Raw genomic sequence first — 69413 nt, 5'->3', positions numbered from 1 at the left:
AAGTATGTGTTCGTGGGAGAAAAGAATTGGCAAAATGATCAGGGAAAGAAAAGGGCCTCAAAATAACAATTCACTTAGGATATATTACACTAACAGTAGAAGTCTAAGAAATAAAATTAATGAATTAAATGCTCTTGTCTGCACAGAAAAAATAGATATTATTGCACTTACCGAAACGTGGATGAATGTAGAAAATAGAGAACTATTAGCTGAATATCAGATAAATGGATTTAAACTATTTCACACAGATAGACATATTAGACGAGGAGGGGGAGTAGTCATATATGTTAGGGACAATTTGAAATGTAGTCTCAAAGAGGGAATCAAAACTGAGCCCCACACAGAAACTATTTGGATAGAATTAAATGAAAAAGCAAATAATATTATAATAGGAGTTATATATAGGCCACCAAATTTAGACAGAATGGAAGCAAGGCATCTATGGGATGAAATATGTAGAGCATCTAGATCTAACAGTATTTGTCATGGGTGACTTTAATTTTAGTGGAATAAACTGGATGAACAAAATAGGGAATAGTGAAGCAGAAGATTTTCTAGATTTAATTGACGATTGCTTTCTTACGCAACACATTAAGGAACCAACGCGGGAAAATAATATTTTAGATTTAGTGTTAACTAACAGGGAAACACAAATTAATGACATCGAAATAGGGAGTGAGCTAGGGAACAGTGATCACAAAATAATCAGATTTAGCATAGAATGGAATAGACCTGTAGGAGAAAATTCTGTTAAAGTGCCAGATTTTCGAAAAGCTGATTTTAATAGCCTAAGAAATTTTTTGGGTCAAATAGATTGGAAAGTCTTGGGTATGGGGTGTGGGCCGGTCTTGGAGCAAGACATGAACCCAGCGATAGGTGACGTAGAAGGGGATTTCGATGTGGATTTAATATATAACTTATTTAAGAATATTCTAAACAAAGCACAGGAACGTAGTATACCATACAAATTGAATAGATCGAATACTAATGACCCAAAGTGGATAACAAATAATTTAAAGAATCTTATAGGTAAAAAGAGAGCTTGGTACAAAAGGATTAAGAATGGGGAAGTCAGTTTAGAACAGGAATTCATACAACTGGTTAGAAATGTTAAAAAAGAGATTAGGGAAGCAAAAAGAAACTATGAAGTTCGCATAGCAGAGCAAGCAAAGTCAAATCCTAAAGGGTTTTTTCAGTTATATCGAACTAAGACTAGGGAAAGGATAGGTCCATTAAAATCTGAGACAGGTCAAATAACGGATAATGACAAGGAGATGAGTAGTATTTTTAACAAATATTTTATATCTGTATTTACTAAAGAAGAACTTAACAATATGCCTTCAGCCGAACAAGTCTATGTGGGTGGGGATGAGGACAGGTTGACTAGTTTAGCAGTTACCAGGGAGGATGTAATTAAACAATTAGAAAAACTAAAACCAAACAAATCCCCAGGGCCGGATGAAGTGTTTGCCAGGGTGCTTAAAGAATGCGAAGAGGAGCTTTCCGAGCCACTGTCTACCATATTTAATAAATCAATAGAGTCAGGCAGAGTGCCAGAGTCATGGAAGGTAGCTAATGTGGTACCAATTTTTATGAAAGGAGATAGATCACTTGCGTCAAACTATCGGCCAATTAGCCTAAAGTCTATTGTGGGGAAAGTTACTTGAATCAATAATTGCAAATACAATTCGTCTCCATCTTGAAAAACATAAATTAATAAATGAGTCGCAACATGGTTTTACAAATGGCCGTTCATGTTTAACAAATTTGCTAACTTTTTATTCCAGCATAATTGAGGCAGTTGATAGTGGTAAGGATTGTGATGTTGTGTACCTTGACTTCAGCAAAGCTTTTGATACAGTGCCACATGAAAGACTAATTAAAAAAATAGCTCATGGTATTGGGGGTGCTATATTAACTTGGATTAGGGCATGGCTATTCCAAAGGAAACAGAGTTAGTATAAATGGGGTTAAGTCAGAGTGGGATAATGTTGTTAGTGGAGTACCTCAGGGCTCTGTCCTGGGACCTCTGTTGTTTATAATATATATAAATGATTTAGATTCAGGTTTGAGTAGCAACATTTGCAAATTTGCCGATGATACGAAAATCGGTAGGGAAATTAATTCGGAGGAGGACTCACTATCACTTCAAGTTGATCTAGATAGGGTTTTGAAATGGTCAAAGGATTGGCAGATGCAGTTTAATGCTGATAAATGTAAAGTTCTGAGGCTAGGTAATGATAGTTACTAGATACGAGCTAGATGGTGTTGAGATTGCGAAGTCGGATTGCAAAAGGGATCTGGGAGTTATGATTAGTAAGAATTTAAAACAAAAGGATGAATGCATGAATGTTCGTAATAAGGCGAATAGGACACTGGGATTTATTAATCGAAGCATTAGTAACAAGACACCTGGTGTGGTTCTTAAGCTATATCTTGCTCTGGTTAGGCCCCATTTAGATTATGCAGTTCAGTTTTGGTCGCCATATTATAGAATGGATATAAATTCACTTGAACGTGTCCAACGTAGGATGACTAAGTTAATTCCCCAAATTAGAAATCTTTCATATGAAGAAAGATTAACAAAGCTTAAGTTGCATTCACTGGAAAGGCGAAGAGTTAGGGGTGACATGATAGAGGTTTACAAGTGGATGAATGGACATAACAGTGGGGATATTAATAGGGTATTAAAAATATCAACACAAGACAGAACACGAAACAATGGGTATAAATTGAATAAGTTTAGATTTAGGAAAGACTTGGGTAAATACTGGTTCAGTAACAGGGTTGTTGATTTGTGGAACCAATTGCCGCGTAACGTGGTGGAGGTGGGGTCCCTCGATTGTTTCAAGCGCGGGTTGGACATGTATATGAGTGGGATTGGGTGGTTATAGATAAGAACTGCCTCGTATGGGCCAATAAGCCTTCTGCAGTTACCATTGTTCTTATGTTTTCTTCCAGGGGAAATTAGGGATGTTGAGCATGTAGTCTTTGGAAGAAGGCGCTGTAATTTGTTCAGTTTGACTCTCTCACGCGTCTCCTGCTATCAAGAGGGAAGAGACAGACAGACAAGTACAACCATATGATGCAGACATTATCATTTTTGTGATGTCCCTTGATGCATGTACACTCTGACTCGAGCCCCTGTGGATTAAAGGAGAGAGTACGGGAGAGGCAGGACATTGTATCACCATGGGAGAGAGGCAGGCAAGGGGGGGGGGAGAGGCAGAGGCAAGAGGGGGAGAGAGAGGCAGGCAAGGGGGGTGGAGAGGCAGGCAAGGGGGGTGGAGAGGCAGGCAAAGGGGGGGAGGAGAGGCAGGCAAAGGGGGGAGGAGAGGCAGGCAAAGGGGGGTGGAGAGGCAGGCAAAGGGGGGTGGAGAGGCAGGCAAAGGGGGGTGGAGAGGCAGGCAAAGGGGGGTGGAGAGGCAGGCAAAGGGGGGTGGAGAGGCAGGCAAAGGGGGGTGGAGAGGCAGGCAAAGGGGGGTGGAGAGGCAGGCAAAGGGGGGTGGAGAGGCAGGCAAAGGGGGGTGGAAAGGCAGGCAAAGGGGGGTGAAAAGGCAGGCAAGGGGGGGGGGAAAGGCAGGCAAGGGGGGGGGGAAGGCAGGCAAGGGGGGGGGAGAGGCAGGCCAGGGGGGGGGAGAGGCAGGCCAGGGGGGGGGGAGAGGCAGGCAAGGGGGGAGAGAGAGGCAGGCAAGGGGGGGGGGAGAGAGAGGCAGAGGCAAGGGGGGGGAGAGAGAGAGGCAGAGGCAAGGGGGGGGGGGAGAGAGAGAGGCAGAGGCAAGGGGGGGGAGAGAGAGAGGCAGAGGCAAGGGGGGGGAGAGAGAGAGGCAGAGGCAAGGGGGGGGGAGAGAGAGAGGCAGAGGCAAGGGGGGGGGAGAGAGAGAGGCAGAGGCAAGGGGGGGGGAGAGAGAGAGGCAGAGGCAAGGGGGGGGAGAGAGAGGCAGAGGCAAGGGGGGGAGAGAGAGGCAGGCAAGGGGGGGGGAGAGGCAGGCAAGGGGGGGGAGGCAGGCAAGGGGGGGGAGAGAGAGGTAGGCAAGGGGGGGGAGAGGCAGGCAAGGGGGGGGGAGAGGCAGGCAAGGGGGGGAGAGAGAGAGGCAGAGGCAAGGGGGGGAGAGAGAGAAGCAGAGGCAAGGGGGGGGGGGAGAGAGAGAGGCAGAGGCAAGGGGGGGGGAGAGAGAGAGGCAGAGGCAAGGGGGGGGGAGAGAGAGAGGCAGAGGCAAGGGGGGGGGAGAGAGAGGGGCAGAGGCAAGGGGGGGGGAGAGAGAGAGGCAGAGGCAAGGGGGGGGGGGAGAGAGAGGCAGAGGCTAGGGGGGGGAGAGAGAGAGGCAGAGGCTAGGGGGGGGAGAGAGAGAGGCAGAGGCAAGGGGGGGGGAGAGAGAGAGGCAGAGGCAAGGGGGGGGGAGAGAGAGAGGCAGAGGCAAGGGGGGGGGAGAGAGAGAGGCAGAGGCAAGGGGGGGGAGAGAGAGGCAGAGGCAAGGGGGGGAGAGAGAGGCAGGCAAGGGGGGGGGAGAGGCAGGCAAGGGGGGGGAGGCAGGCAAGGGGGGGGAGAGAGAGGTAGGCAAGGGGGGGGAGAGGCAGGCAAGGGGGGGGGAGAGGCAGGCAAGGGGGGGAGAGAGAGAGGCAGAGGCAAGGGGGGGAGAGAGAGAAGCAGAGGCAAGGGGGGGGGGAGAGAGAGAGGCAGAGGCAAGGGGGGGGGAGAGAGAGAGGCAGAGGCAAGGGGGGGGGAGAGAGAGAGGCAGAGGCAAGGGGGGGGGAGAGAGAGGGGCAGAGGCAAGGGGGGGGGAGAGAGAGAGGCAGAGGCAAGGGGGGGGGGGGAGAGAGAGGCAGAGGCTAGGGGGGGGAGAGAGAGAGGCAGAGGCTAGGGGGGGGAGAGAGAGAGGCAGAGGCAAGGGGGGGGAGAGAGAGAGGCAGAGGCAAGGGGGGGGAGAGAGAGAGGCAGAGGCAAGGGGGGGGAGAGAGAGAGGCAGAGGCAAGGGGGGGGAGAGAGAGAGGCAGAGGCAAGGGGGGGGAGAGAGAGAGGCAGAGGCAAGGGGGGGAGAGAGAGAGGCAGAGGCAAGGGGGGGCGAGAGGCAGGCAAGGGGGGGAGAGGCAGGCAAGGGGGGGAGAGAGAGAGGCAGAGGCAAGGGGGGGAGAGAGAGAAGCAGAGGCAAGGGGGGGGGAGAGAGAGAGGCAGAGGCAAGGGGGGGGGAGAGAGAGAGGCAGAGGCAAGGAAGGGGGGAGAGAGAGAGGCAGAGGCAAGGGGGGGGGGAGAGAGAGAGGCAGAGGCAAGGGGGGGAGAGAGAGAGGCAGAGGCAAGGGGGGGGAGAGAGAGAGGCAGAGGCAAGGGGGGGGGAGAGAGAGAGGCAGAGGCAAGGGGGGTAAGAGAGAGAGGCAGAGGCAAGGGGGGGAGAGAGAGAGGCAGAGGCAAGGGGGGGGAGAGAGAGAGGCAGAGGCAAGGGGGGGGGGAGAGAGAGAGGCAGAGGCAAGGGGGGGGGGAGAGAGAGAGGCAGAGGCAAGGGGGGGGGAGAGAGAGAGGCAGAGGCAAGGGGGGGGGAGAGAGAGGGGCAGAGGCAAGGGGGGGGGGAGAGAGAGGCAGAGGCAAGGGGGGGGAGAGAGAGGCAGAGGCTAGGGGGGGGAGAGAGAGAGGCAGAGGCTAGGGGGGGGGAGAGAGAGAGGCAGAGGCTAGGGGGGGGGAGAGAGAGAGGCAGAGGCAAGGGGGGGGGAGAGAGAGAGGCAGAGGCAAGGGGAGGGAGAGAGAGAGGCAGAGGCAAGGGGGGGGAGAGAGAGAGGCAGAGGCAAGGGGGGGGGAGAGAGAGAGGCAGAGGCAAGGGGGGGGGGAGAGAGAGAGGCAGAGGCAAGGGGGGGGAGAGAGAGAGGCAGAGGCAAGGGGGGGAGAGAGAGAGGCAGAGGCAAGGGGGGGGGAGAGAGAGAGGCAGAGGCAAGGGGGGGGGGGGAGAGAGAGAGGCAGAGGCAAGGGGGGGAGAGAGAGAGGCAGAGGCAAGGGGGGTAAGAGAGAGAGGCAGAGGCAAGGGGGGGGAGAGAGAGAGGCAGAGGCAAGGGGGGGGAGAGAGAGAGGCAGAGGCAAGGGGGGGGAGAGAGAGAGGCAGAGGCAAGGGGGGGGGGAGAGAGAGAGGCAGAGGCAAGGGGGGGGGGGAGAGAGAGAGGCAGAGGCAAGGGGGGGGGAGAGAGAGAGGCAGAGGCAAGGGGGGGGGAGAGAGAAAGGCAGAGGCAAGGGGGGGGAGAGAGAGAGGCAGAGGCAAGGGGGGGGGAGAGAGAGAGGCAGAGGCAAGGGGGGGGGAGAGAGAGAGGCAGAGGCAAGGGGGGGGGAGAGAGAGAGAGGCAGAGGCAAGGGGGGGGGAGAGAGAGAGAGGCAGAGGCAAGGGGGGGGGAGAGAGAGAGAGGCAGAGGCAAGGGGGGGAGAGAGAGAGGCAGAGGCAAGGGGGGGAGAGAGAGAGGCAGAGGCAAGGGGGGGGAGAGAGAGAGGCAGAGGCAAGGGGTGGGGGGGAGAGAGGCAGAGGCAAGGGGTGGGGGGAGAGAGGCAGAGGCAAGGGGGGGGGAGAGAGGCAGAGGCAAGGGGGGGGGAAGAGAGGCAGAGGCAAGGGGGGGGGAGAGAGGCAGAGGCAAGGGGGGGGGAAGAGAGGCAGAGGCAAGGGGGGGGAGAGAGGCAGAGGCAAGGGGGGGGGGGGAGAGGCAGAGGCAAGGGGGGGGGGAGAGAGGCAGAGGCAAGGGGGGGGAGAGAGAGAGGCAGAGGCATGGGGGGGGGAGAGAGAGAGGCAGAGGCAAGGGGGGGGAGAGAGAGAGGCAGAGGCAAGGGGGGGGGAGAGAGGCAGAGGCAAGGGGGGGGAGAGAGAGGCAGAGGCAAGGGGGGGGGGAGAGAGATAGGCAGAGGCAAGGGGGGGGAGAGAGAGGCAGAGGCAAGGGGGGGGGGAGAGAGAGAGGCAGAGGCAAGGGGGGGGGGAGAGAGAGAGGCAGAGGCAAGGGGGGGGAGAGAGAGAGGCAGAGGCTAGGGGGGGGAGAGAGAGAGGCAGAGGCTAGGGGGGGAGAGAGAGAGGCAGAGGCTAGGGGGGGGAAAGAGAGAGGCAGAGGCAAGGGGGGGGAAGAGAGAGAGGCAGAGGCAAGGGGGGGGGAAGAGAGAGAGGCAGAGGCAAGGGGGGGGGAAGAGAGAGAGGCAGAGGCAAGGGGGGGAGAGAGAGAGAGAGAGAGGCAGAGGCAAGGGGGGGGGAGAGAGAGAGAGAGTGTGGCAGAGGCAAGGGGAGAGAGAGTGTGGCAGAGGCAAGGGGAGAGAGAGAGAGTGTGGCAGAGGCAAGGGGAGAGAGAGAGAGTGTGGCAGAGGCAAGGGGAGAGAGAGAGAGTGTGGCAGAGGCAAGGGGAGAGAGAGAGAGTGTGGCAGAGGCAAGGGGAGAGAGAGAGAGTGTGGCAGAGGCAAGGGGAGAGAGAGAGAGTGTGGCAGAGGCAAGGGGAGAGAGAGTGGCAGAGGCAAGGGGAGAGAGAGAGAGAGTGGAAGGGGCAAGGGGAGAGAGAGTGGCAGGGGCAAGGGGAGAGAGAGCGGCAGAGGCAAGTAGAGAGTGAGTGGCAGAGGCAAGGGGAGAGAGAGAGAGAGTGGCAGAGGCAAGGGGGGAGAGAGAGAGAGTGGCAGAGGCAAGGGGAGAGAGAGAGAGAGTGGCAGAGGCAAGGGGAGAGAGAGAGAGAGTGGCAGAGGCAAGGGGAGAGAGAGAGAGTGGCAGAGGCAAGGGGAGAGAGAGAGAGAGTGGCAGAGGCAAGGGGAGAGAGAGAGAGAGTGGCAGAGGCAAGGGGAGAGAGAGAGAGAGTGGCAGAGGCAAGGGGAGAGAGAGAGAGAGTGGCAGAGGCAAGGGGAGAGAGAGAGAGAGTGGCAGAGGCAAGGGGAGAGAGAGAGAGAGTGGCAGAGGCAAGGGGAGAGAGAGAGAGAGTGGCAGAGGCAAGGGGAGAGAGAGAGAGAGTGGCAGAGGCAAGGGGAGAGAGAGAGAGAGTGGCAGAGGCAAGGGGAGAGAGAGAGAGAGTGGCAGAGGCAAGGGGAGAGAGAGAGAGAGTGGCAGAGGCAAGGGGAGAGAGAGAGTGGCAGAGGCAAGGGGAAAGAGAGAGAGAGTGGCAGAGGCAAGGGGAAAGAGAGAGAGAGTGGCAGAGGCAAGGGGAAAGAGAGAGAGAGTGGCAGAGGCAAGGGGAGAGTGAGTGGCAGAGGCAAGGGGAGAGAGAGGCAGAGGCAAGGGGAGAGAGAGGCAGAGGCAAGGGGAGAGAGAGGCAGAGGCAAGGGGAGAGAGAGGCAGAGGCAAGGGGGGGGGAGAGTGTGGCAGAGGCAAGGGGGGGGGGAGAGAGAGGCAGAGGCAAGGGGGGGGGAGAGAGAGGCAGAGGCAAGGGGGGGGGAGAGAGAGGCAGAGGCAAGGGGGGGGAAGAGAGAGGCAGAGGCAAGGGGGGGGGAGAGAGAGGCAGAGGCAAGGGGGGGGGAGAGAGAGGCAGAGGCAAGGGGGGGGGGAGAGAGAGGCAGAGGCAAGGGGGGGGGGAGAGAGAGGCAGAGGCAAGGGGGGGGAGAGAGAGGCAGAGGCAAGGGGGGGGGAGAGAGAGGCAGAGGCAAGGGGGGGGGAGAGAGAGGCAGAGGCAAGGGGGGGGGGGGGGAGAGAGGCAGAGGCAAGGGGAGAGAGTGGCAGAGGCAAGGGGCGAGAGAGGCAGAGGCAAGGGGCGAGAGAGAGGCAGAGGCAAGGGGCGAGAGAGAGGCAGAGGCAAGGGGCGAGAGAGAGGCAGAGGCAAGGGGCGAGAGAGAGGCAGAGGCAAGGGGCGAGAGAGAGGCAGAGGCAAGGGGCGAGAGAGAGGCAGAGGCAAGGGGCGAGAGAGAGGCAGAGGCAAGGGGCGAGAGAGAGGCAGAGGCAAGGGGCGAGAGAGAGGCAGAGGCAAGGGGCGAGAGAGAGGCAGAGGCAAGGGGCGAGAGAGAGGCAGAGGCAAGGGGCGAGAGAGAGGCAGAGGCAAGGGGCGAGAGAGAGGCAGAGGCAAGGGGCGAGAGAGAGGCAGAGGCAAGGGGCGAGAGAGAGGCAGAGGCAAGGGGCGAGAGAGAGGCAGAGGCAAGGGGCGAGAGAGAGGCAGAGGCAAGGGGCGAGAGAGAGGCAGAGGCAAGGGGCGAGAGAGAGGCAGAGGCAAGGGGCGAGAGAGAGGCAGAGGCAAGGGGCGAGAGAGAGGCAGAGGCAAGGGGCGAGAGAGAGGCAGAGGCAAGGGGCGAGAGAGAGGCAGAGGCAAGGGGCGAGAGAGAGGCAGAGGCAAGGGGCGAGAGAGAGAGGCAGAGGCAAGGGGCGAGAGAGAGAGGCAGAGGCAAGGGGCGAGAGAGAGAGGCAGAGGCAAGGGGCGAGAGAGAGAGGCAGAGGCAAGGGGCGAGAGAGAGAGGCAGAGGCAAGGGGCGAGAGAGAGAGGCAGAGGCAAGGGGCGAGAGAGAGAGGCAGAGGCAAGGGGCGAGAGAGAGAGGCAGAGGCAAGGGGGGAGAGAGAGAGGCAGAGGCAAGGGGGGAGAGAGAGAGGCAGAGGCAAGGGGGGAGAGAGAGAGGCAGAGGCAAGGGGGGAGAGAGAGAGGCAGAGGCAAGGGGGGAGAGAGAGAGGCAGAGGCAAGGGGGGAGAGAGAGAGGCAGAGGCAAGGGGGGAGAGAGAGAGGCAGAGGCAAGGGGGGAGAGAGAGAGGCAGAGGCAAGGGGAGAGAGAGAGGCAGAGGCAAGGGGAGAGAGAGAGGCAGAGGCAAGGGGAGAGAGAGAGGCAGAGGCAAGGGGAGAGAGAGAGGCAGAGGCAAGGGGAGAGAGAGAGGCAGAGGCAAGGGGAGAGAGAGAGGCAGAGGCAAGGGGAGAGAGAGAGAGGCAGAGGCAAGGGGAGAGAGAGAGAGGCAGAGGCAAGGGGAGAGAGAGAGAGGCAGAGGCAAGGGGAGAGAGAGAGTGTCAGAGGCAAGGGGAGAGAGAGAGAGTCAGAGGCAAGGGGAGAGAGAGAGAGTCAGAGGCAAGGGGAGAGAGAGAGAGTCAGAGGCAAGGGGAGAGAGAGAGAGGCAGAGGCAAGGGGAGAGAGAGAGAGGCAGAGGCAAGGGGGGGGGAGAGAGAGGCAGAGGCAAGGAGAGAGAGAGGCAGGCTATGGGAAAGAGAGGCAGGCAAGGGGGACACAGTGTAGGACATGTCACCACCACCACCACCAAGGACTTATCCTTATGGAAGAGAATGCGAGCACAAGAGATCCGTTACAAGACGCCCTTAACCAAGTGAGAGTTCATATGTTTGTGTCTGACTTACTCAGACCGCTCAGGTAAAAAGTATTGTTTGTGGATTTCTGCGGTTTGTTTACGGTTTGTGTTTTTTCGTAATTTTTCATTCGTGTGTTCTTTTGTAACTAACGTAAATAAACATACCTACAGGTGTATCATATATGTTACATATACCGCTGCAAATCATCATATTTAAACACATACTTGTTTAATAAATTGTTGTTCATTAAATGATAAATATTTTCAGTCAAGTCAACAAAAATCATTAAGACTCGTTTATTTTATTGTAAGAAGTAAAGCTATATAGAGGAATGAACAGTGTGTCTCTCCCAGCCTTTCCCACATCCTCTCTCCCTCCTCTTCTCCACAAACTCCCCCTCTCCCCAAGTCCCCCCCCCCCTTGTAGCACCATAAATGTGTTATTCACCGCACTGAGGTAACAGTGATGGCAGTGTGTCAGTCCTAGACAATAACAAGGTGGGAGGTGCGGGGCGCCACGTCAGGTCATGACGGGTGACCTTGCTGCCCGCTGTTAAGCTCTTAATTACCGCCGCTGACTGTGATCTCTGCCACACCCGCCGGCTGGTCGGCTGTGATGGTTGGCACCCGGGGACTGTCTTGGCCAGGGGGCGCCTAGTGCCCCCCCCCCCTTATATGGTGAGCAATTGCACATTGACGATGAGATAGAGAGGCTCGGGATTGAGGATTCAGCTCTGGGTCAAGTACTATTCAGGCCTATCCAGGCCGTCAAGGGTCTTGACTACCCGCCCCCCCACCACACACCACTGCCAGAAAGCCTTTGACACAGTACCACATAAGAGACTAGTGCACAAGCTGGAGATGCAGGCAGGAGTGAAAGGGAAGGTACTCCACTGGATAAGGGAGTACCTAAGCAACAGAAGACAGCGAGTCACTGTGAGGGGTGAGGTCTCAGAGTGGCGAGAAGTCACCAGTGGGGTACCGCAGGGTTCAGTCCTTAGAAATATAATGTTTCTGATATATGTAAATGATCTCCCAGAGGTTATAGGCTCGTTCCTCTCAATGTTTGCTGATGATGCAAAAATTGAGGAGGATTAGACAGGAAGATAGTAGGAGGCTACAAGATGAACTAGACAAACTGCATAAATGGTCCAACAAATGGCTACTAAAGTTCAATCCATGTAAATGTAAGGTAATGAAACTAGGAGGAGGAACTAAGAGGCCAGTCACTAGATACCGAATGGGAGATGAAGTCCTTCACGAAACGGACAGAGAGAAAGATCTAGGAGTTGATATCACACCAAACCTGTCTCCTGAAGCCCACATCAAAAGAATAACATCGGCGGCGTATGCGAGGCTGGCTAACATCAGAACAGCCTTCAGGAACCTGTGTAAGGAATCATTCACAACCTTGTATACCACATATGTAAGACCAATTTTGGAGTATGCGGCCCCAGCATGGAGCCCATACCTTGTCTAGCACAAGACAAAGCTGGAAAAAGTTCAGAGGTATGCCACTAGGCTAGTCCCAGAACTAAGAGGCATGAGTTATGAGGAAAGACTGCGTGAACTGCACTTCACGTCGCTGAAAAACAGAAGAGCTCGGGAAGACATGATTACCACGTACAAAATTCTCGGGGAATAGACAGGGTAAACAAGGATGGATTATTTAACACGGGTGGTACACGCACAAGGGGACACGGGTGGAAGCCGAGTACCCAAATGAGCCACAGAGACATTAGACAGAACTTTTTCAGTGTCAGAGTAGTTAGTAAATGGAATGCATTAGGAAGTGATGTGGTGGAGGCTGACTCCATATACAGTTTCAAATGTAGATATGATAGAGCCCAGTAGGCTCAGAAACCTGTACACCAGTTGATTGACAGTTGAGAGGCGGGACCAAAGAGCCAGAGCTCAACCCCCGCAAGCACAACTAGGTGAGTACACTCACCACCTTTGGGAGTTTGGGTGTCAGGTGATGAATTATTTTTTGGTTAAATTGTTCAGTGTGGCGGTGTTGTCCTCAGTGTTCAGTGTGGCGGTGTTGTCCTCAGTGTTCAGTGTGGCGGTGTTGTCCTCAGTGTTCAGTGTGGCGGTGTTGTCCTCAGTGTTCAGTGTGACGGTGTTGTCCTCAGTGTTCAGTGTGGCGGTGTTGTCCTCAGTGTTCAGTGTGGCGGTGTTGTCCTCAGTGTTCAGTGTGGCGGTGTTGTCCTCAGTGTTCAGTGTGGCGGTGTTGTCCTCAGTGTTCAGTGTGACGGTGTTGTCCTCAGTGTTCAGTGTGGCGGTGTTGTCCTCAGTGTTCAGTGTGGCGGTGTTGTCCTCAGTGTTCAGTGTGGCGGTGTTGTCCTCAGTGTTCAGTGTGGCGGTGTTGTCCTCAGTGTTCAGTGTGGCGGTGTTGTCCTCAGTGTTCAGTGTGGCGGTGTTGTCCTCAGTGTTCAGTGTGGCGGTGTTGTCCTCAGTGTTCAGTGTGGCGGTGTTGTCCTCAGTGTTCAGTGTGGCGGTGTTGTCCTCAGTGTTCAGTGTGGCGGTGTTGTCCTCGGTGTTCAGTGTGGCGGTGTTGTCCTCGGTGTTCAGTGTGGCGGTGTTGTCCTCGGTGTTCAGTGTGGCGGTGTTGTCCTCGGTGTTCAGTGTGGCGGTGTTGTCCTCGGTGTTCAGTGTGGCGGTGTTGTCCTCGGTGTTCAGTGTGGCGGTGTTGTCCTCGGTGTTCAGTGTGGCGGTGTTGTCCTCGGTGTTCAGTGTGGCGGTGTTGTCCTCGGTGTTCAGTGTGGCGGTGTTGTCCTCAGTGTTCAGTGGGGCGGTGTTGTCCTCAGTGTGGCGGTGTTGTCCTCAGTGTGGCGGTGTTGTCCTCAGTGTGGCGGTGTTGTCCTCAGTGTGGCGGTGTTGTCCTCAGTATTCAGTGTGGCGGTGTTGTCCTCAGTGTTTAATGACTCTGATTCCTAAGTGTTGATCATATAGTTAGCTCCAGGGTAAATACTGGTCCCTTCAAGTTATGGAATCATCATGAACATCTATATAAATAAAAATGGAAATGTTCGTGTGTGCATAACAGCTAATCTCCGAAAGTTCTTCACCGATTGCTTTGAAGTTTTGACACAACGTTGCATTCAAACAGGCGCATATTTTTATGTACCTACTATATACATGCCATCCCTGTGACAGGAAAAACATGCTTTTTTGAAAAACCGCGCCATCTGTTGCATGTAATAGCAACATGCACGCTATACTAAATATGTCACGAATTCCATTTCAATGTTTCCGATTGCATTGATAAATTTTATTTTCATAGATTTCGATTTTTTATTTTTTATTGTATTATTTTGTGTGACATTGTGTTGGAATTGAGCTGTGTTGTTTACCATACCGTTCATTTTGTAAGTATAAGTATAGACGCCACACCTGACAGGTAAAAACTATGCTTTTCTTGACAAACAGCGCCATCTGTTGCATGTAAGAGCAACACACATGCTATACTAAATATGATACAATTCTATTTCAATGTTTCTGACTGCATTGATAAATTGAATTTTCATTGATTTTGATTTATTTTCATTTTGATTGCATTATTTTGTGTTAATTGCGTTGGAATGAGCTGTAGTAGTTTATCACACCGTTCATTTTGTGAGTATAGTGTATTTTTTTATTTTTTTCATATTTTCATTTAATTTTTTAACTGTTTTTCTTATATTTCAGTGATGGGAACATCAGACCATTTGGGAAGGCATCAGACGAGGGAGTGGGGAATGGTGGGGATGACGAGGGGACAAGGGAAGGGGTAATGGTGGGGAAGGACGAGGGGAAGGGGGGAGTTTGGGATGGTGGGGACAAGGTGATGGGGGAATGGAGAATGGTGGGGACAAGGGGACGGGTGAGGGGGAAGTGGTGGGGAGGACTGGGGGTACAGGGAAGTGGCCGGGTACTGCAAGTATATAATTATATTACGTGAATAATCTCTTAAGTTATTTGTATTCATCTTTAAATCTGATAATAACCTTAGGCTCTATGATTAAGTTATTGAGTCACTGTTTGAAAACACGGAGTGTCGGCCACTCTGTGATGAATATACGTATTAAGTGTGAAATCTGGCAGTGACAAGATCTTATCAAATTCAAACTCAAAATTCAATTCCAAAGAATGTGTGTATAAAGAACATAAGAGTACACATGAGGGGAGAGGAGTTAAACATACTAATGAAGCCATTATGATATACAGTGTTGCCCGCCAGCACACACACACACATGTCATCACGCAAACCTGACACTGGCAACACTACACCTGTTCTTGTCTTACATATATGTGAATAAATGGTGGCAGCTTTAACTCTACCTCGTCTGTCCCTCCCACCTGTAGTGGGTAAATAATTAATAATATTTCCTAAATCACTTAACTTAGCCCAAACCTAACCAGCTGATTGAAATACAAGAAAACGTCGTTTATACTCCCACTATACAAGGCGCGCGTTCCGAACACTACAGTCTGAAGTACAGGTGAAGAACCCGTCCATTAACCAGCAAGGTAACCGGCCAACGAGTGTTCAAACTCCGTTTCATAAAAAAATACTTATTACACAACATATAAATGAATATAACAACGGGAATTTAAGAGAAAACATTGTGTGTCTTCAGATTAGATTCAGACTCTCCATTATCAGGGGATATTGGGTTTGGATTATAGAAAAATCGAAGATATGATGATAGACCAAGAAACTTCCATCACAGCAGCGCGTGACAGGTGGACCGCCTCGTGGCGGGTGGACCGCCTCGTGGCGGGTGGACCGCCTCGTGGCGGGTGGACCGCCTCGTGGCGGGTGGACCGCCTCGTGGCGGGTGGACCGCCTCGTGGCGGGTGGACCGCCTCGTGGCGGGTGGACCGCCTCGTGGCGGGTGGACCCCCTCGTGGCGGGTGGACCGCCCCGTGGCGGGTGGACCCCCTCGTGGCGGGTGGACCCCCTCGTGGCGGGTGGACCGCCCCGTGGCGGGTGGACCGCCCCGTGGCGGGTGGACCGCCCCGTGGCGGGTGGAAGGTCAAGGGAAATGTGGCAACTTGGAATGGAAAATGATAAATTGTTAGTATATAAATATTGAAAAATAATTACCCTAATGCGAGGCGTTTGCTAAACTAGTGCTCAAGTTATTATCACGTGACCTGGTGTGTGGTCCACGCTGGGTGGTGTGGTCCACGCTGGGTGTGTGGTCCACGCTGGGTGTGTGGTCCACGCTGGGTGTGTGGTCCACGCTGGGTGTGTGGTCCACGCTGGGTGTGTGGTCCACGCTGGGTGTGTGGTCCACGCTGGGTGGTGTGGTCCACGCTGGGTGTTGTCGTCCACGCTGGGTGTTGTGGTCCACGCTGGGTGGTGTGGTCCACGCTGGGTGTTGTCGTCCACGCTGGGTGTTGTGGTCCACGCTGGGTGTTGTGGTCCACGCTGGGTGTTGTGGTCCACGCTGGGTGTTGTCGTCCACGCTGGGTGGTGTGGTCCACGCTGGGTGTTGTCGTCCACGCTGGGTGTTGTGGTCCACGCTGGGTGTTGTGGTCCACGCTGGGTGTGTGGTCCACGCTGGGTGTGTGGTCCACGCTGGGTGGTGTGGTCCACGCTGGGTGTTGTGGTCCACGCTGGGTGTGTGGTCCACGCTGGGTGGTGTGGTCCACGCTGGGTGGTGTGGTCCACGCTGGGTGTTGTGGTCCACGCTGGGTGTGTGGTCCACGCTGGGTGGTGTGGTCCACGCTGGGTGTGTGGTCCACGCTGGGTGGTGTGGTCCACGCTGGGTGTTGTGGTGCACGCTGGGTGGTGTGGTGCACGCTGGGTGGTGTGGTCCACGCTGGGTGGTGTGGTCCACGCTGGGTGTTGTGGTCCACGCTGGGTGTTGTGGTCCACGCTGGGTGTGTGGTCCACGCTGGGTGGTGTGGTCCACGCTGGGTGGTGTGGTCCACGCTGGGTGGTGTGGTCCACGCTGGGTGTGTGGTCCACGCTGGGTGGTGTGGTCCACGCTGGGTGTGTGGTCCACGCTGGGTGGTGTGGTCCACGCTGGGTGTGTGGACCACGCTGGGTGGTGTGGTCCACGCTGGGTGGTGTGGTCCACGCTGGGTGTTGTGGTCCACGCTGGGTGTGTGGTCCACGCTGGGTGTTGTGGTCCACGCTGGGTGTGTGGTCCACGCTGGGTGGTGTGGTCCACGCTGGGTGTTGTGGTCCACGCTGGGTGGTGTGGTCCACGCTGGGTGTGTGGTGCCACGCTGGGTGGTGTGGTCCACGCTGGGTGGTGTGGTCCACGCTGGGTGTTGTGGTCCACGCTGGGTGTTGTGGTCCACGCTGGGTGTGTGGTCCACGCTGGGTGGTGTGGTCCACGCTGGGTGGTGTGGTCCACGCTGGGTGGTGTGGTCCACGCTGGGTGGTGTGGACCACGCTGGGTGTGTGGTCCACGCTGGGTGTGTGGTCCACGCTGGGTGTGTGGTCCACGCTGGGTGTGTGGTCCACGCTGGGTGTGTGGTCCACGCTGGGTGGTGTGGTCCACGCTGGGTGGTGTGGTCCACGCTGGGTGGTGTGGTCCACGCTGGGTGTGTGGTCCACGCTGGGTGGTGTGGTCCACGCTGGGTGTTGTGGTCCACGCTGGGTGGTGTGGTCCACGCTGGGTGTGTGGTCCACGCTGGGTGGTGTGGTCCACGCTGGGTGTGTGGTCCACGCTGGGTGTTGTGGTCCACGCTGGGTGGTGTGGTCCACGCTGGGTGTGTGGTCCACGCTGGGTGTGTGGTCCACGCTGGGTGGTGTGGTCCACGCTGGGTGGTGTGGTCCACGCTGGGTGGTGTGGTCCACGCTGGGTGTTGTGGTCCACGCTGGGTGTTGTGGTCCACGCTGGGTGTTGTGGTCCACGCTGGGTGTTGTGGTCCACGCTGGGTGGTGTGGTCCACGCTGGGTGGTGTGGTCCACGCTGGGTGTGGTCCACGCTGGGTGTGGTCCACGCTGGGTGGTGTGGTCCACGCTGGGTGGTGTGGTCCACGCTGGGTGGTGTGGTCCACGCTGGGTGGTGTGGTCCACGCTGGGTGGTGTGGTCCACGCTGGGTGGTGTGGTCCACGCTGGGTGGTGTGGTCCACGCTGGGTGGTGTGGTCCACGCTGGGTGGTGTGGTCCACGCTGGGTGGTGTGGTCCACGCTGGGTGGTGTGGTCCACGCTGGGTGTGTGGTCCACGCTGGGTGTGTGGTCCACGCTGGGTGGTGTGGTCCACGCTGGGTGGTTGTGGGTCCACGCTGGGTGGTGTGGTCCACGCTGGGTGGTGTGGTCCACGCTGGGTGGTGTGGGTCCACGCTGGGTGGTGTGGTCCACGCTGGGTGGTGTGGTCCACGCTGGGTGTTGTGGTCCACGCTGGGTGTTGTGGTCCACGCTGGGTGTTGTGGTCCACGCTGGGTGTTGTGGTCCACGCTGGGTGGTGTGGTCCACGCTGGGTGGTGTGGTCCACGCTGGGTGTGTGGTCCACGCTGGGTGGTGTGGTCCACGCTGGGTGTTGTGGTCCACGCTGGGTGTTGTGGTCCACGCTGGGTGTTGTGGTCCACGCTGGGTGTTGTGGTCCACGCTGGGTGGTGTGGTCCACGCTGGGTGTTGTGGTCCACGCTGGGTGTTGTGGTCCACGCTGGGTGTTGTGGTCCACGCTGGGTGTTGTGGTCCACGCTGGGTGTTGTGGTCCACGCTGGGTGTTGTGGTCCACGCTGGGTGGTGTGGTCCACGCTGGGTGGTGTGGTCCACGCTGGGTGGTGTGGGTCCACGCTGGGTGGTTGTGGTCCACGCTGGGTGGTGTGGTCCACGCTGGGTGGTTGTGGTCACGCTGGGTGTTGTGGTCCACGCTGGGTGTTGTGGTCCACGCTGGGTGTTGTGGTCCACGCTGGGTGGTGTGGTCCACGCTGGGTGGTGTGGTCCACGCTGGGTGGTGTGGTCCACGCTGGGTGGTGTGGTCCACGCTGGGTGTGTGGTCCACGCTGGGTGGTGTGGTCCACGCTGGGTGGTGTGGTCCACGCTGGGTGGTGTGGTCCTCGCTGGGTGGTGTGGTCCACGCTGGGTGGTGTGGTCCACGCTGGGTGTGTGGTCCACGCTGGGTGTGTGGTCCACGCTGGGTGGTGTGGTCCACGCTGGGTGGTGTGGTCCACGCTGGGTGGTGTGGTCCACGCTGGGTGGTGTGGTCCACGCTGGGTGGTGTGGTCCACGCTGGGTGGTGTGGTCCACGCTGGGTGTTGTGGTCCATGGTCCACGCTGGGTGTTGTGGACCACGCTGGGTGTTGTGGTCCACGCTGGGTGTTGTGGTCCACGCTGGGTGGTGTGGTCCACGCTGGGTGGTGTGGTCCACGCTGGGTGTTGTGGTCCACGCTGGGTGTTGTGGTCCACGCTGGGTGTTGTGGTCCACGCTGGGTGTTGTGGTCCACGCTGGGCGTTGTGGTCCACGCTGGGTGTTGTGGTCCACGCTGGGTGTTGTGGTGCACGCTGGGTGTTGTGGTGCACGCTGGGTGTTGTGGTCCACGCTGGGTGTTGTGGACCACGCTGGGTGTTGTGGTCCACGCTGGGTGTTGTGGTCCACGCTGGGTGTTGTGGTCCACGCTGGGTGGTGTGGTCCACGCTGGGTGGTGTGGTCCACGCTGGGTGGTGTGGTCCATGGTCCACGCTGGGTGTTGTGGTCCACGCTGGGTGTTGTGGTCCATGGTCCACGCTGGGTGTTGTGGTCCACGCTGGGTGTTGTGGTGCACGCTGGGTGTTGTGGTCCACGCTGGGTGTTGTGGTCCATGGTCCACGCTGGGTGTTGTGGTCCACGCTGGGTGTTGTGGTGCACGCTGGGTGTTATGGTGCACGCTGGGTGTTGTGGTCCACGCTGGGTGTTGTGGTCCATGGTCCACGCTGGGTGTTGTGGTCCACGCTGGGTGTTGTGGTCCACGCTGGGTGTTGTGGTCCATGGTCCACGCTGGGTGTTGTGGTCCATGGTCCACGCTGGGTGTTGTGGTCCACGCTGGGTGTTGTGGTGCACGCTGGGTGTTGTGGTCCACGCTGGGTGTTGTGGTCCACGCTGGGTGTTGTGGTGCACGCTGGGTGGTGTGGTCCACGCTGGGTGGTGTGGTCCATGGTCCACGCTGGGTGTTGTGGTCCACGCTGGGTGTTGTGGTCCACGCTGGGTGTTGTGGTGCACGCTGGGTGTTGTGGTGCACGCTGGGTGGTGTGGTCCACGCTGGGTGGTGTGGTCCATGGTCCACGCTGGGTGTTGTGGTCCACGCTGGGTGTTGTGGTGCACGCTGGGTGTTGTGGTCCACGCTGGGTGTTGTGGTCCACGCTGGGTGTTGTGGTCCACGCTGGGTGGTGTGGTCCACGCTGGGTGGTGTGGTCCACGCTGGGTGGTGTGGTCCATGGTCCACGCTGGGTGTTGTGGTCCACGCTGGGTGTTGTGGTGCACGCTGGGTGTTGTGGTCCACGCTGGGTGTTGTGGTCCACGCTGGGTGGTGTGGTGCACGCTGGGTGGTGTGGTGCACGCTGGGTGTTGTGGTCCACGCTGGGTGTTGTGGTCCACGCTGGGTGTTGTGGTCCACGCTGGGTGGTGTGGTGCACGCTGGGTGTTGTGGTGCACGCTGGGTGTTGTGGTGCACGCTGGGTGTTGTGGTGCACGCTGGGTGTTGTGGTCCACGCTGGGTGTTGTGGTCCACGCTGGGTGTTGTGGTCCACGCTGGGTGTTGTGGTCCACGCTGGGTGTTGTGGTCCACGCTGGGTGGTGTGGTGCACGCTGGGTGTTGTGGTGCACGCTGGGTGTTGTGGTCCACGCTGGGTGTTGTGGTCCACGCTGGGTGTTGTGGTGCACGCTGGGTGTTGTGGTCCACGCTGGGTGTTGTGGTGCACGCTGGGTGTTGTGGTCCACGCTGGGTGTTGTGGTCCACGCTGGGTGTTGTGGTCCACGCTGGGTGTTGTGGTCCACGCTGGGTGGTGTGGTGCACGCTGGGTGTTGTGGTCCACGCTGGGTGTTGTGGTCCACGCTGGGTGTTGTGGTCCACGCTGGGTGTTGTGGTCCACGCTGGGTGGTGTGGTGCACGCTGGGTGTTGTGGTGCACGCTGGGTGTTGTGGTCCACGCTGGGTGTTGTGGTCCACGCTGGGTGGTGTGGTCCACGCTGGGTGTTGTGGTCCACGCTGGGTGTTGTGGTCCACGCTGGGTGTTGTGGTCCACGCTGGGTGTTGTGGTCCACGCTGGGTGGTGTGGTCCACGCTGGGTGGTGTGGTCCACGCTTAACCTTACATGACCATAACCAAAGCCTTGAAATTGAATAGTCTATAAATCCGTCAAGTGACCTTTCATCAATATACATGGTTCTATATATGGTATACTGAGAATAGTGATGGTCAATACTCTCTGACAGGTGTGGCTATGGGATATACTCTCCTGTTCTGGCAGGTGTGGCTATGGGATATACTGTGTTGTTCTGGCAGGTGTGGCTATGGGATATACTGTTGTTCTGGCAGGTGTGGCTATGGGATATACTGTTCTAGCAGGTGTGGCTTTGGGATATACTGTGTTGTTCTGGCAGGTGTGGCTATGGGATATACTGTTGTTCTGGCAGGTGTGGCTATGGGATATACTGTTCTAGCAGGTGTGGCTTTGGGATATACTGTGTTGTTCTGGCAGGTGTGGCTATGGGATATACTGTTGTTCTAGCAGGTGTGGCTATGGGATATACTGTGTTGTTCTGGCAGGTGTGGCTATGGGATATACTGTTGTTCTGGCAGGTGTGGCTATGGGATATACTGTTGTTCTGGCAGGTGTGGCTATGGGATATACTGTTCTAGCAGGTGTGGCTTTGGGATATACTGTGTTGTTCTGGCAGGTGTGGCTATGGGATATACTCTCCTGTTCTGGCAGGTGTGGCTATGGGATATACTCTCCTGTTCTGGCAGGTGTGGCTATGGGATATACTCTCCTTGTCTGGCAGGTGTGGCTATGGGATATACTCCCCCTGTTCTGACAGGTGTGGCTATGGGATATACTCCCCTGCTCTGGCAGGTGTGGTTATGGGATATACTCTACTGTACTGGCAGGTGTGGCTATGGGATATACTCTCCTGCTTTGGCAGGTGTGGCTATGGGATATACTCTCCTGCTCTGGCAGGTGTGGCTATGGGATATACTCTCCTGCTCTGGCAGGTGTGGCTATGGGATATACTCTCCTGCTCTGGCAGGTGTGGCTATGGGATATACTCTCCTGCTCTGGCAGGTGTAGCTATGGGATATACTCGCCTGCTCTGGCAGGTGTGGCTATGGGATATACTCTCCTGCTCTGGCAGGTGTGGCTATGGGATATACTCTCCTGCTCTGGCAGGTGTGGCTATGGGATATACTCTCCTGCTCTGGCAGGTGTGGCTATGGGATATACTCTCCTGTTCTGGCAGGTGTGGCTATGGGATATACTCTCCTGCTCTGGCAGGTGTGGCTATGGGATATACTCTCCTGTTCTGGCAGGTGTGGCTATGGGATATACTCTCCTGTTCTAGCAGGTGTGGCTATGGGATATACTCTCCTGTTCTAGCAGGTGTGGCTATGGGATATACTCTCCTGTTCTAGCAGGTGTGGCTATGGGATATACTCTCCTGTTCTAGCAGGTGTGGCTATGGGATATACTCTCCTGTTCTAGCAGGTGTGGCTATGGGATATACTCTCCTGTTCTAGCAGGTGTGGCTATGGGATATACTCTCCTGTTCTAGCAGGTGTGGCTATGGGATATACTCTCCTGTTCTAGCAGGTGTCTCTAACTTCCTGCCTTCTCTCCCTAACAATGTGTCTGCTACTCTCAATTTCATAATTTAATAGGAATCCAGTTTCCTCCATCTTTGGTTATGTGCACAGCTCTGTGTGCACCCGCCAGCCTGTGCACAGCTGTGTCTGGCTGGTCTGTGTCTACCCGCCAGCCTGTGCACAGCTGTGTCTGGCTGGTCTGTGTCTACCCGCCAGCCTGTGCACAGCTGTGTCTGGCTGGTCTGTGTCTACCCGCCAGCCTGTGCACAGCTGTGTCTGGCTGGTCTGTGTCTACCCGCCAGCCTGTGCACAGCTGTGTCTGGCTGGTCTGTGTCTACCCGCCAGCCTGTGCACAGCTGTGTCTGGTTGGTCTGTGTCTACCCGCCAGCCTGTGCACAGCTGTGTCTGGTTGGTGTGTGTGTACCCGCCAGCCTGTGCACAGCTGTGTCTGGCTGGTCTGTGTCTACCCGCCAGCCTGTGCACAGCTGTGTCTGGTTGGTCTGTGTCTACCCGCCAGCCTGTGCACAGCTGTGTCTGGTTGGAGTGTGTGTACCCGCCAGCCTGTGCACAGCTGTGTCTGGCTGGTCTGTGTCTACCCGCCAGCCTGTGCACAGCTGTGTCTGGTTGGTCTGTGTCTACCCGCCAGCCTGTGCACAGCTGTGTCTGGCTGGTCTGTGTCTACCCGCCAGCCTGTGCACAGCTGTGTCTGGCTGGTCTGTGTCTACCCGCCAGCCTGTGCACAGCTGTGTCTGGCTGGTCTGTGTCTACCCGCCAGCCTGTGCACAGCTGTGTCTGGCTGGTCTGTGTCTACCCGCCAGCCTGTGCACAGCTGTGTCTGGCTGGTCTGTGTCTACCCGCCAGCCTGTGCACAGCTGTGTCTGGCTGGTCTGTGTCTACCCGCCAGCCTGTGCACAGCTGTGTCTGGCTGGTCTGTGTCTACCCGCCAGCCTGTGCACAGCTGTGTCTGGTTGGTCTGTGTCTACCCGCCAGCCTGTGCACAGCTGTGTCTGGCTGGTCTGTGTCTACCCGCCAGCCTGTGCACAGCTGTGTCTGGTGTGTGTCTGTGTCTACCCGCCAGCCTGTGCACAGCTGTGTCTGGTGTGTGTCTGTGTCTACCCGCCAGCCTGTGCACAGCTGTGTCTGGCTGGTCTGTGTCTACCCGCCAGCCTGTGCACAGCTGTGTCTGGCTGGTCTGTGTCTACCCGCCAGCCTGTGCACAGCTGTGTCTGGCTGGTCTGTGTCTATCCGCCAGCCTGTGCACAGCTGTGTCTGGCTGGTCTGTGTCTACCCGCCAGCCTGTGCACAGCTGTGTCTGGTTGGTCTGTGTCTACCCGCCAGCCTGTGCACAGCTGTGTCTGGCTGGTCTGTGTCTACCCGCCAGCCTGTGCACAGCTGTGTCTGGTGTGTGTCTGTGTCTACCCGCCAGCCTGTGCACAGCTGTGTCTGGTGTGTGTCTGTCTACCCGCCAGCCTGTGCACAGCTGTGTCTGGCTGGTCTGTGTCTACCCGCCAGCCTGTGCACAGCTGTGTCTGGCTGGTCTGTGTCTACCCGCCAGCCTGTGCACAGCTGTGTCTGGCTGGTCTGTGTCTATCCGCCAGCCTGTGCACAGCTGTGTCTGGCTGGTCTGTGTTTACCCGCCAGCCTGTGCACAGCTGTGTCTGGTTGGTCTGTGTCTACCCGCCTGTCATGTGCTGTTGCCTGTCTCGTGTTGAGATCAGCGTTCTTGTCTCCCGCTTCCTCCGAACTGTGAGGGTAAAGGTAAGGGAGAGGGTAAGTCGACAGTAAGCAGTAAGGGGAGAGAGGTGACAGTAAGGGGAGAGGGTGACAGACCTGTCAACCACCGCAGGGTTGCCAAGACAACATCACAACAAAAGACCGTCGGGTTCACCACAAAAAGTCACGTTCAGACTTATTAAACTCCTACACCATTGTGGTCTGTAAGTCGTATTTTGACTTATTAACCAGTCCGTTCCTTTAAGGATTCCCACCGTTAAGAAAACGGCCAATTTAAAGTGCCAGGTTGTGGGAGGTGTTATGGGGGGGGGGAGGGGTTGGAGCTCTGCTAGCATGGGGGGGGGGGGGCTGCTAGGGACTCAGGAGACAGAGTACTCAGTCTCTCTGACTGACGTGACTCACCAGTCACTTGGTCCCTCAGGAGAGGGCCATGTACTCGCCTAAGTGTGCTTGCGGGGGTTGAGCTCTGGCTCTTCGGTCCCGCCTCTCAACTGTCAATCAACTGGTGTACAGGTTCCTGAGCCTACTGGGCTCTATCATATTTACATTTGAAACTGTGTATGGAGTCAGCCTCCACCACATCACTGCCTAATGCATTCCATTTATTAACTATTCTGACACTGAAAAAATTCTTTCTAACGTCTGTGTGGCTCATCTGGGTACTAAGTTTCCACCTGTGTCCCCTTGTTCGTGTCCCACCATCGGAGGTCTTTGCTCCCACCACCGAGGTGCCACTGATTCACCCTGGGAGCCCTTCAGTCAACCAAGGGAAAACTGCAATTAGCAATTCCGGCCTAGACCCACGGAGGAGTGAAGGAAGACTCAGGCTTACCTTTAACAACAATTCCCCTTAATCTTGCCTGCCAGACAAAAAGTTGCAGGAATTCCGTTCCCACCTGCGTTTCTCTATCTTAACAAGGTCGCCAGCTGGGTTATATCTCTGCACATTTGATATGCAGTTCAGTGGGTGTACACTATATTGCCTGTGGCTAAAGTGTTGCTGCTCCTACAGCGTTGACACAGGACAGCCAGCCTTGGGTACGCTTTCATAAATGTTAATATTGCTCTACCACTCGCCAACCACTATGAAATTTCTATATTAAAACTTACTGTTCTCTAGGTAGGGCTATAGTATCCCTCGTGTATGCTCATAGAGATAACATGGAGGTGCACTTAAACACAATGGTAAACATGTGATATTTACTAAAATAAGCTACATGATCACATATGCAAGTAATTATGATACAGGAATGGATATAAAGAATAAACAATCTGGAGAATATCGGCAACTCTTCTCTCACGACCTCCGGCAACTCCGTCAGCTGGGCAAATTTAAAAGGGGGTCTCACAACCACTACGGGCTCACCATAGCCCGTGCTACTTTGGATTTTTTGTTCCAGGTAGCGAATCTTTAACAACAACACAACCCTCTTACAGAGAGTGTTGACACTTCGTCAACGTCGGCCACTGCCTCTCCAACTGCCTCGTCGTCCACACACACTGTCCTCTTCGACAGTCCTGGACACAAGCTGCCCTGCAGCCTATCCTACTACTAATGTACCAATGTTATACTGTAACATGCACATATAATTATCGTGGCCTATCTAGACTACTCAACAAGGGGTAATGGGAGGGAAAATTAATCTACCTTCAACATTCCTGACTCACGACGCCTGTCCTTCGATGGTGTGAGGTTCCTACTTTTCCTGAGTCAGTCCTCGACGATCCAGTAACGAGTTGCAAGACCTCAGGTGTTGTGAAGCCGTCGCGTCATCGCTGCGCCACGCCCAAAGTTTCAGATATACCAATCCTGGTTCATCCAGTGGTCACTGAGCTAATCCCTGTATACACACTCGTTCCTTCCACAAATGGCGTTGCTCCTTGTAAGAACGGTGTCGTCCCTCCAGCGTCCTCAGTGAATGTGACCCGGTCACAGCCGATCTGCCCGCCACACCCTCTAGCGTCAGGCGGCGCCCTCCAGCGTCGTCGCCGACAGGTTGTGGGAGGACAGGCTGTGGGAGTCTCGGCCCGTTGGAGGACGGGTCAAGACCCATCCGGGGCTCGACCCGACATGGTAAGGCATCCCCGTGTGCGGGGGGGGGGTCTTCTACGCCTATTAAAAGAACACTTGCTGTAAAGCCGGAATCCTATATATGACAGCTATATCAGAGAAAATACTGTAAATTATACAAGATAAGGACCAAGGAGTAATTACCTGGGTTTAGTCGCTTATCATGCATGCTAACTGGAATTAATCCTATCTACCTGACATTACCGGCCGGAAATGACAAAATAAGGTTTCGGAGACACTTCCCTTGTTTAGATGATTGCGTCTTGATGATGTAAGAAGCACTAATTTGATCTCCATAACACTTCATCCAAGGGAGAATTATAGGAGCTGAACTCGCTCCTGGGACTCGGTCTAACAATGGCTGACCTCTCACCACTGACGCCCTGGGGCCGGATTCAGGAAGGTACTTACGAAGGTTTTTCCTCTTAGCTAAGAACGTTTTCCCTCTTAGCGCCTTCGTGGTGGCTACGTCCGTATTCAAGTAGCTACACTAAGTGGAAAAACCTTCGTAAGTGTGGTTTCGACCACTCGTAGCTTTACGTAAACTGGATATGTCATTTTTTCTCTACTACATAACACTGAGATCGATTTATGATATTGGAACATGACCAAAATATTATAGCTGGTGAATCTAGTGAAGAGGAGTCCTTCGTGTTAGTTATATATGCATTCTCTGCTTGAAACTTGAAGTAAATATGTGTTTGATGATAGTAGAATTAGTTTTATAATAGCAACATATTATACCCGTAGTTATTAAGTAAATAAACACTGGTGAACATGAAATATGAGAGAAGGTGATGAGCCCTGCCTGATGGGATCATTTACTATCACCAAATGCCCCTGTTCACCTAGTAGTAAGAATGTACCTTAGCTATACATACCCATTTCTAATTTATTTAGTTTGGTTTTATTTTTAAATTATATCTGGGTGAGACATAAAATAAAAATATGCTGCACAAATGATGTTAGGTAAGGAGAAGGGTAAAAAGTCCCAAACTTTATTCATTGAATACTTAAAGCTATAATTATGACTATACAGATTATTAAAAAAGAGAGAGGGAAGTAGGGGTCCAAGACCTCTTCCTGTTATACAATTTGGGTGTGGAACAAGTAATTATCAAAAGAAGGCACCATGCCGGGAAGGCTATGTAGCAGTAAGGCAGTGAGGTGAGGCAGCTACTTATTTGAGAGATGCTTATTTTATTTACCTTATAAGCTGAGGCAACTTATTTTATTTGAGGAATACTCAGCTGATTCCTCTACATTTAGCATGAAACACATTTGTGTCCAAGACCTCTTCCTGTTACTCAATTTGGCTGTGTGTAACCAAACTAGAAATGCTCTACAAATCAAGGGACCCAGAATGTGGAATGACCTCCCGAATCATGTCAAAGGCTGTACCTCTCTCAACCAGTTTAAGAGTTAAACCAAGTACTGCCTAATTAACTCCATGTAACCTAACTTACCTCCTAAATGTCAACCCATGTCTTGCTATTTTTTAAATAATGCTGTTCACCAACATGTGCAATTGCTGATTTATGCTATGTTAACCTGCCTTTTTGTATTTTTTATTCCTTCTTTCAACACAATTTATACCTAATCCCGATTACTATTAAGTTTTAGTCTGTTTTTTTCCCCCACACCTTGCCCGAAATGCTATGAGTATTAGTGGCTTTAGGTATTGTATGTACTAGCTCTGTCTATAAATCCAACATTATGTTTGTAAATCAACTGTATGTACTTTTAGTGAATAAAATGTATTTATTATTTATTTTTTAATCAGTAAGTATTAAAAGAAGGCACCAAGCTGGGAAGGCTATGTAGCACCATTGTGTGTAACAATAAACCAAATTTTTTTTAACAAATAATGCACCTGTATGGTAAAACAAATCCTGTCAGCTGTAAAAAATATTGATGCAGTTATTTAAATGAAAAATATAATGAAAGAAATATTACTGGTTTATTTTTATCCTATCTTTTTGTACTGTACAGTATATCCAAGGAAGTGAAAAATTGAGACATAATGCTCAATTTAATGAATGATTAGTATGGATTAGCAGTTCAAAAGAAATATGACTATTACATATCAACATGAGATCTTAATGATCCATGGTCAACATGATTTAATAAGGATAATACAGTACTGAATTTGTAATAATACAAACTATAATTTAAAATCTTTATTACTGATTTTTTTTATTAAGAAGATTAGGTATACACAGCAATGTGCTGCTACCCTATTCTATATGGAATATTACACAGTGTAGATAAAAAACTAGCTATAAGTTTATCTAATACTCCCATCTCACAGGATGGTTAGACATACTGTACATGGAATCAATTTAGAAAATACCAGCCTCAATACAAAAAACAAATCAACTCTGACTAAACAACTCTAAGCAATTTTCACAAGAGGTAAGCACTGAATCATGGAAACATTATATTATAATTACTCTTACCAGTTTCTACCAGACTCCTCTCAAACAATGTATTTTTAAACATGTTTAGGTATACACAGCAATGTGCTGCTTCCCTATTCTGTATAAAGGACCACACAGTGTAGATCAAAAACCAGCTACAAGCTCATCCAACATCCTCACCTCACAGGATGGCCAGTCATACATGGAATTAGGAGAGAACAAAATACTTAATGCTGATCTATTAGCCTCCACTGGCAAAATCTGGGTGCAGCACAAGAATGTCTTCCAATATTCCTGAGTGTATGAAGTAATTACAGAGCTCAAAATACCTCATACCATTTGGTATGAAGTCACTGATAACAGGACAATCACAGATATAGTGTTGGAGAGTATGTTCTCTCAAGTAGGGCTGAAAACAGATGTTTTTTTCCACCAAGAGGGCTATAAACTCGTGGAACCGCTTACCCGCTGAAGCCGTAAATGCCAAATTCCAGCTAAAAAATATCATTAAGACAATTGGCGGGCCCTTTAACAAGCCGCCGGCTTTCTGTCCTCTTCGAGGCCACTAGATAGTTAGTGGCCCTTGGGTAAATTCAGTAAATATATACAATAATTGTCAGCGCATCTTCCGAGCAACAAGGACAGCTACACAGTATCTCTTAGAATTACGTAGGTAAACAACAAATGTAACATATTTGTTTACTACAATGTCGGTGCTGGCTGTAGAAGTTGAAAAAACATTGTTTTACTTCGAAATATACTAATTTTATAAGAAAATTCGACGTAAATAGGAGGCAGTAGAGCTCCGATAAACCAGCGCTAAATCTTCAATATGAATAATGTTGCTGCTCTCTGATTGGCCAAACGAAACACAGTAGTGACCTCTATCGGCACGCAGGTGAACCAACAAATTTCTTCCTATGTGGACCTTATTCAATCGCACCTAAGCATCTTAGGGCGCACTTAGGAACCTTCGTAGCAAACCAACTTAAGAAGATATACACAGAGCTTCCTGAATCTAGGTCCTGGCTCTTTGTCCATATGTTAATAATTGGTAGAAAGGTCACATTTACTCTATTTTAGTACTGATAATTAAGTTAATTCAAATGAGATGTTTTTATGATGTTAAAAGTCCAAAGACTGCTGTATTAAGAACAATCCCCAACAGAATCGCTGGTGAATTTATAGCGCAATGTGGCAATGATATTCCGTTTTCTATTGACGGAAAATTCCACTACAGACTACATTTTCTATGGGTTAAGTTGTTAATACAACAACAGCAATATTTTCTGCTTACTGTATTTAATATTAGTAAATGGTGTCGGATTTTCCGACACTGTACACCTGTTTGTTTCTCCATCCTTCCATGCACCCTTTTGTCTCTCCAGGAATATTCTTCACTAGGTAACTTCTACGAAAGATAACCTTCAGTGGTCACTTTTGTCCATGTTGGATTTTTCCTATCTTGTAGAAATATTCGTCTTTATTGGTTGTTCCACTTTCCAACACCTTGTCAAGGATTTGTCAACCCCACCCCGGTCTCTCTCCCCCCTCCGCCATGTGTCTCCCCCCATCCCGCCATGTGTCCCCCCCCGCCATGTGTCCCCCCCCCGCCATGTGTCCCCCCCCGCCATGTGTCCCCCCCCCGCCATGTGTCTCCCCCCCGTTATGTGTCTCCCCCCCGTTATGTGTCTCCCCCCCCCGCCATGTGTGTCCCCCCCGCCATGTCTCCCCCCCCCCCGCCATGTGTTCCCCCCCCCCCCGCCATGAGTCTCCCCCCCCGCCATGAGTCTCCCCCCCCCGCCATGTGTCTCCCTCCCCGCCATGTGTCTCCCCCCCCGCCATGTGTCTCCCCCCCGACTTGTGTCTCCCCCCCCCCGCCATGTGTCTCCCCCCCCGCCATGTGTCTCCCCCCGACTTGTCTCCCCCCCCCCCCCGACTTCTCCCCCCCCGCCATGTGTCTCCCCCCCGCCATGTCTCCCCCCCCCGCCATGTGTCTTCCCCCCCGACTTGTCTCCCCCCCGACTTGTCTCCCCCCCCCCGACTTGTGTCTCCCCCCCCCGACTTGTCTCCCCCCCCGCCATGTGTCTCCCCCCCCGCCATGTGTCTCCCCCCCCCCGCCATGTGTCTCCCCCCCCCGCCATGTGTCTCCCCCCCCCGCCATGTGTCTCCCCCCCCCGCCATGTGTCTCCCTCCCCCGCCATGTGTCTCCCCCCCGCCATGCGTGTGTGTGTGTCTCCCTCCCGCCATGTGTGTGTGTGTGTCTCCCTCCCGCCATGTGTGTCTCCCCCCCCCGCCATGTGTGTCTCCCCCCCCCCGCCATGTGTCTCCCCCCCTCCCGCCATGTGTCTCCCCTCCTCCCGCCATGTGTCTTCCCCCCCCCCGCCATGTGTCTCTCCCCCCCCCCGCCATGTGTGTGTGTCTCCCTCCCGCCATGTGTGTGTGTGTCTCCCTCCCGCCATGTGTGTGTGTGTCTCCCTCCCGCCATGTGTGTGTGTGTCCCTCCCGCCATGTGTGTGTGTGTCCCTCCCGCCATGTGTGTGTGTGTCCCTCCCGCCATGTGTGTGTGTGTGTCTCCCTCCCGCCATGTGTGTGTGTGTCTCCCTCCCGCCATGTGTGTGTGTGTCTCCCTCCCGCCATGTGTGTGTGTGTCTCCCTCCCGCCATGTGTGTGTGTGTCTCCCTCCCGCCATGTGTGTGTGTGTCTCCCTCCCGCCATGTGTGTGTGTGTCTCCCTCCCGCCATGTGTGTGTGTGTCTCCCTCCCGCCATGTGTGTGTGTCTCCCTCCCGCCATGTGTGTGTGTGTCCCTCCCGCCATGTGTGTGTGTGTCTCCCTCCCGCCATGTGTGTGTGTGTCCCTCCCGCCATGTGTGTGTGTCTCCCTCCCGCCATGTGTGTGTGTGTCTCCCTCCCGCCATGTGTGTGTGTGTCCCTCCCGCCATGTGTGTGTGTGTGTGTCTCCCTCCCGCCATGTGTGTGTGTCTCCCCCTCCCGCCATGTGTGTGTGTGTCCCCCTCCCGCCATGTATGTGTGTGTCCCCCTCCCGCCATGTGTGTGTGTGTGTCCCTCCCGCCATGTGTGTGTGTGTCCCTCCCGCCATGTGTGTGTGTGTGTGTGTGTCCCTCCCGCCATGTGTGTGTGTCTCCCTCCCGCCATGTGTGTGTGTCTCCCTCCCGCTATGTGTGTGTGTCTCCCTCCCGCCATGTGTGTGTGTGTGTGTCTCCCTCCCGCCATGTGTGTGTGTGTGTGTCTCCCTCCCGCCATGTGTGTGTGTCTCCCTCCCGCCATGTGTGTGTGTGTGTGTCTCCCTCCCGCCATGTGTGTGTGTGTGTCTCCCTCCCGCCATGTGTGTGTGTGTGTCTCCCTCCCGCCATGTGTGTGTGTGTGTCTCCCTCCCGCCATGTGTGTGTGTGTGTGTGTCTCCCTCCCGCCATGTGTGTGTGTCTCCCTCCCGCCATGTGTGTGTGTGTGTCTCCCTCCCGCCATGTGTGTGTGTGTGTGTCTCCCTCCCGCCATGTGTGTGTGTGTGTGTTTCCCTCCCGCCATGTGTGTGTGTGTGTGTCTCCCTCCCGCCATGTGTGTGTGTGTGTGTCCCTCCCGCCATGTGTGTGTGTGTGTCCCTCCCGCCATGTGTGTGTGTGTGTCCCTCCCGCCATGTGTGTGTGTGTGTGTGTCCCTCCCGCCATGTGTGTGTGTGTGTGTCTCCCTCCCGCCATGTGTGTGTGTGTGTCTCCCTCCCGCCATGTGTGTGTGTGTGTGTGTGTCTCCCTCCCGCCATGTGTGTGTGTGTGTGTGTGTTGTGTGTGTCTCCCTCCCGCCATGTGTGTGTGTGTGTGTCCCTCCCGCCATGTGTGTGTGTGTGTGTCCCTCCCGCCATGTGTGTGTGTGTGTCCCTCCCGCCATGTGTGTGTGTGTGTCCCTCCCGCCATGTGTGTGTGTGTGTCCCTCCCGCCATGTGTGTGTGTGTGTGTGTCTCCCTCCCGCCATGTGTGTGTGTGTGTGTGTCTCCCTCCCGCCATGTGTGTGTGTGTGTGTCTCCCGCCATGTGTGTGTGTGTGTGTCTCCCTCCCGCCATGTGTGTGTGTGTGTGTCTCCCTCCCGCCATGTGTGTGTGTGTGTGTGTGTCTCCCTCCCGCCATGTGTGTGTGTGTGTGTGTCTCCCTCCCGCCATGTGTGTGTGTGTGTGTGTCTCCCTCCCGCCATGTGTGTGTGTGTGTGTGTCTCCCTCCCGCCATGTGTGTGTGTGTGTGTCTCCCTCCCGCCATGTGTGTGTGTCTCCCTCCCGCCATGTGTGTGTGTGTGTGTCTCCCTCCCGCCGTGTGTGTGTGTGTGTGTGTCTCCCTCCCGCCATGTGTGTGTGTGTGTGTCTCCCGCCATGTGTGTGTGTCTCCCTCCCGCCATGTGTGTGTGTGTGTCTCCCGCCATGTGTGTGTGTGTGTCTCCCGCCATGTGTGTGTGTCTCCCTCCCGCCATGTGTGTGTGTGTGTGTGTGTCCCTCCCGCCATGTGTGTGTGTGTCCCTCCCGCCATGTGTGTGTGTGTGTCCCTCCCGCCATGTGTGTGTCCCTCCCGCCATGTGTGTGTGTGTCCCTCCCGCCATGTGTGTGTGTGTGTCCCTCCCTTCATGTGTACTCACCTAGTTGTGTTTGCGGGGTTGAGCTCTGGCTCTTTGGTCCCGCCTCTCAACCGTCAATCAACAGGTGTACAGATTCATGAGCCTATCGGGCTCTGTCATATCTACCCTTGAAACTGTGTATGGAGTCAGCCTCCGCCACATCACTTCCTAATGCATTCCATTTGTCAACCACTCTGACACTAAAAAAGTTCTTTCTAATATCTCTGTGGCTCATTTGGGCACTCAGTTTCCACCTGTGTCCCCTTGTGCATGTTCCCCTTGTGTTAAATAGACTGTCTTTATCTACCCTATCAATCCCCTTCAGAATCTTGAATGTGGTGATCATGTCCCCCCTAACTCTTCTGTCTTCCAGCGAAGTGAGGTTTAATTCCCGTAGTCTCTCCTCGTAGCTCATACCTCTCAGCTCGGGTACTAGTCTGGTGGCAAACCTTTGAACCTTTTCCAGTTTAGTCTTATCCTTGACTAGATATGGACTCCATGCTGGGGCTGCATACTCCAGGATTGGCCTGACATATGTGGTATACAAAGTTCTGAATGATTCTTTACACAAGTTTCTGAATGCTGTTCGTATGTTGGCCAGCCTGGCATATGCCGCTGATGTTATCCGCTTGATATGTGCTGCAGGAGACAGGTCTGGCGTGATATCAACCCCCAAGTCTTTTTCCTTCTCTGACTCCTGAAGAATTTCCTCTCCCAGATGATACCTTGTATCTGGCCTCCTGCTCCCTACACCTATCTTCATTACATTACATTTGGTTGGGTTAAACTCTAACAACCATTTGTTCGACCATTCCTTCAGCTTGTCTAGGTCTTCTTGAAGCCTCAAACAGTCCTCTTCTGTTTTAATCCTTCTCATAATTTTAGCATCGTCCGCAAACATTGAGAGAAATGAATCGATACCCTCCGGGAGATCATTTACATATATCAGAAACAAGATAGGACCGAGTACAGAGCCCTGTGGGACTCCACTGGTGACTTCACGCCAATTGGAGGTCTCACCCCTCACCGTAACTCTCTGCTTCCTATTGCTTAGATACTCCCTTATCCACTGGAGCACCTTACCAGCTACACCTGCCTGTCTCTCCAGCTTATGTACCAGCCTCTTATGCGGTACTGTGTCAAAGGCTTTCCGACAATCCAAGAAAATGCAGTCCGCCCAGCCCTCTCTTTCTTGCTTAATCTGTGTCACCTGATCGTAGAATTCTATCAAGCCTGTAAGGCAAGATTTACCCTCCCTGAATCCATGTTGGCGATTTGTCACGAAGTCCCTTCTCTCCAGATGTGTTACCAGGTTTTTTCTCACGATCTTCTCCATCACCTTGCATGGTATACAAGTCAAGGACACTGGCCTGTAGTTCAGTGCCTCTTGTCTGTCGCCCTTTTTGTATATTGGGACCACATTCGCCGTCTTCCATATTTCTGGTAGGTCTCCCGTCTCTAGTGACTTACTATACACTATGGAGAGTGGCAGGCAAAGTGCCTCTGCACACTCTTTCAGTACCCATGGTGAGATCCCATCTGGACCAACAGCCTTTCTAACATCCAGATCCAGCAGGTGTCTCTTGACCTCCTCTCTCGTAATTTTGAACTCCTCCAAGGCCGCCTGGTTTACCTCCCTTTCTCCTAGCACAGTGACCTCACCCTGTTCTATTGTGAAGACCTCCTGGAACCTCTTGTTGAGTTCCTCACACACCTCTCTGTCATTCTCTGTATACCTGTCCTCGCCTGTTCTAAGTTTCAATACCTGTTCTTTCACTGTTGTTTTCCTTCTGATGTGACTGTGGAGTAGCTTTGGTTCGGTCTTGGCTTTGTTTGCTATATCATTTTCAAAATTTTTCTCTGCTTCTCTTCTCACCCTGACGTACTCATTCCTGGTTCTCTGGTATCTCTCTCTGCTTTCTGGTGTTCTGTTATTCCGGAAGTTCCTCCACGCCTTTTTGTTCAGTTTCTTTGCTTCCATACATGCCCTATTATACCATGGATTCTTCTGTTGCTTCTCGGATTTTTCCCTTTGGGCCGGGATGAACCTGTTTACTGCCTCCTGACACTTTTGGGTAACATAGTCCATCATACCCTGTACAGACTTGTCTCTGAGGTCTGTGTCCCAAGGTATTTCACTTAGGAAACTTCTCATCTGTTCATAATTCCCCTTTCGGTATGCCAGCCTTTTGATTCCTAGTTCTTTTTGGGGGGAGATAAGTCCTAGCTCTACCAGGTACTCAAAGTTCAATACACTGTGGTCATTCATTCTCAAGGGCGCTTCCATCTTAACTTCCCTTATATCCCATTCATTTAGGGTAAATATCAAATCAAGCATTGCTGGTTCATCTTCTCCTCTCATTCTTGTTGGTTCTTTGGTGTGCTGGCTTAGAAAGTTTCTTGTTGCCACGTCCAGCAGCTTAGCTCTCCATGTTTCTGGTCCTCCATGCGGGTCTCTGTTCTTCCAATCTATCTTCCCATGGTTGAAGTCTCCCATAATTAGTAGTCCAGATCCATTCCTGCTAGCAACAGAAGCTGCTCTTTCTATTATGTTAATGGTGGCCATGTTGTTTCTATCATATTCCTGTCTAGGTCTTCTGTCATTTGGTGGTGGATTATATATGACTGCGACTATAATTTTTTTCCCTCCATTTGTTATAGTACCTGCTATGTAGTCACTGAAACCTTCGCAGCCCTGAATATCCATCTCCTCAAAATCCCAGCCTTGTCTTACCAGCAGAGCTACACCACCCCCACCTCTTCCTTCCCTCTCTTTCCTCATAACATAATAGTCCTGTGGGAACACTGCATTTGTTATCGTTTTCGTGATCTTTGTTTCTGTGAGGGCTATTATGTCTGGGTTTTCCTCTAGTACCAGTTCTCCAAGCTCATTTGCTTTATTTGTAATTCCATCTATGTTTGTGTACATCGCTTTGAGGCTCACTTTCTTCTGTCCCTTCTCAAATCGCCTCCTTGGTGAGTGTTCTGCTGGTGGGGGAGGCTGTTCCATGGGTGTGAGGACCTGTGAGGTGGATAACAGGGTCTCAGAGGATACTGGGATGAGGGGCGGGGGATCCAGTGAAGGGGGAGGGACAGGGAGGGTATGGGGTGAAAGGGGAGGGAGGACGGGAAGGAAAGGGGGGGAGGGAGGACTCGGGAGGAGGGGAGGGGTAGAAGGGCGGGGATTGGGTGTGGGGGGAGGGAGATTTTGCTGAACATTTGAGTGGGGGCAGGGAGGGTTTGGGGTAGGGGAGTTTTCTATGCAGTGGAGGGAGGCGGGGTTGTCCTCCCTTCTGGTGTTACTGGGTAGCTGGTTGTGGGTTCCCCCCTCGCCTCTGGGGGTGTTGGGTTGGGAGCTGTGACTTCCTGGTTTTCCCCTCTCGCCCTGCGCCTCTTCCTTGCTTCTGCCGCCACGGCTCTCTCCTCCCTTGTCATGTCTCTCTGGAGGAATACATTTGTTAATTTTCCCACGTTTTTCAGGGAGCTCTTCCTTGATAGGATCTTCTCCTTTGTGTTCTCGTTTGCAAACACTATCTTTATCATTCGGTCTCGGTCTTTGTTGTACCGGTCTAGCCTGAAAACCTTCTCAATGCTATGCTCAGCCCCTTCCATGTCTAGTGCCTTTAGTACTTCATTCACTGCTGCTTTGTCCTTGTCACTCCACTCTGTCCTATTAGATCCTTCCTGCTCCTTAATACCCACAGCAACCACTGATCTGTTCCTTTCCAGCAGTTGGCTAGTGGAGCGTGCCGCCTCCTGCGAGGTGGCTGCTTTCATGGCCACCTCCATCACTGCAGTCATTACTTCAGAGTTATTTTTTTTTTAGTATTTCCGCAAATGTTGCTTTTATTGTGGCATTCTCATCCAGAAAACTATTACCACCTTCTCCCTGGGTGGTTTTCTGATTCTCAGCCTCGATACCATTTTCTTTGAGGGCTCTAATCTCCTCCTTTGCTGCTGTCAGCTCTCTTTTCAGGTTGCTTATTGCGTTCATTTCCTGCATCATTTCTTGCATCTCACTCTTGATGTCCTCCAGAAACTGGGCGAACATTTCCTTCATCTCGTCACCTTGGCTCTTTCCTGTTCCCCTGGGACCTCTGGCTGCCATGCTTGACCCTGTTGGGATGGGGGAGGGAGAGAGAGAGAGAGAGAGGAAGAGAGAGAGAGAGAGAGAGAAAGGGAGTGATAAAGGGAGAGATAAATGGGTGGGTGGGGGGGATCCGACCCTTCCACTGAAGTGAGAAGAAAGTAGAAGGGGAGGGGGGGGGGGAGGAGATGGAGAGAGCGGGTGAGGGAGAGAGCGGGTGAGGGAGAGAGCGGGTGAGGGAGAGAGCGGGTGAGGGAGAGAGCGGGTGAGGGAGAGAGCGGGTGAGGTGTGTGTGTGTGTGTGTGTGTGTGTGGGCAGAGAGGGAGGGGGAAGGAAAGAGAGGGAGGGAGAGGGGGAGGGAGGGAGAGAGGGAGGGAGAGAGGGAGGGAGAGAGGGAGGGAGAGAGGGAGGGAGAGAGGGAGGGAGAGAGAGAGAGAGAGCAGGGGAGGGGCTCCCTCCCGCCATGTGTGTGTGTGTGTGTGTCCCTCCCGCCATGTGTGTGTGTGTGTGTCCCTCCCGCCATGTGTGTGTGTGTGTGTCCCTCCCGCCATGTGTGTGTGTGTGTCTCCCTCCCGCCATGTGTGTGTGTGTGTCCCTCCCGCCATGTGTGTGTGTGTGTGTGTGTCCCTCCCGATATGTGTGTGTGTGTGTGTGTCCCTCCCGCCATGTGTGTGTGTGTGTGTGTGTCCCTCCCGCCATGTGTGTGTGTGTCCCTCCCGCCATGTGTGTGTGTCCCTCCCGCCATGTGTGTGTGTGTGTCTCCCGCCATGTGTGTGTGTGTCTCCCTCCCGCCATGTGTGTGTGTGTGTCTCCCTCCCGCCATGTGTGTGTGTGTGTCCCTCCCGCCATGTGTGTGTGTGTGTCCCTCCCGCCATGTGTGTGTGTGTGTCCCTCCCGCCATGTGTGTCCCTCCCGCCATGTGTGTGTGTGTGTGTCCCTCCCGCCATGTGTGTGTGTGTGTGTGTCCCTCCCGCCATGTGTGTGTGTGTGTGTCCCTCCCGCCATGTGTGTGTGTGTGTGTGTCCCTCCCGCCATGTGTGTGTGTGTGTGTCCCTCCCGCCATGTGTGTGTGTGTGTGTGTCCCTCCCGCCATGTGTGTGTGTGTGTGTCCCTCCCGCCATGTGTGTGTGTGTGTGTGTCCCTCCCGCCATGTGTGTGTGTGTGTGTCCCTCGCGCCATGTGTGTGTGTGTGTGTCCCTCCCGCCATGTGTGTGTGTGTGTGTCCCTCCCGCCATGTGTGTGTGTGTGTGTCCCTCCCGCCATGTGTGTGTGTGTGTGTGTGTGTGTCCCTCCCGCCATGTGTGTGTGTGTCTCCCTCCCGCCATGTGTGTGTGTGTCTCCCTCCCGCCATGTGTGTGTGTGTCTCCCTCCAGCCATGTGTGTGTGTGTGTGTGTCCCTCCCGCCATGTGTGTGTGTGTCTCCCTCCCGCCATGTGTGTGTCCCTCCCGCCATGTGTGTGTCCCTCCCGCCATGTGTGTGTGTGTGTCTCCCTCCCGCCATGTGTGTGTGTGTCTCCCTCCCGATATGTGTGTGTGTGTGTGTGTCCCTCCCGCCATGTGTGTGTGTGTCTCCCTCCCGTCATGTGTGTGTGTGTGTGTCCCTCCCGCCATGTGTGTGTGTCTCCCTCCCGCCATGTGTGTGTGTGTGTGTGTGTGTGTCCCTCCCGCCATGTGTGTGTGTCTCCCTCCCGCCATGTGTGTGTGTGTGTGTGTGTCCCTCCCGCCATGTGTGTGTGTGTGTGTGTCCCTCCCGCCATGTGTGTGTGTGTGTGTCCCTCCCGCCATGTGTGTGTGTGTGTGTCCCTCCCGCCATGTGTGTGTGTGTCTCCCTCCCGCCATGTGTGTGTGTCTCCCTCCCGCCATGTGTGTGTGTCTCCCTCCCGCCATGTGTGTGTGTGTGTGTGTGTGTCCCTCCCGCCATGTGTGTGTGTGTCTCCCTCCCGCCATGTGTGTGTGTGTGTCCCTCCCGCCATGTGTGTGTGTGTCTCCCTCCCGCCATGTGTGTGTGTGTCTCCCTCCCGCCATGTGTGTGTGTGTGTCCCTCCCGCCATGTGTGTGTGTGTGTGTGTCCCTCCCGCCATGTGTGTGTGTGTGTCCCTCCCGCCATGTGTGTGTGTGTGTGTCTCCCTCCCGCCATGTGTGTGTGTCTCCCTCCCGCCATGTGTGTGTGTGTGTGTCCCTCCCGCCATGTGTGTGTGTGTGTGTCCCTCCCGCCATGTGTGTGTGTGTGTGTCCCTCCCGCCATGTGTGTGTGTGTGTGTCCCTCCCGCCATGTGTGTGTGTGTGTGTCTCCCTCCCGCCATGTGTGTGTGTGTCTCCCTCCCGCCATGTGTGTGTGTGTCTCCCTCCCGCCATGTGTGTGTGTGTCTCCCTCCCGCCATGTGTGTGTGTGTGTGTGTCCCTCCCGCCATGTGTGTGTGTGTGTGTCCCTCCCGCCATGTGTGTGTGTGTGTGTCCCTCCCGCCATGTGTGTGTGTGTGTGTGTGTGTGTCTCCCTCCCGCCATGTGTGTGTGTGTCTCCCTCCCGCCATGTGTGTGTGTGTGTGTGTCTCCCTCCAGCCATGTGTGTGTGTGTGTGTCTCCCTCCAGCCATGTGTGTGTGTGTGTGTCTCCCTCCCGCCATGTGTGTGTGTGTGTGTGTCCCTCCCGCCATGTGTGTGTGTGTCTCCCTCCCGCCATGTGTGTGTGTGTGTGTCTCCCTCCCGCCATGTGTGTGTGTGTGTGTCTCCCTCCCGCCATGTGTGTGTCCCTCCCGCCATGTGTGTGTGTGTGTCTCCCTCCCGCCATGTGTGTGTGTGTCTCCCTCCCGATATGTGTGTGTGTGTGTGTGTCCCTCCCGCCATGTGTGTGTGTGTCTCCCTCCCGTCATGTGTGTGTGTGTGTGTCCCTCCCGCCATGTGTGTGTGTCTCCCTCCCGCCATGTGTGTGTGTGTGTCCCTCCCGCCATGTGTGTGTGTCTCCCTCCCGCCATGTGTGTGTGTGTGTGTGTCCCTCCCGCCATGTGTGTGTGTGTGTGTGTCCCTCCCACCATGTGTGTGTGTGTGTGTCCCTCCCGCCATGTGTGTGTGTGTGTGTCCCTCCCGCCATGTGTGTGTGTGTGTGTCCCTCCCGCCATGTGTGTGTGTGTCTCCCTCCCGCCATGTGTGTGTGTCTCCCTCCCGCCATGTGTGTGTGTCTCCCTCCCGCCATGTGTGTGTGTGTGTGTGTGTGTGTGTGTCCCTCCCGCCATGTGTGTGTGTGTCTCCCTCCCGCCATGTGTGTGTGTGTGTCCCTCCCGCCATGTGTGTGTGTGTCCCTCCCGCCATGTGTGTGTGTCTCCCCCTCCCGCCATGTGTGTGTGTGTCTCCCTCCCGCCATGTGTGTGTGTGTGTCCCTCCCGCCATGTGTGTGTGTGTGTGTGTCCCTCCCGCCATGTGTGTGTGTGTGTGTCTCCCTCCCGCCATGTGTGTGTGTCTCCCTCCCGCCATGTGTGTGTGTGTGTGTCCCTCCCGCCATGTGTGTGTGTGTGTGTCCCTCCCGCCATGTGTGTGTGTGTCCCTCCCGCCATGTGTGTGTGTGTGTGTCCCTCCCGCCATGTGTGTGTGTGTGTGTCTCCCTCCCGCCATGTGTGTGTGTGTCTCCCTCCCGCCATGTGTGTGTGTGTCTCCCTCCCGCCATGTGTGTGTGTGTCTCCCTCCCGCCATGTGTGTGTGTGTGTCTCCCTCCCGCCATGTGTGTGTGTGTGTGTGTCCCTCCCGCCATGTGTGTGTGTGTGTGTGTCTCCCTCCCGCCATGTGTGTGTGTGTGTGTGTGTCTCCCTCCCGCCATGTGTGTGTCCCTCCCGCCATGTGTGTGTGTGTGTGTCTCCCTCCCGCCATGTGTGTGTGTGTGTGTCTCCCTCCCGCCATGTGTGTGTGTGTGTGTCTCCCTCCCGCCATGTGTGTGTGTGTGTCTCCCTCCCGCCATGTGTGTGTGTGTCTCCCTCCCGCCATGTGTGTGTGTGTGTCCCTCCCGCCATGTGTGTGTGTGTGTGTCCCTCCCGCCATGTGTGTGTGTGTCTCCCTCCCGTCATGTGTGTGTGTGTCCCTCCCGCCATGTGTGTGTGTCTCCCTCCCGCCATGTGTGTGTGTGTGTGTGTGTCCCTCCCGCCATGTGTGTGTGTGTGTGTGTCCCTCCCGCCATGTGTGTGTGTCCCTCCCGCCATGTGTGTGTGTCCCTCCCGCCATGTGTGTGTGTGTGTGTGTCCCTCCCGCCATGTGTGTGTGTGTGTGTGTCCCTCCCGCCATGTGTGTGTGTGTGTGTGTCCCTCCCGCCATGTGTGTGTGTCTCCCTCCCGCCATGTGTGTGTGTGTCTCCCTCCCGCCATGTGTGTGTGTGTGTCTCCCTCCCGCCATGTGTGTGTGTGTGTCTCCCTCCCGCCATGTGTGTGTGTGTTTCCCTCCCGCCATGTGTGTGTGTGTGTGTCCCTCCCGCCATGTGTGTGTGTGTGTGTCCCTCCCGCCATGTGTGTGTGTGTGTGTCCCTCCCGCCATGTGTGTGTGTGTCCCTCCCGCCATGTGTGTGTGTGTCTCCCTCCCGCCATGGGTGTGTGTGTGTCTCCCTCCCGCCATGTGTGTGTGTGTCTCCCTCCCGCCATGTGTGTGTGTGTCTCCCTCCAGCCATGTGTGTGTGTGTGTGTCTCCCTCCAGCCATGTGTGTCCCTCCCGCCATGTGTGTGTGTGTCTCCCTCCCGCCATGTGTGTGTGTGTGTGTCTCCCTCCCGCCATGTGTGTGTGTGTGTGTCTCTCTCCCGCCATGTGTGTGTCCCTCCCGCCATGTGTGTGTGTGTGTCTCCCTCCCGCCATGTGTGTGTGTGTGTCTCCCTCCCGATATGTGTGTGTGTGTGTGTGTCCCTCCCGCCATGTGTGTGTGTGTCTCCCTCCCGTCATGTGTGTGTGTGTGTGTCCCTCCCGCCATGTGTGTGTGTCTCCCTCCCGCCATGTGTGTGTGTGTGTGTGTGTGTCCCTCCCGCCATGTGTGTGTGTCTCCCTCCCGCCATGTGTGTGTGTGTGTGTGTCCCTCCCGCCATGTGTGTGTGTGTGTGTGTCCCTCCCACCATGTGTGTGTGTGTGTGTCCCTCCCGCCATGTGTGTGTGTGTGTGTCCCTCCCGCCATGTGTGTGTGTGTGTGTCCCTCCCGCCATGTGTGTGTGTGTCTCCCTCCCGCCATGTGTGTGTGTCTCCCTCCCGCCATGTGTGTGTGTCTCCCTCCCGCCATGTGTGTGTGTGTGTGTGTGTCCCTCCCGCCATGTCTGTGTGTGTCTCCCTCCCGCCATGTGTGTGTGTGTGTCCCTCCCGCCATGTGTGTGTGTGTCCCTCCCGCCATGTGTGTGTGTGTCTCCCTCCCGCCATGTGTGTGTGTGTGTGTCCCTCCCGCCATGTGTGTGTGTGTCTCCCTCCAGCCATGTGTGTGTGTGTGTGTCTCCCTCCAGCCATGTGTGTGTGTGTGTGTCCCTCCCGCCATGTGTGTGTGTGTCTCCCTCCCGCCATGTGTGTGTGTGTGTGTCTCCCTCCCGCCATGTGTGTGTGTGTGTGTCTTCCTCCCGCCATGTGTGTGTCCCTCCCGCCATGTGTGTGTGTGTGTCTCCCTCCCGCCATGTGTGTGTGTGTGTCTCCCTCCCGATATGTGTGTGTGTGTGTGTGTCCCTCCCGCCATGTGTGTGTGTGTCTCCCTCCCGTCATGTGTGTGTGTGTGTGTCCCTCCCGCCATGTGTGTGTGTCTCCCTCCCGCCATGTGTGTGTGTGTGTGTGTGTCCCTCCCGCCATGTGTGTGTGTCTCCCTCCCGCCATGTGTGTGTGGTGTGTGTGTGTCCCTCCCGCCATGTGTGTGTGTCTCCCTCCCGCCATGTGTGTGTGTGTGTGTGTCCCTCCCGCCATGTGTGTGTGTGTGTGTGTCCCTCCCGCCATGTGTGTGTGTGTGTGTCTCCCTCCCGCCATGTGTGTGTGTCTCCCTCCCGCCATGTGTGTGTGTGTCTCCCTCCCGCCATGTGTGTGTGTGTCTCCCTCCCGCCATGTGTGTGTGTGTCTCCCTCCCGCCATGTGTGTGTGTGTGTGTGTCCCTCCCGCCATGTGTGTGTGTGTGTGTCTCCCTCCCGCCATGTGTGTGTGTGTGTGTGTCTCCCTCCCGCCATGTGTGTGTCCCTCCCGCCATGTGTGTGTGTGTGTCTCCCTCCCGCCATGTGTGTGTGTGTGTCTCCCTCCCGCCATGTGTGTGTGTGTGTCTCCCTCCCGCCATGTGTGTGTGTGTCTCCCTCCCGCCATGTGTGTGTGTGTGTCCCTCCCGCCATGTGTGTGTGTGTGTGTCCCTCCCGCCATGTGTGTGTGTGTCTCCCTCCCGTCATGTGTGTGTGTGTCCCTCCCGCCATGTGTGTGTGTCTCCCTCCCGCCATGTGTGTGTGTGTGTGTGTGTCCCTCCCGCCATGTGTGTGTGTGTGTGTGTCCCTCCCGCCATGTGTGTGTGTCCCTCCCGCCATGTGTGTGTGTCCCTCCCGCCATGTGTGTGTGTGTGTGTGTCCCTCCCGCCATGTGTGTGTGTGTGTGTGTCCCTCCCGCCATGTGTGTGTGTGTGTGTGTCCCTCCCGCCATGTGTGTGTGTCTCCCTCCCGCCATGTGTGTGTGTGTCTCCCTCCCGCCATGTGTGTGTGTGTGTCTCCCTCCCGCCATGTGTGTGTGTGTGTCTCCCTCCCGCCATGTGTGTGTGTGTTTCCCTCCCGCCATGTGTGTGTGTGTGTGTCCCTCCCGCCATGTGTGTGTGTGTGTGTCCCTCCCGCCATGTGTGTGTGTGTCCCTCCCGCCATGTGTGTGTGTGTCTCCCTCCCGCCATGGGTGTGTGTGTGTGTCTCCCTCCCGCCATGTGTGTGTGTGTCCCTCCCGCCATGTGTGTGTGTGTGTCTCCCTCCCGCCATGTGTGTGTGTCCCTCCCGCCATGTGTGTGTGTGTCCCTCCCGCCATGTGTGTGTGTGTCTCCCTCCCGCCATGTGTGTGTGTGTGTCTCCCTCCCGCCATGTGTGTGTGTCCCTCCCTCCCGCCATGTGTGTGTGTGTCTCCCTCCCGCCATGTGTGTGTGTCCCTCCCTCCCGCCATGTGTGTGTGTCCCTCCCGCCATGTGTGTGTGTCCCTCCCGCCATGTGTGTGTGTCCCTCCCGCCATGTGTGTGTGTGTCCCTCCCGCCATGTGTGTGTGTGTCCCTCCCGCCATGTGTGTGTGTGTCCCTCCCGCCATGTGTGTGTGTGTCCCTCCCGCCATGTGTGTGTGTGTCCCTCCCGCCATGTGTGTGTGTGTCCCTCCCGCCATGTGTGTGTGTGTCCCTCCCGCCATGTGTGTGTGTGTCCCTCCCGCCATGTGTGTGTGTGTCCCTCCCGCCATGTGTGTGTGTCCCTCCCGCCATGTGTGTGTGTCCCTCCCGCCATGTGTGTGTGTCTCCCTCCCGCCATGTGTGTGTGTCTCCCTCCCGCCATGTGTGTGTGTCCCTCCCGCCATGTGTGTGTGTCCCTCCCGCCATGTGTGTGTGTCTCCCTCCCGCCATGTGTGTTTGTGTCTCCCTCCCGCCATGTGTGTGTGTGTCTCCCTCCCGCCATGTGTGTGTGTGTCTCCCTCCCGCCATGTGTGTGTGTGTCTCCCTCCCGCCATGTGTGTGTGTGTGTCCCTCCCGCCATGTGTGTGTGTGTCCCTCCCGCCATGTGTCTCCCTCAGTTGAGTGTTGGTGATATCGCACTCCGTGTGATATCCTTATATTGTACCCCCTGCTGCAAGCGTTGATGTTATTGCACTGTCTGTTCCTAATGATGAATGGGTTAACGAATAGCGATGGAACTTAATTGCAGTGATAACTTATGAGGTCAGGCTGTCAGCGTTGACGTGTGTGGCTCAGCACATGACACTGGCGGTGTTCTCACTAACATGACCTCCACTGGTGCTCCCTGTCTCCTGTTCCTGCATAATGTGCTGCCAAAAGTAGCCCTCGTGTCGCTGCATTAACCATCCCCTCCTCCCTAAAGCTGCTGCCCGCCTGCACGCGCGGCCACGACGCCACACCTCGACACTGTCCAGGGCCGGTAGGGGCTTCCTGGGCTCCATCTACACACTCAGGGCCGGTATTAGTCCCCCATGACCTCCATCTATACACACAGGGCCGGTAGGAGTCCCCGTGACCTCCATCTATACACCCAGGGCCGGTAGGAGTCCCCGTGAGCTCCATCTACACACTCAGGGCCGGTATTAGTCCCCCATGACCTCCATCTACCGGCCCTGGGTGAGTAGGAGTCCCCGTGAGCTCCATCTACACACTCAGGGCCGGTATTAGTCCCCCATGACCTCCATCTATACACCCAGGGCCGGTAGGAGTCCCCGTGACCTCCATCTATACACCCAGGGCCGGTAGGAGTCCCCGTGAGCTCCATCTACACACCCAGGGCCGGTAGGAGTCCCCGTGAGCTCCATCTACACACTCAGGGCCGGTAGGAGTCCCCGTGAGCTCCATCTACACACTCAGGGCCGGTAGGAGTCCCCGTGACCTCCATCTACACACTCAGGGCCGGTAGGAGTCCCCGTGACCTCCATCTACACACTCAGGGCCGGTAGGAGTCCCCGTGACCTCCATCTACACACTCAGGGCCGGTAGGAGTCCCCGTGACCTCCATCTACACACTCAGGGCCGGTAGGAGTCCCCGTGAGCTCCATCTACACACTCAGGGCCGGTAGGAGTCCCCGTGACCTCCATCTACACACTCAGGGCCGGTAGGAGTCCCCGTGACCTCCATCTACACACCCAGGGCAGGTAGGAGTCCCCGTGAGCTCCATCTACACACCCAGGGCCGGTAGGAGTCCCCGTGACCTCCATCTACACACCCAGGCTACTTCCTCATCTCTCTCTCACCTCGCGCCTCCTACATCAGTCACAGCTCGGGTTCACACACCTTCCCAGACCCTCTGAACACCCGCTTCTGAACTTTCGACGACATGACATACCCATTGGCGCCTCAGACCGCTCACACCCTCACCCCTCTCCCCTCACCCACACTCTCACCCCCATCTCCCTGCCAAACTAGGAAAACTGTTGTCATTCTTAAGTGTATGAACTCCACTCTCATGCCCCGACCTGTCGTGCCCCCCGACCTGTCGTGCCCCCCGACCTGTCGTGCCCCCCGACCTGTCGTGCCCCCCGACCTGTCGTGCCCCCCGACCTGTCGTGCCCCCCCCCGACCTGTCGTGCCCCCCCCGACCTGTCGTGCCCCCCCCGACCTGTCGTGCCCCCCCCGACCTGTCGTGCCCCTGACCTGTCGTGCCCCTGACCTGTCGTGCCCCCTGACCTGTCGTGCCCCTGACCTGTCGTGCCCCCCGACCTGTCGTGCCCCTGACCTGTCGTGCCCCTGACCTGTCGTGCCCCTGACCTGTCGTGCCCCTGACCTGTCGTGCCCCTGACCTGTCGTGCCCCTGACCTGTCGTGCCCCTGACCTGTCGTGCCCCTGACCTGTCGTGCCCCCCGACCTGTCGTGCCCCCCGACCTGTCGTGCCCCCCGACCTGTCGTGCCCCCCGACCTGTCGTGCCCCCCGACCTGTCGTGCCCCTGACCTGTCGTGCCCCTGACCTGTCGTGCCCCTGACCTGTCGTGCCCCTGACCTGTCGTGCCCCTGACCTGTCGTGCCCCTGACCTGTCGTGCCCCCTGACCTGTCGTGCCCCCTGACCTGTCGTGCCCCTGACCTGTCGTGCCCCTGACCTGTCGTGCCCCTGACCTGTCGTGCCCCTGACCTGTCGTGCCCCTGACCTGTCGTGCCCCTGACCTGTCGTGCCCCCTGACCTGTCGTGCCCCCTGACCTGTCGTGCCCCTGACCTGTCACGCCTGACTCCTTAAGAGATTGTTTCGTGAGTTCGCTTCAATTGCTTGCCCCTCTCCCCCCCCCCCCTCCTGCACGTGAATCAGTTTCCATGACCACTCTCTCATCTTGCACCCTTGCATGACCACTCTCTCATCTTGCACCCTTGCATGACCACTCTCTCATCTTGCACCCTTGCATGACCACTCTCTCATCTTGCACCCTTGCATGACCACTCTCTCATCTTGCACCCTTGCATGACCACTCTCTCATCTTGCACCCTTGCATGACCACTCTCTCATCTTGCACCCTTGCATGACCACACTCTCATCTTGCACCCTTGCATGACCACTCTCTCATCTTGCACCCTTGCATGACCACTCTCTCATCTTGCACCCTTGCATGACCACTCTCTCATCTTGCACCCTTGCATGACCACTCTCTCATCTTGCACCCTTGCATGACCACTCTCTCATCTTGCACCCTTGCATGACCACTCTCTCATCTTGCACCCTTGCATGACCACTCTCTCATCTTGCACCCTTGCATGACCACTCTCTCATCTTGCACCCTTGCATGACCACACTCTCATCTTGCACCCTTGCATGACCACACTCTCATCTTGCACCCTTGCATGACCACACTCTCATCTTGCACCCTTGCATGACCACTCTCTCATCTTGCACCCTTGCATGACCACACTCTCATCTTGCACCCTTGCATGACCACACTCTCATCTTGCACCCTGGCATGACCACTCTCTCATCTTGCACCCTTGCATCACCACTCTCTCATCTTGCACCCTTGCATGACCACACTCTCATCTTGCACCCTTGCATGACCACACTCTCATCTTGCACCCTTGCAACACATTCACTCGTGTTTACTAGCGTTAGCTTTGTTAACTAATCCAGACCTTGTGAATCACGACTCTGGTTGTCTCTGGTTTATAACTTTTTTGATTTTTCAAAATCGCATGATCTTTCTTTCAATTTTTACTGTTCTTTCCAAGTATATGTATTATTCAATTTAAGCTGCTTTTATATGTTAATGTCTCGAAAGTCCAGCTTTTAATCTCAATGGATATATGTCAAATTGCTGCCAAATATCCTCGTGTCTTTGTCCTTTTACACACTTATCCATTCCTCTACCACTCGTGTTTTTCTAAATAAATCGTATATAATGGTATTTCGTTGAAATTGTTGACAGTAAATACTGCGGAAGTGACTTTAGACTCCTGCACACACGCATGGTCCACTAACTGTCTCTCAGCTGTTATTCCAAATATTGAGAGCTGGATTGTGAGGTTATTGTGACCTACAGAACCACCACCACCACCATCATCCCCCATTATCCTGGTCCTTCCTACCTCTCCTCTCCCTTCTGCCCGGCGCTGGTTATCCTGGCCAGCCTGCGGCCCTGCGGCCCGGGCTACTATTATATGCACAACGTTGTTCTTGTTGAAAATTCAGCTACTCGGAACAAAAAGTTCCAAGTAGGACGGGAACTATGGCGAGCCTGCAACAGGAGGCTCTTTGGAGCCATTATCTGTATCAACAGCTGATACTGGAGATCTGAGCATGGATGAGGGTCTTCATGGTGGTTATCAGCCTCTGAGGGCTGACTGTACCAGTTGTGGAGCTGGTGGGTTAGTGTAGACCTATAGGCCTTCTGTATTTTCTTTGGCTGAGAGTTTGGCTGAGCCGTGTTGTCGTTGGGGTTTGGTGAGGTGGCCTCCATGAGGTGGTCTTGTGCCGAGTAGGTGTCGTATTTGTGGTGCAGCGGTGGAACTCCTAAGATTTCCTCGTCTGAGAAGTCCATAAGCTCCGTAGTTGGTGATTTATTCTTTCGTCTCGCAGACTGAGGTAAGCTCATGTGTTATGGATTAGTGATAGAAGCTATTTCAGGAGCGTTGGTGGCGCTGTTAGTATTTGTAGACAGCACGTCTGCTAGCGCGGCCGCTGAGGTGGTGATGGTAGAGGTGTTGGGTGCTGGAGAGGGAAATACCTCTAGCTGTGCCTCCCCGGTCTAAGGTGGTTCTGGAGTCTGTGTTGAGATTGACCTTGTAGTCGTCCTGGTGGTAGTCTCCGGAGTGGTAGTAGAGGCAGCGAGACAGGTGTCCGGGGCCATGATGGGGGCCAGGCCGTTGGCTAGGTACAGCGCGTTGAGTTCCTTGACGAATAGTTGATCGTCTGGTCCAGCAAGCCTCTCCGCTAGTCTAATAAGGCCAGGGATAATGCCTGCACGTGATGCAAGGGACTGTGAGGGTGCTGGCTGGTCCTTAGGTCTGATGATCTGTTGGGAGGAGCCACTGTCTGGTAGGGCTGGTACGGTCGTAGTCTGCTTCTGGCTTAGAAAAGGGAGGCTCGGGAACTGGTCAGGTCCAAGGTCTAAGGTCGCAGCAACTTGCCTCTGGGTGGTCGGTGGCGTGGTGGTGGTCTCTTTATTCTTCTTAAGTTCCTCCTTCCATTTTGTGCAGAGGTGGCGACGTGCTGTTCCCGACAGTTCGCGCATTTTACGGTGGTGGCGGTACAGTCCTTGTAGTTGTGAGCCCCGGAGCATGAGCAGCACTTACACGTTTGTTATGGTCACTTGTTGAGGTGTTCTTCCATCTCTGTGAGGTTCAGTCTCTTGTGTGGCAGCGCCACTACTCAGTTGCGAGGTGTGGTACAACCGCTGTGATAGTGTCAACAAGGGGTTCCCTGAACCTTACTCAGGGGATACAAGGAGCGACTTGGCCCAGCAAGTGACCTTTCCCGGCAGCAAATTACTTGAGTAAGTCCACACTAATGTAATATAAGTTCTTTTTTAAGGTCTTCTGAGTAATTCAAGCCATTGGTTGCTCTGTTCATTTGAGTAATTAGCAGAAATTCAAGTCAGTGTATTTATCTACAGTTTTGATCATATATCAATTAATCTGTATGCTGCATGAAGTCAATTTAGTGGAATAAATCGGAGAGTAATTCCCACAACGGCCTTCACAATTTATATATAGCATTTTGACGTCAAAATCCCCAATGAACAAAATATTATGTATAAGAGTGTATGAGTGTCGGAGGCGACGTGTTCAGAGGCTCGGGGCTAGTAGCACCAAACTTTGCAGAGATGATCTGTGACTACATGGAGTGTGGTGGGCTGACTGGGGTCCATCCCTGTAACTCCCCATCAGTAGGGTGGCTGGGGTCCATCAGTAGGGTGGCTGGGGTCCATCAGTAGGGTGGCTGGGGTCCATCAGTAGGGTGGCTGGGGTCCATCCCTGTAACTCCCCATCAGTAGGGTGGCTGGGGTCCATCAGTAGGGTGGCTGGGGTCCATCAGTGGGGTGGCTGGGGTACATCCCTGTAACTCCCCATCAGTAGGGTGGCTGGGGTCCATCAGTAGGGTGGTTGGGGTCCATCAGTAGGGTGGCTGGGGTCCATCAGTAGGGTGGCTGGGGTCCATCAGTAGGGTGGCTGGGGTCCATCAGTAGGGTGGCTGGGGTCCATCAGTAGGGTGGCTGGGGTCCATCAGTAGGGTGGTTGGGGTCCATCAGTAGGGTGGCTGGGGTCCATCCCTGTAACTCCCCATCAGTAGGGTGGCTGGGGTCCATCAGTAGGGTGGCTGGGGTCCATCAGTAGGGTGGCTGGGGTCCATCAGTAGGGTGGCTGGGGTCCATCAGTAGGGTGGCTGGGGTCCATCAGTAGGGTGGCTGGGGTCCATCAGTAGGGTGGCTGGGGTCCATCAGTAGGGTGGCTGGGGTCCATCCCTGTAACTCCCCATCAGTAGGGTGGTTGGGGTCCACCAGTAGGGTGGTTGGGGTCCACCAGTAGGGTGGTTGGGGTCCACCAGTAGGGTGGCTGGGGGTCCATCAGTAGGGTGGCTGGGGTCCATCCCTGTAACACTCCATCAGTAGGGTGGCTGGGGTCCATCAGTAGGGTGGCTGGGGTCCATCCCTGTAACACTCCATCAGTAGGGTGGCTGGGGTCCATCCCTGTAACACCCCATCAGTAGGGTGGCTGGGGTCCATCCCTGTAACACTCCATCAGTAGGGTGGCTGGGGTCCATCAGTAGGGTGGCTGGGGTCCATCAGTAGGGTGGCTGGGGTCCATCCCTGTAACTCCCCATCAGTAGGGTGGCTGGGGTCCATCCCTGTAACTCCCCATCAGTAGGGTGGTTGGGGTCCACCAGTAGGGTGGCTGGGGTCCACCAGTAGGGTGGCTGGGGTCCATCAGTAGGGTGGTTGGGGTCCATCCCTGTAACACTCCATCAGTAGGGTGGCTGGGGTCCACCAGTAGGGTGGCTGGGGTCCATCCCTGTAACACTCCATCAGTAGGGTGGCTGGGGTCCACCAGTAGGATTTCTGGGGTCCACCAGTAGGGTGGCTGGGGTCCATCAGTAGGGTGGCTGGGGTCCATCCCTGTAACACCCCATCAGTAGGGTGGTTGGGGTCCATCCCTGTAACACCCCATCAGTAGGGTGGCTGGGGTCCATCCCTGTAACACTCCATCAGTAGGGTGGCTGGGGTCCATCCTTGTAACACCCAATCAATAGGGTGGCTGGGGTCCATCAGTAGGGTGGCTGGGGTCCATCCCTGTAACACTCCATCAGTAGGGTGGCTGGGGTCCACCAGTAGGGAGGCTGGGGTCCATCAGTAGGGTGGCTGGGGTCCACCAGTAGGGTGGCTGGGGTCCACCAGTAGGGTGGCTGGGGTCCATCCCTGTAACACTCCATCAGTAGGGTGGCTGGGGTCCATCTCTGTAACACTCCACCAGTAGGGTGGCAGGGGTCCATCCCTGTAACACTCCATCAGTAGGGTGGCTGGGGTCCATCCCTGTAACACCCCATCAATAGGGTGGCTAGGGTCCATCAGTAGGGTGGCTGGGGTCCATCCCTGTAACACTCCATCAGTAGGGTGGCTGGGGTCCATCAGTAGGGTGGCTGGGGTCCACCAGTAGGGTGGCTGGGGTCCACCAGTAGGGTGGCTGGGGTCCATCAGTAGGGTGGTTGGGGTCCATCCCTGTAACACTCCATCAGTAGGGTGGCTGGGGTCCACCAGTAGGGTGGCTGGGGTCCATCCCTGTAACACTCCATCAGTAGGGTGGCTGGGGTCCACCAGTAGGATTTCTGGGGTCCACCAGTAGGGTGGCTGGGGTCCATCAGTAGGGTGGCTGGGGTCCATCCCTGTAACACCCCATCAGTAGGGTGGTTGGGGTCCATCCCTGTAACACCCCATCAGTAGGGTGGCTGGGGTCCATCCCTGTAACACTCCATCAGTAGGGTGGCTGGGGTCCACCAGTAGGGAGGCTGGGGTCCATCAGTAGGGTGGCTGGGGTCCACCAGTAGGGTGGATGGGGTCCATCAGTAGGGTGGCTGGGGTCCACCAGTAGGGTGGCTGGGGTCCATCCCTGTAACACTCCATCAGTAGGGTGGCTGGGGTCCATCTCTGTAACACTCCACCAGTAGGGTGGCAGGGGTCCATCCCTGTAACACTCCATCAGTAGGGTGGCTGGGGTCCATCCCTGTAACACCCCATCAATAGGGTGGCTAGGGTCCATCAGTAGGGTGGCTGGGGTCCATCCCTGTAACACTCCATCAGTAGGGTGGCTGGGGTCCACCAGTAGGGTGGCTGGGGTCCATCAGTAGGGTGGCTGGGGTCCACCAGTAGGGTGGCTGGGGTCCACCAGTAGGGTGGCTGGGGTCCACCAGTAGGGTGGCTGGGGTCCACCAGTAGGGTGGCTGGGGTCCACCAGTAGGGTGGCTGGGGGTCCACCAGTAGGGTGGGTGCGGGTCCACCAGTAGGGTGGATGGGGGTCCACCAGAAGGGTGGCTGGGGGTCCACCAGAAGGGTGGCTGGGGGTCCACCAGAAGGGTGGCTGGGGGTCCACCAGTAGGGTGGCTGGGGGTCCACCAGTAGGGTGGCTGGGGGTCCACCAGTAGGGTGGCTGGGGGTCCACCAGTAGGGTGGCTGTGGGTCCACCAGTAGGGTGGCTGGGGGACCACCAGTAGGGTGGCTGGGGTCCATCCCTGTAACACTCCACCAGTAGGGTGGCTGGGGTCCACCAGTAGGGTGGCTGGGGTCCATCCCTGTAACACTCCATCAGTAGGGTGGCTTGGGGTCCACCAGTAGGGTGGCTGGGGTCCACCAGTAGGGTGCTGGGGGACCACTAGTAGGGTGGCTGGGGGACCACCAGTAGGGTGGCTGGGGGACCACCAGTAGGGTGGCTGGGGGACCACCAGTAGGGTGGCTGGGGGACCACCAGTAGGGTGGCTGGGGGACCACCAGTAGGGTGGCTGGGGGACCACCAGTAGGGTGGCTGGGGGACCACCAGTAGGGTGGCTGGGGGACCACCAGTAGGGTGGCTGGGGGACCACCAGTAGGGTGGCTGGGGGACCACCAGTAGGGTGGCTGGGGGACCACCAGTAGGGTGGCTGGGGGACCACCAGTAGGGTGGCTGGGGGACCACCAGTAGGGTGGCTGGGGGACCACCAGTAGGGTGGCTGGGGGACCACCAGTAGGGTGGCTGGGGGACCACCAGTAGGGTGGCTGGGGGACCACCAGTAGGGTGGCTGGGGTCCATCCCGGTAACACTCCATCAGTAGGGTGGCTGGGGTCCATCAGTAGGGTGGCTGGGGTCCATCAGTAGGGTGGCTGGGGTCCATCAGTAGGGTGGCTGGGGTCCATCCCTGTAACACTCCATCAGTAGGGTGGCTGGGGTCCATCAGTAGGGTGGCTGGGGTCCATCCCTGTAATACTTCATCAGTAGGGTGGCTGGGGTCCATCCCTGTAACACTCCATCAGTAGGGTGGCTGGGGTCCATCAGTAGGGTGGCTGGGGTCCATCCCTGTAACATTCCATCAGTAGGGTGGCTGGGGTCCATCCCTGTAACACTTCATCAGTAGGGTGGCTGGGGTCCATCCCTGTAACAATCCATCAGTAGGGTGGCTGGGGTCAATCAGTAGGGTGGCTGGGGTCCATCCCTGAAACACCCCATCAGTAGGGTGGCTGGGGTCCATCCCTGTAACACTCCATCAGTAGGGTGGCTGGGGTCCATCAGTAGGGTGGCTGGGGTCCACCAGTAGGGTGGCTGGGGTCCACCAGTAGGGTGGCTGGGGTCCATCCCTGTAACACTTCATCAGTAGGGTGGCTGGGGTCCACCAGTAGGGTAGCTGGGGTCCATCAGTAGGGTGGCTAGGGTCCATCCCTGTAAAACTCCATCAGTAGGGTGGCTGGGGTCCACCAGTAGGGAGGCTGGGGTCCATCAGTAGGGTGGCTGGGGTCCACCAGTAGGGTGGATGGGGTCCATCAGTAGGGTGGCTGGGGTCCACCAGTAGGGTGGCTGGGGTCCATCTTTGTAACACTCCACCAGTAGGGTGGCTGGGGTCCACCAGTAGGGTGGCTGGGGTCCACCAGTAGGGTGGCTGGGGTCCACGAGTAGGGTGGCTGGGGTCCACGAGTAGGGTGGCTGGGGGTCCACCAGTAGGGTGGCTGGGGGTCCACCAGTAGGGTGGCTGGGGGTCCACCAGTAGGGTGGCTGGGGGTCCACCAGTAGGGTGGCTGGGGGTCCACCAGTAGGGTGGCTGGGGGTCCACCAGTAGGGTGGCTGGGGGTCCACCAGTAGGGTGGCTGGGGGTCCACCAGTAGGGTGGCTGGGGGTCCACCAGTAGGGTGGCTGGGGGTCCACCAGAAGGGTGGCTGGGGGTCCACCAGAAGGGTGGCTGGGGGTCCACCAGTAGGGTGGCTGGGGGTCCACCAGTAGGGTGGCTGGGGGTCCACCAGTAGGGTGGCTGGGGGTCCACCAGTAGGGTGGCTGGGGGTCCACCAGTAGGGTGGCTGGGGGTCCACCAGTAGGGTGGCTGGGGGTCCACCAGTAGGGTGGCTGGGGGTCCACCAGTAGGGTGGCTGTGGGTCCACCAGTAGGGTGGCTGGGGGACCACCAGTAGGGTGGCTGGGGTCCATCCCTGTAACACTCCACCAGTAGGGTGGCTGGGGTCCATCAGTAGGGTGGCTGAGGTCCATCCCTGTAACACTCCATCAGTAGGGTGGCTGGGGTCCACCAGTAGGGTGGCTGGGGTCCATCCCTGTAACACTCCATCAGTAGGGTGGCTAGGGGTCCACCAGTAGGGTGGCTAGGGGTCCACCAGTAGGGTGGCTGGGGTCCACCAGTAGGGTGCTGGGGGACCACCAGTAGGGTGGCTGGGGGACCACCAGTAGGGTGGCTGGGGGACCACCAGTAGGGTGGCTGGGGGACCACCAGTAGGGTGGCTGGGGGACCACCAGTAGGGTGGCTGGGGGACCACCAGTAGGGTGGCTGGGGGACCACCAGTAGGGTGGCTGGGGGACCACCAGTAGGGTGGCTGGGGGACCACCAGTAGGGTGGCTGGGGGACCACCAGTAGGGTGGCTGGGCGACCACCAGTAGGGTGGCTGGGGGACCACCAGTAGGGTGGCTGGGGGACCACCAGTAGGGTGGCTGGGGGACCACCAGTAGGGTGGCTGGGGTCCATCCCTGTAACACTCCATCAGTAGGGTGGCTGGGGTCCATCAGTAGGGTGGTTGGGGTCCATCAGTAGGGTGGCTGGGGTCCATCAGTAGGGTGGCTGGGGTACATCCCTGTAACACTCCATCAGTAGGGTGGCTGGGGTCCATCAGTAGGGTGGCTGGGGTCCACCAGTAGGGTAGCTGGGGTCCATCAGTAGGGTGGCTGGGGTCCATCCCTGTAACAATCCATCAGTAGGGTGGCTGGGGTCCATCAGTAGGGTGGCTGGGGTCCATCCCTGTAACACCCCATCAGTAGGGTGGCTGGGGTCCATCCCTGTAACACTCCATCAGTAGGGTGGCTGGGGTCCATCAGTAGGGTGGCTGGGGTCCACCAGTAGGGTGGCTGGGGTCCACCAGTAGGGTGGCTGGGGTCCATCCCTGTAACACTTCATCAGTAGGGTGGCTGGGGTCCACCAGTACGGTGGCTGGGGTCCATCAGTAGGGTGGCTGGGGTCCATCCCTGTAACACTCCATCAGTAGGGTGGCTGGGGTCCACCAGTAGGGTGGCTGGGGTCCACCAGTAGGGTGGCTGGGGTCCATCCCTGTAACACTCCATCAGTAGGGTGGCTGGGGTCCATCAGTAGGGTGGCTGGGGTCCATCAGTAGGGTGGCTGGGGTCCATCAGTAGGGTGGCTGGGGTCCATCAGTAGGGTGGCTGGGGTCCATCTCTGTAACACTACATCAGTAGGGTGGCTGGGGTCCATCAGTAGGGTGGCTGGGGTCCATCCCTGTAACACTTCATCAGTAGGGTGGCTGGGGTCCACCAGTAGGGTGGCTGGGGTCCATCCCTGTAACACTCAATCAGTAGGGTGGCTGGGGTCCATCAGAAGGGTGGCTGGGGTCCATCCCTGTAACACTCCATCAGTAGGGTGGCTGGGGTCCACCAGTAGGGTGGCTGGGGTCCATCCCTGTAACACTCCATCAGTAGGGTGGCTGGGGTCCATCGGTAGGGTGGCTGGGGTCCATCAGTAGGGTGGCTGTGGTCCATCCTTGTAACAATCCATCAGTAGGGTGGCTGGGGTCCATCAGTAGGGTGGCTGGGGTCCATCCCTGTAACACTTCATCAGTAGGGTGGCTGGGGTCCACCAGTAGGGTGGCTGGGGTCCACCAGTAGGGTGGCTGGGGTCCACCAGTAGGGTGGCTGGGGTCCATCCCTGTAACACTCCAACAGTAGGGTGGCAGGGGTCCATCCCTGTAACACTCCATCAGTAGGGTGGCTGGGGTCCATCAGTTGGGTGGCTGGGGTCCATCAGTAGGGTGGCTGGGGTCCATCAGTAGGGTGGCTGGGGTCCATCCCTGTAACACTCCATCAGTAGGGTGGCTGGGGCCCATCAGTAGGGTGGCTGGGGTCCATCAGTAGGGTGGCTGGGGTCCATCCCTGTAACACTTCATCAGTAGGGTGGCTGGGGTCCACCAGGAGGGTGGTTGGGGTCCACCAGTAGGGTGGCTGGGGTCCACCAGTAGGGTGGCTGGGGTCCATCCCTGTAACACCCCATCAGTAGCGTGGTTGGGGTCCATCCCTGTAACACTCCACCAGTAGGGTGGCTGGGGTCCACCAGAAGGATTTCTGGGGTCCACCAGTAGGGTGGCTGGGGTCCATCCCTGTAACACCCCATCAGTAGCGTGGTTGGGGTCCATCCCTGTAACACTCCATCAGTAGGGTGGCTGGGGTCCATCCCTGTAACACTCCACCAGTAGGGTGGCTGGGGTCCATCCCTGTAACACCCCATCAATAGGGTGGCTGGGGTCCATCAGTAGAGTGGCTGGGGTCCACCAGTAGGGTGGCTGGGGTCCACCAGTAGGGTGGCTGGGGTCCACCAGTAGGGTGGCTGGGGTCCACCAGTAGGGTGGCTGGGGTCCACCAGTAGGGTGGCTGGGGGACCACCAGTAGGGTGGCTGGGGGACCACCAGTAGGGTGGCTGGAGGACCACCAGTAGGGTGGCTGGGGGACCACCAGTAGGGTGGCTGGGGGACAACCAGTAGGGTGGCTGGGGGACAACCAGTAGGGTGCCTGGGGGACAACCAGTAGGGTGCCTGGGGGACCACCAGTAGGGTGGCTGGGGGTCCACCAGTAGGGTGGCTGGGGGTCCACCAGTAGGGTGGCTGGGGGTCCACCAGTAGGGTGGCTGGGGGTCCACAAGTAGGGTGGCTGGGGGTCCACCAGTAGGGTGGCTGGGGGTCCACCAGTAGGGTGGCTGGGGGTCCACCAGTAGGGTGGCTGGGGGTCCACCAGTAGGGTGGCTGGGGGTCCGCCAGTAGGGTGGCTGGGGGTCCACCAGTAGGGTGGCTGGGGGTCCACCAATAGGGTGGCTGGGGGTCCACCAGTAGGGTGGCGGGGGGGTCCACCAGTAGGGTGGCGGGGGGGTCCACCAGTAGGGTGGCTGGGGTCCATCCCTGTAACACCCCATCAGTAGGGTGGTTGGGGTCCATCCCTGTAACACCCCATCAGTAGGGTGGCTGGGGTCCATCCCTGTAACACCCCATCAGTAGGGTGGCTGGGGTCCACCAGTAGGGTGGCTGGGGTCCATCCCTGTAACACCCCATCAGTAGGGTGGCTAGGGTCCACCAGTAGGGTGGCTGGGGTACATCCCAGTAACACTCCATCAGAAGGGTGGCTGGGGTCCATCCCTGTAACACTCCATCAGTAGGGTGGCTGGGGTCCATCCCTGTAACACTCCATCAGTAGGGTGGCTGGGGTCCATCGGTAGGGTGGCTGAGGTCCATCAGTAGGGTGGCTGGGGTCCATCCCTGTAACACTCCATCAGTAGGGTGGCTGGGGTCCATCAGTAGGGTGGCTGGGGTCCATCAGTAGGGTGGCTGGGGTCCATCCCTGTAACACTTCATCAGTAGGGTGGCTGGGGTCCACCAGTAGGGTGGCTGGGGTCCACCAGTAGGGTGGCTGGGGTCCACCAGTAGGGTGGCTGGGGTCCTTCCCTGTAACACTCCACCAGTAGGGTGGCAGGGGTCCATCCCTGTAACACTCCATCAGTAGGGTGGCTGGGGTCCATCAGTTAGGTGGCTGGGGTCCATCAGTAGGGTGGCTGGGGTCCATCAGTACGGTGGCTGGGGACCATCCCTGTAACACTTCATCAGTAGGGTGGCTGGGGTCCACCAGTAGGGTGGCTGGGGTCCACCAGTAGGGTGGCTGGGGTCCACCAGTAGGGTGGCTGGGGTCCACCAGTAGGGTGGCTGGGGTCCACCAGTAGGGTGGCTGGGGTCCACCAGTAGGGTGGCTGGGGTCCATCCCTGTAACACTCCATCAGTAGGGTGGCTGGGGTCCATCAGTAGGGTGGCTGGGGTCCATCCCCTTTAACACTCCATCAGTAGGGTGGCTGGGGTCCATCAGTAGGGTGGCTGGGGTCCATCCCTGTAACACTTCATCAGTAGGGTGGCTGGGGTCCACCAGTAGGGTGGCTGGGGTCCACCAGTAGGGTGGCGGGGGTCCATCCCTGTAACACCCCATCAGTAGGGTGGTTCGGGTCCATCCCTGTAACACCCCATCAGTAGGGTGGCTGGGGTCCATCCCTGTAACACTCCATCAGTAGGGTGGCTGGGGTCCATCAGTAGGGTGGCTGGGGTCCACCAGTAGGGTGGCTGGGGTCCACCAGTAGGGTGGCTGGGGTCCACCAGTAGGGTGGCTGGGGTCCATCCCTGTAACACTTCATCAGTAGGGTGGCTGGGGTCCACCAGTACGGTGGCTGGGGTCCATCAGTAGGGTGGCTGGGGTCCATCCCTGTAACACTCCATCAGTAGGGTGGCTGGGGTCCACCAGTAGGGTGGCTGAGGTCCACCAGTAGGGTGGCTGGGGTCCATCCCTGTAACACTCCATCAGTAGGGTGGCTGGGGTCCATCAGTAGGGTGGCTGGGGTCCATCAGTAGGGTGGCTGGGGTCCATCAGTAGGGTGGCTGGGGTCCATCTCTGTAACACTACATCAGTAGGGTGGCTGGGGTCCATCAGTAGGGTGGCTGGGGTCCATCCCTGTAACACTTCATCAGTAGGGTGGCTGGGGTCCACCAGTAGGGTGGCTGGGGTCCATCCCTGTAACACTCAATCAGTAGGGTGGCTGGGGTCCATCAGTAGGGTGGCTGGGGTCCATCCCTGTAACACTCCATCAGTAGGGTGGCTGGGGTCCACCAGTAGGGTGGCTGGGGTCCATCCCTGTAACACTCCATCAGTAGGGTGGCTGGGGTCCATCGGTAGGGTGGCTGGGGTCCACCAGTAGGGTGGCTGGGGTCCACCAGTAGGGTGGCTGGGGTCCACCAGTAGGGTGGCTGGGGTCCATCCCTGTAACACTCCAACAGTAGGGTGGCAGGGGTCCATCCCTGTAACACTCCATCAGTAGGGTGGCTGGGGTCCATCAGTTGGGTGGCTGGGGTCCATCAGTAGGGTGGCTGGGGTCCATCAGTAGGGTGGCTGGGGTCCATCCCTGTAACACTCCATCAGTAGGGTGGCTGGGGTCCATCAGTAGGGTGGCTGGGGTCCATCCCTGTAACACTTCATCAGTAGGGTGGCTGGGGTCCACCAGGAGGGTGGTTGGGGTCCACCAGTAGGGTGGCTGGGGTCCACCAGTAGGGTGGCTGGGGTCCATCCCTGTAACACCCCATCAGTAGCGTGGTTGGGGTCCATCCCTGTAACACTCCATCAGTAGGGTGGCTGGGGTCCATCCCTGTAACACTCCACCAGTAGGGTGGCTGGGGTCCTCCAGTAGGATTTCTGGGGTCCACCAGTAGGGTGGCTGGGGTCCATCCCTGTAACACCCCATCAGTAGCGTGGTTGGGGTCCATCCCTGTAACACTCCATCAGTAGGGTGGCTGGGGTCCATCCCTGTAACACTCCACCAGTAGGGTGGCTGGGGTCCATCCCTGTAACACCCCATCAATAGGGTGGCTGGGGTCCATCAGTAGGGTGGCTGGGGTCCACCAGTAGGGAGGCTTGGGTCCATCAGTAGGGTGGCTGGGGTCCACCAGTAGGGTGGCTGGGGTCCATCAGTAGGGTGGCTGGGGTCCACCAGTAGGGTGGCTGGGCTCCATCCCTGTAACACTCCATCAGTAGGGTGGCTGGGGTCCATCCCTGTAACACTCCATCAGTAGGGTGGCTGGGGTCCACCAGTAGGGTGGCTGGGGTCCACCAGTAGGGTGGCTGGGGTCCATCAGTAGGGTGGCTGGGGTCCACCAGTAGGGTGGCTGGGGTCCACCAGTAGGGTGGCTGGGGGACCACCAGTAGGGTGGCTGGAGGACCACCAGTAGGGTGGCTGGGGGACCACCAGTAGGGTGGCTGGGGGACAACCAGTAGGGTGCCTGGGGGACAACCAGTAGGGTGCCTGGGGGACAACCAGTAGGGTGCCTGGGGGACCACCCGTAGGGTGGCTGGGGGTCCACCAGTAGGGTGGCTGGGGGTCCACCAGTAGGGTGGCTGGGGGTCCACCAGTAGGGTGGCTGGGGGTCCACAAGTAGGGTGGCTGGGGGTCCACCAGTAGGGTGGCTGGGGGTCCACCAGTAGGGTGGCTGGGGGTCCACCAGTAGGGTGGCTGGGGGTCCACCAGTAGGGTGGCTGGGGGTCCGCCAGTAGGGTGGCTGGGGGTCCACCAGTAGGGTGGCTGGGGGTCCACCAGTAGGGTGGCTGGGGGTCCACCAGTAGGGTGGCGGGGGGTCCACCAGTAGGGTGGCGGGGGGGTCCACCAGTAGGGTGGCTGGGGTCCATCCCTGTAACACCCCATCAGTAGGGTGGCTGGGGTCCATCCCTGTAACACCCCACCAGTAGGGTGGCTGGGGTCCACCAGTAGGGTGGCTGGGGTCCATCCCTGTAACACCCCATCAGTAGGGTGGCTGGGGTCCACCAGTAGGGTGGCTGGGGTACATCCCTGTAACACTCCATCAGAAGGGTGGCTGGGGTCCATCAGTAGGGTGGCTGGGGTCCATCCCTGTAACACTCCATCAGTAGGGTGGCTGGGGTCCATCCCTGTAACACTCCATCAGTAGGGTGGATGGGGTCCATCGGTAGGGTGGCTGGGGTCCATCAGTAGGGTGGCTGGGGTCCATCCCTGTAACACTCCATCAGTAGGGTGGCTGGGGTCCATCAGTAGGGTGGCTGGGGTCCATCAGTAGGGTGGCTGGGGTCCATCCCTGTAACACTTCATCAGTAGGGTGGCTGGGGTCCACCAGTAGGGTGGCTGGGGTCCACCAGTAGGGTGGCTGGGGTCCACCAGTAGGGTGGCTGGGGTCCTTCCCTGTAACACTCCACCAGTAGGGTGGCAGGGGTCCATCCCTGTAACACTCCACAAGTAGGGTGGCTGGGGTCCATCAGTTGGGTGGCTGGGGTCCATCAGTAGGGTGGCTGGGGTCCATCAGTAGGGTGGCTGGGGTCCATCCCTGTAACACTTCATCAGTAGGGTGGCTGGGGTCCACCAGTAGGGTGGCTGGGGTCCACCAGTAGGGTGGCTGGGGTCCACCAGTAGGGTGGCTGGGGTCCACCAGTAGGGTGGCTGGGGTCCACCAGTAGGGTGGCTGGGGTCCACCAGTAGGGTGGCTGGGGTCCACCAGTAGGGTGGCTGGGGTCCACCAGTAGGGTGGCTGGGGTCCATCCCTGTAACACTCCATCAGTAGGGTGGCTGGGGTCCATCAGTAGGGTGGCTGGGGTCCATCCCCTTTAACACTCCATCAGTAGGGTGGCTGGGGTCCATCAGTAGGGTGGCTGGGGTCCATCCCTGTAAAACTTCATCAGTAGGGTGGCTGGGGTCCACCAGTAGGGTGGCTGGGGTCCACCAGTAGGGTGGCGGGGGTCCATCCCTGTAACACCCCATCAGTAGGGTGGTTCGGGTCCATCCCTGTAACACTCCATCAGTAGGGTGGCTGGGGTCCACCAGTAGGGTGGCTGGGGTCCATCCCTGTAACACCCCATCAGTAGCGTGGTTGGGGTCCATCCCTGTAACACTCCATCAGTAGGGTGGCTGGGGTCCACCAGTAGGGTGGCTGGGGTCCATCCCTGTAACACTCCACCAGTAGGGTGGCTGGGGTCCATCCCTGTAACACCCAATCAATAGGGTGGCTGGGGTCCATCAGTAGGGTGGCTGGGGTCCATCCCTGTAACACTCCACCAGTAGGGTGGCTGGGGTCCATCCCTGTAACACCCAATCAATAGGGTGGCTGGGGTCCATCAGTAGGGTGGCTGGGGTCCATCCCTGTAACACTCCATCAGTAGGGTGGCTGGGGTCCACCAGTAGGGTGGCTGGCGGTCCACCAGTAGGGTGGCTGGGGTCCACCAGTAGGGTGGCTGGGGTCCATCCCTGTAACACCCCATCAGTAGGGTGGCTGGGTTCCATCCCTGTAACACCCCACCAGTAGGGTGGCTGGGGTCCACCAGTAGGGTGGCTGGGGTCCACCAGTAGGGTGGCTGGGGTCCACCAGTAGGGTGGCTGGGGTCCACCAGTAGGGTGGCTGGGGTCCACCAGTAGGGTGGCTGGGGGTCCACCAGTAGGGTGGCTGGGGGACCACCAGTAGGGTGGCTAGGGGACCACCAGTAGGGTGGCTGGGGGACCACCAGTAGGGTGGCTGGGGGACCACCAGTAGGGTGGCTGGGGGACCACCAGTAGGGTGGCTGGGGAACCACCAGTAGGGTGGCTGGGGAACCACCAGTAGGGTGGCTGGGGAACCACCAGTAGGGTGGCTGGGGAACCACCAGTAGGGTGGCTGGGGAACCACCAGTAGGGTGGCTGGGGGACCACCAGTAGGGTGGCTGGGGGTCCACCAGTAGGGTGGCTGGGGGACCACCAGTAGGGTGGCTGGGGGACCACCAGTAGGGTGGCTGGGGGTCCACCAGTAGGGTGGCTGGGGGTCCACCAGTAGGGTGGCTGGGGGTCCACCAGTAGGGTGGCTGGGGGACCACCAGTAGGGTGGCTGGGGGACCACCAGTAGGGTGGCTGGGGGACCACCAGTAGGGTGGCTGGGGGACCACCAGTAGGGTGGCTGGGGGACCACCAGTAGGGTGGCTGGGGGACCACCAGTAGGGTGGCTGGGGGACCACCAGTAGGGTGGCTGGGGGACCACCAGTAGGGTGGCTGGGGGACCACCAGTAGGGTGGCTGGGGGACCACCAGTAGGGTGGCTGGGGGACCACCAGTAGGGTGGCTGGGGGACCACCAGTAGGGTGGCTGGGGGACCACCAGTAGGGTGGCTGGGGGACCACCAGTAGGGTGGCTGGGGGACCACCAGTAGGGTGGCTGGGGGACCACCAGTAGGGTGGCTGGGGGACCACCAGTAGGGTGGCTGGGGTCCATCCCTGTAACACTCCATCAGAAGGGTGGCTGGGGGTCCATCAGTAGGGTGGCTGGCGTCCATCCCTGTAACACTCCATCAGTAGGGTGGCTGGGGTCCATCCCTATAACACTCCACCAGTAGGGTGGCTGGGGTCCATAAGTAGGGTGGCTGGGGTCCATCCCTGTAACACTCCACCAGTAGGGTGGCTGGGGTCCACCAGTAGGGTGGCTGGGGGACCACCAGTAGGGTGGCTGGGGTCCACCAGTAGGGTAGCTGGGGGACCACCAGTAGGGTGGCTGGGGGACCACCAGTAGGGTGGCTGGGTTTCCACCAGTAGGGTGGCTGGGGGACCACCAGTAGGGTGGCTGGGGGACCACCAGTAGGGTGGCTGGGGGACCACCAGTAGGGTGGCTGGGGAACCACCAGTAGGGTGGCTGGGGGACAACCAGTAGGGTGGCTGGGGGACAACCAGTAGGGTGGCTGGGGGTCCACCAGTAGGGTGGCTGGGGGTCCACCAGTAGGGTGGCTGGGGGTCCACCAGTAGGGTGGCTGGGGGACCACCAGTAGGGTGGCTGGGGGTCCACCAGTAGGGTGGCTGGGGGTCCACCAGTAGGGTGGCTGGGGGACCACCAGTAGGGTGGCTGGGGTCCACCAGTAGGGTGGCTGGGGGACCACCAGTAGGGTGGCTGGGGGACCACCAGTAGGGTGGCTGGGGGACCACCAGTAGGGTGGCTGGGGGTCCACCAGTAGGGTGGCAGGGGGACCACCAGTAGGGTGGCTGGGGGACCACCAGTAGGGTGGCTGGGGGTCCACCAGTAGGGTGGCAGGGGGACCACCAGTAGGGTGGCTGGGGGACCACCAGTAGGGTGGCTGGGGGACCACCAGTAGGGTGGCTGGGGGACCACCAGTAGGGTGGCTGGGGGACCACCAGTAGGGTGGCTGGGGGACCACCAGTAGGGTGGCTGGGGGACCACCAGTAGGGTGGCTGGGGGACCACCAGTAGGGTGGCTGGGGGACCACCAGTAGGGTGGCTGGGGGACCACCAGTAGGGTGGCTGGGGGACCACCAGTAGGGTGGCTGGGGGACCACCAGTAGGGTGGCTGGGGGACCACCAGTAGGGTGGCTGGGGGACCACCAGTAGGGTGGCTGGGGGACCACCAGTAGGGTGGCTGGGGGACCACCAGTAGGGTGGCTGGGGTCCACCAGTAGGGTGGCTGGGGTCCACCAGTAGGGTGGCTGGGGTCCATCAGTAGGGTGGCTGGGGTCCATCAGTAGGGTGGCTGGGGTCCACCAGTAGGGTGGCTGGGGTCCATCCCTGTAACACTCCACCAGTAGGGTGGCTGGGGTCCATCAGTAGGGAGGCTGGCGTCCATCCCTGTAACACTCCATCAGTAGGGTGGCTGGGGTCCATCCCTGTAACACTCCACCAGTAGGGTGGCTGGGGTCCATAAGTAGGGTGGCTGGGGTCCATCCCTGTAACACTCCACCAGTAGGGTGGCTGGGGTCCACAAGTAGGGTGGCTGGGGTCCACCAGTAGGGTGGATGGGGTCCACCAGTAGGGTGGCTGGGGTCCACCAATAGGGTGGCTGGGGTCCATCCCTGTAACATTCCATCAGTCGGGTGGCTGGGGGTCCACCAGTAGGGTGGCTGGGGTCCATCCCTTTAACACTCCATCAGTAGGGTGGCTAGGGGTCCATCAGTAGGGTGGCTGGGGTCCATCCCTGTAACACTCCATCAGTAGGGTGGCTGGGGGTCCACCAGTAGGGTGGCTGGGGGTCCACCAGTAGGGTGGCTGGGGGTCCACCAGTAGGGTGGCTGGGGGTCCACCAGTAGGGTGGCTGGGGGTCCACCAGTAGGGTGGCTGGGGGTCCACCAGTAGGGTGGCTGGGGGTCCACCAGTAGGGTGGCTGGGGGTCCACTAGTAGGGTGGCTGGGGGTCCACCAGTAGGGTGGCTGGGGTCCATCCCTATAACACCCCATCAGTAGGGTGGCTGGGATCCACCAGTAGGGTGACAGGGGTCCATCCCTGTAACACCCCATCAGTAGGGTAGCTGGGGTCCATCAGTAAGGTGGCTGGGGTCCACCAGTAGGGTGGCTGGGGTCTACCAGTAGGGTGACTGGGGTCCATCCCTGTAACACCCCATCAGTAGGGTGGCTGGGGTCCACCAGTAAGGTGGCTGGGGTCCATCCCTGTAACACTCCATCAGTAGGGTGGCTAGGGTCCATCAGTAGGGTGGCTGGGGTCCATCCCTGTAACACTCCATCAGTAGGGTGGCTGGGGTCCATCAGTAGGGTGCTGGGGTCCATCAGTAGGGTGGCTGGGGTCCATCCCTGTAACACCCCATCAGTAGCGTGGTTGGGGTCCATCCCTGTAACACTCCATCAGTAGGGTGGCTGGGGTCCACCAGTAGGGTGGCTGGGGTCCATCCCTGTAACACTCCACCAGTAGGGTGGCTGGGGTCCATCCCTGTAACACCCAATCAATAGGGTGGCTGGGGTCCATCAGTAGGGTGGCTGGGGTCCATCAGTAGGGTGGCTGGGGTCCATCCCTGTAACACTCCACCAGTAGGGTGGCTGGGGTCCATCCCTGTAACACCCAATCAATAGGGTGGCTGGGGTCCATCAGTAGGGTGGCTGGGGTCCATCCCTGTAACACTCCATCAGTAGGGTGGCTGGGGTCCATCCCTGTAACACTCCATCAGTAGGGTGGCTGGGGTCCACCAGTAGGGTGGCTGGGGGTCCACCAGTAGGGTGGCTGGGGTCCACCAGTAGGGTGGCTGGGGTCCATCCCTGTAACACCCCATCAGTAGGGTGGCTGGGTTCCATCCCTGTAACACCCCACCAGTAGGGTGGCTGGGGTCCACCAGTAGGGTGGCTGGGGTCCACCAGTAGGGTGGCTGGGGTCCACCAGTAGGGTGGCTGGGGTCCACCAGTAGGGTGGCTGGGGTCCACCAGTAGGGTGGCTGGGGTCCACCAGTAGGGTGGCTGGGGTCCACCAGTAGGGTGGCTGGGGGACCACCAGTAGGGTGGCTGGGGGACCACCAGTAGGGTGGCTGGGGGACCACCAGTAGGGTGGCTGGGGTCCACCAGTAGGGTGGCTGGGGTCCACCAGTAGGGTGGCTGGGGTCCACCAGTAGGGTGGCTGGGGTCCACCAGTAGGGTGGCTGGGGTCCACCAGTAGGGTGGCTGGGGGTCCACCAGTAGGGTGGCTGGGGGACCACCAGTAGGGTGGCTGGGGGACCACCAGTAGGGTGGCTGGGGGACCACCAGTAGGGTGGCTGGGGGACCACCAGTAGGGTGGCTGGGGAACCACCAGTAGGGTGGCTGGGGAACCACCAGTAGGGTGGCTGGGGAACCACCAGTAGGGTGGCTGGGGGACCACCAGTAGGGTGGCTGGGGGACCACCAGTAGGGTGGCTGGGGGTCCACCAGTAGGGTGGCTGGGGGACCACCAGTAGGGTGGCTGGGGGACCACCAGTAGGGTGGCTGGGGGACCACCAGTAGGGTGGCTGGGGGACCACCAGTAGGGTGGCTGGGGGTCCACCAGTAGGGTGGCTGGGGGTCCACCAGTAGGGTGGCTGGGGGTCCACCAGTAGGGTGGCTGGGGGACCACCAGTAGGGTGGCTGGGGGACCACCAGTAGGGTGGCTGGGGGACCACCAGTAGGGTGGCTGGGGGACCACCAGTAGGGTGGCTGGGGGACCACCAGTAGGGTGGCTGGGGGACCACCAGTAGGGTGGCTGGGGGACCACCAGTAGGGTGGCTGGGGGACCACCAGTAGGGTGGCTGGGGGACCACCAGTAGGGTGGCTGGGGGACCACCAGTAGGGTGGCTGGGGGACCACCAGTAGGGTGGCTGGGGGACCACCAGTAGGGTGGCTGGGGGACCACCAGTAGGGTGGCTGGGGGACCACCAGTAGGGTGGCTGGGGGACCACCAGTAGGGTGGCTGGGGGACCACCAGTAGGGTGGGTGGGGGACCACCAGTAGGGTGGGTGGGGGACCACCAGTAGGGTGGCTGGGGTCCATCCCTGTAACACTCCATCAGAAGGGTGGCTGGGGGTCCATCAGTAGGGTGGCTGGGGTCCATCCCTGTAACACTCCTTCAGTAGGGTGGCTGGGGTCCATCAGTAGGGTGGCTGGCGTCCATCCCTGTAACACTCCATCAGTAGGGTGGCTGGGGTCCATCCCTGTAACACTCCACCAGTAGGGTGGCTGGGGTCCATAAGTAGGGTGGCTGGGGTCCATCCCTGTAACACTCCACCAGTAGGGTGGCTGGGGTCCACCAGTAGGGTGGCTGGGGGACCACCAGTAGGGTGGCTGGGGTCCACCAGTAGGGTAGCTGGGGGACCACCAGTAGGGTGGCTGGGGGACCACCAGTAGGGTGGCTGGGTTTCCACCAGTAGGGTGGCTGGGGGACCACCAGTAGGGTGGCTGGGGGACCACCAGTAGGGTGGCTGGGGAACCACCAGTAGGGTGGCTGGGGGACAACCAGTAGGGTGGCTGGGGGACAACCAGTAGGGTGGCTGGGGGACAACCAGTAGGGTGGCTGGGGGACAACCAGTAGGGTGGCTGGGGGTCCACCAGTAGGGTGGCTGGGGGTCCACCAGTAGGGTGGCTGGGGGTCCACCAGTAGGGTGGCTGGGGGTCCACCAGTAGGGTGGCTGGGGGACCACCAGTAGGGTGGCTGGGGGTCCACCAGTAGGGTGGCTGGGGGTCCACCAGTAGGGTGGCTGGGGGACCACCAGTAGGGTGGCTGGGGTCCACCAGTAGGGTGGCTGGGGGACCACCAGTAGGGTGGCTGGGGGACCACCAGTAGGGTGGCTGGGGGACCACCAGTAGGGTGGCTGGGGTCCACCAGTAGGGTGGCTGGGGGACCACCAGTAGGGTGGCTGGGGGACCACCAGTAGGGTGGCTGGGGGACCACCAGTAGGGTGGCTGGGGGACCACCAGTAGGGTGGCTGGGGGACCACCAGTAGGGTGGCTGGGGGACCACCAGTAGGGTGGCTGGGGGACCACCAGTAGGGTGGCTGGGGGACCACCAGTAGGGTGGCTGGGGGACCACCAGTAGGGTGGCTGGGGGACCACCAGTAGGGTGGCTGGGGTCCACCAGTAGGGTTGCTGGGGTCCACCAGTAGGGTGGCTGGGGTCCATCAGTAGGGTGGCTGGGGTCCACCAGTAGGGTGGCTGGGGTCCATCAGTAGGGTGGCTGGCGTCCATCCCTGTAACACTCCATCAGTAGGGTGGCTGGGGTCCATCCCTGTAACACTCCACCAGTAGGGTGGCTGGGGTCCATAAGTAGGGTGGCTGGGGTCCATCCCTGTAACACTCCACCAGTAGGGTGGCTGGGGTCCACCAGTAGGGTGGCTGGCGTCCACCAGTAGGGTGGATGGGGTCCACCAGTAGGGTGGCTGGGGTCCACCAATAGGGTGGCTGGGGTCCATCCCTGTAACATTCCATCAGTAGGGTGGCTGGGGGTCCACCAGTAGGGTGGCTGGGGTCCATCCCTGTAACACTCCATCAGTAGGGTGGCTAGGGGTCCATCAGTAGGGTGGCTGGGGTCCATCCCTGTAACACTCCATCAGTAGGGTGGCTGGGGGTCCACCAGTAGGGTGGCTGGGGGTCCACCAGTAGGGTGGCTGGGGGTCCACCAGTAGGGTGGCTGGGGGTCCACCAGTAGGGTGGCTGGGGGTCCACCAGTAGGGTGGCTGGGGGTCCACTAGTAGGGTGGCTGGGGGTCCACCAGTAGGGTGGCTGGGGTCCATCCCTATAACACCCCATCAGTAGGGTGGCTGGGATCCACCAGTAGGGTGACAGGGGTCCATCCCTGTAACACCCCATCAGTAGGGTAGCTGGGGTCCATCAGTAAGGTGGCTGGGGTCCACCAGTAGGGTGGCTGGGGTCTACCAGTAGGGTGACTGGGGTCCATCCCTGTAACACCCCATCAGTAGGGTGGCTGGGGTCCACCAGTAA

At 57.4% G+C, this 69413-nt stretch overlaps 1 protein-coding gene across 1 annotated transcript; it reads right to left on the bottom strand.

Annotated features, from left to right (window-relative positions):
• Positions 1-12173: 12173 nt before the first annotated feature.
• Positions 12174-48551, bottom strand: LOC138357836 (uncharacterized). Its single transcript, XM_069315014.1, has 2 exons — positions 48195-48551; positions 12174-12995 (listed from the first exon to the last, which is right to left on the bottom strand). Exons 1-2 carry the CDS (start codon positions 48549-48551, stop codon positions 12174-12176), a joined length of 1179 nt encoding a protein of 392 aa, XP_069171115.1.
• Positions 48552-69413: the final 20862 nt, after the last annotated feature.

This window comes from Procambarus clarkii, chromosome 7 (assembly GCF_040958095.1).
Source record: "Procambarus clarkii isolate CNS0578487 chromosome 7, FALCON_Pclarkii_2.0, whole genome shotgun sequence".
Taxonomy (NCBI): Eukaryota; Metazoa; Arthropoda; class Malacostraca; order Decapoda; family Cambaridae; genus Procambarus; species Procambarus clarkii.
This window is presented reverse-complemented; position numbering and strand designations above follow the sequence as displayed.

What these genes read in the sequence shown, in the direction of transcription:
- LOC138357836 (XM_069315014.1), bottom strand. Translation starts at nt 48,551, where the DNA reads ATGAGCTTACCTCAGTCTGCGAGACGAAAGAATAAATCACCAACTACG. An exon ending in CAAAGAGCCTCCTGTTGCAG is followed by an intron (nt 12,996 to 48,194) that starts GCTCGCCATAGT and finishes CGCCACACTGAG; the next exon opens with GACAACACCGCCCCACTGAA.